General features: G+C 42.9%; 2 protein-coding genes across 10 annotated transcripts; both read left to right on the forward strand.

Moving 5' to 3' along the window:
• Positions 1 to 201: 201 nt before the first annotated feature.
• On the forward strand, positions 202 to 41552 carry LOC117480685 (transcription factor HIVEP3). Of its 8 annotated transcripts, none has more exons than XM_034128096.1 (12): positions 202 to 476; positions 14800 to 14887; positions 21445 to 21490; positions 26106 to 26392; positions 28301 to 30599; positions 30850 to 31133; positions 31691 to 33733; positions 34443 to 34588; positions 38202 to 38377; positions 38535 to 38636; positions 39344 to 39945; positions 40054 to 41552. In XM_034128096.1, exons 5-12 carry the CDS (start codon positions 28628 to 28630, stop codon positions 40669 to 40671), a joined length of 5943 nt encoding a protein of 1980 aa, XP_033983987.1. In that variant the 5' UTR covers positions 202 to 476; positions 14800 to 14887; positions 21445 to 21490; positions 26106 to 26392; positions 28301 to 28627; the 3' UTR covers positions 40672 to 41552. The 8 variants fall into 8 exon arrangements, with proteins under 8 accessions (XP_033983987.1, XP_033983992.1, XP_033983991.1 ...); XM_034128101.1 differs by having other exon boundaries at positions 26106 to 26152; XM_034128100.1 differs by lacking the exon at positions 26106 to 26392.
• Positions 41553 to 46093: 4541 nt separating this feature from the next.
• On the forward strand, positions 46094 to 49854 carry LOC117480620 (endothelin-2). 2 transcript variants are annotated; one of them, XM_034127997.1, is made up of 5 exons: positions 46094 to 46185; positions 46884 to 47040; positions 47328 to 47441; positions 48919 to 48987; positions 49073 to 49854. In XM_034127997.1, the coding sequence occupies exons 1-5, from the start codon at positions 46128 to 46130 to the stop codon at positions 49149 to 49151; spliced, it is 477 nt and encodes a 158-aa protein (XP_033983888.1). In that variant the 5' UTR covers positions 46094 to 46127; the 3' UTR covers positions 49152 to 49854. The 2 variants fall into 2 exon arrangements, with proteins under 2 accessions (XP_033983888.1, XP_033983889.1); XM_034127998.1 differs by having other exon boundaries at positions 48922 to 48987.
• Positions 49855 to 65288: the final 15434 nt, after the last annotated feature.

Raw genomic sequence — 65288 nt, forward strand, 5'->3', positions numbered from 1 at the left:
TAAACCAGCTGACATCAAAGGGTGCTACCTCATTCAGTTCCAAATCCTGGTTCAAAGAATGAGGTGGCTAATTAGAATTAAAAGCATTAACCAGGAACTTCTCCTTTCCAACCAATGGCTGCCTCCGTTTCCTCAATAATAATCAGGAGGCGGGCTCGGCGCGCCTGTTGATTGGTGGAGGCAGAGAGGGGGGGCGGCACCCATCGGACCTGCGGTGCGGGGTGGTGCGGAGCCGCGGAGTGTGTTTCGCGTAGGGCGAGATGTTGTTTTGTTGTGGCGATCAGCTGAATGTGCCATCGCTGTCCGGTCTGACACAGCAGCGGGAATCACCCCGGGCCCCCCCTGCTCTGCCCCCCCACAAACGCAGGCGCGGAGAGCGGCTCTATCCAGCATCGCAATCCAGGAAATGCGGACTCCTTCTGGCCCTTTCGCTACGGGATAAATGGCTGCAGCGCCCGTACTGTAGCAGCAAGCTGGTAAATATTACACCGTAACACCACTGCCTGCCTATCACTTAGTTTCCGTTGTGTTGCAGCGGCTGTCACGTTGAGGAGTTGCACGGTGAGAAGTTGAGCGCAGGATCCCAGCCGTGCTATCACAGTGAGAGCGGGGCATGAAGTTGAGGTGCCTCGTTATGTGTTGTGATGATGATATGTGATGGATAAAGGCTATGGTGAGCTGCAGACAGAGGATCAGTTCAGGGGGGTTTTGGAGAAACTACTGTGCGTGCAGCGCTGCACACACACAGCTGACAGGCAGCATAATGCTTCATCACGTCTGTCCTTTATAACAAACCTGCTGATGAGAGCAACAGTGCGGACTGACACACACACACACACACACACACACACACACACACACACACACACACACACACACACACACACACACACACACACACACACACACACACACACACACACACACACACATTTAAGATCCCCATTAATCCTTCCTGTGAACTTATTTGAAACTGGATAAACCTACACTTGGCAGGCTTGTAGGGGATGACATCATGCTTTTGTACTCTGTTATGTGATAGATGGGTGAAGTTGAGCCAAACAGGTTTATTTTGACGGATGTTCAATCACTCCATTAGTTTTTTTGACTGGTTTAAAGTCAGACACGGGGTTTATCTTTACATATCAGGGTATAATGTATGTTATTGTATTAGGACATTTGCATACTGACACACTGAATGACTGTTGCCTTACAACTGTCAGTTCCTTAAGTTTCTACGCATGGCCTGCTGTGACGATACATTAATATAACATTCATCAGGTGAAATGAAATAAGATGTTTGATGCCAGACAAAGTCATTGCACTTTTTGTGTCTTTAGTGTGGCAGGAAGTGAGGTAAATGATGTGTGATTCTCTGCAGAAGGTAACCACAGTGGTTACGCAACTGTGTGCCCTACAGCTAGGTGCTGCTGAGAAATACTTTATTTTAAATATCAGTGGAGGTTTAATATCTCCTCAATGGAATTATTTCACCCAATCCAAGGGAATGTAGATTTGGATAAAAAACAAAACAAAAGAACAAAAGCAGCAATGCAGTATAGCTCTGGGTGCTTACTGTAACTTACAGCATAGAAATACAGTAAAGTGTCAGAGCGTGGTGGTGAGGGGGGCTGAGTGGAGAAAGGCCAATATGCAATTATTTCTTATTGAATCAGCACAAAGTGGCAGCCTTACAGTACTCCACTCTGGCCTGGATCAAGACCACTTGTGGTGCTGGCTGGAGAAAGGCGCTAGCTCAGCAGGCACCCAAGGAAAGCATTGCTCCATTTCTTTGCAAATTTCCAAGATTGTTTGACATCATGAAGCATTTGATCGTTGAAACAAAAAAAAGAATCTGGGCTTTGGGGATTACTGCCATTTATGGTTTCAACATGGACGGGGATAAAAGCTGTGAATCAGACTTACTTTGATGTTTATATACCATTGTAACTTGGCTGCAATCTTAGAAGGTGCCTCATTAAGGATAATTACTTTTCTTTTGTGGAAAGCTGGAAGTGAATGTGCTATAATCTGTGTAGCTGTACAACCTGTTTTCATACAAGTTCACAGTTTAACAGTGCCAGATCATTACAGAAAGCTCTGGTATTCAGTATCGTGGCTGTAGACCTACGCAATGAGTTTGTTCAGGAACAATTCAAGAGAAACATAACTCTCTGTAGGCACCAAAACGGATTACTTTGACCTCAGTCAGTCAGGCAGGTTGGTGTGTCTATACTCACCGCTGCCACATGGAAAAGGGCAGTTTTTTGCCAATTAACACAGAGCCACTCAACACCTTATAAAGTATCCCCTACTTTCAGTCCTGTGGCATACCTTCTCCACTTCTCTATCTAACACACTATCCTGGCAGGTGGTGACGTGTTGCTATACAGTAAATGCATGAGATGCCTTCAGCAGCGGGTCCTGTGGATTCCCTGCTCAGACATTCAGACACACCTCCCCAGATAAGAAGGACTGATAAACACAGCCTCACTGGCGCAAAGGATCAGGGGATGATCCGTAGTTGTTGTTCTTTTATGAGTAAGAGTGACAGTTAAGTTCAAACCCATGATGTGCAATTCTTAAACGGATGGTGTGACCTTGTAGAAAAAGTGAACAGGCGTGTGAGTTGGCAGGGTGTTCTTCTTCACGCACAACTGTTGGTTTCACAGATTCCGCAAAGTCTGAAAAAGCATGTATGAGCATGGTTAAAGTTTTGTTTTCTCTGCATGAGCATGAAAGAGGGATGTTATCACTCTCCTACAAGAAAAATAGGCACACACAGAGTGGCACACATCCAGTGAAGGCTGTAAAATCCTGGTGGCTGGTGGACACAACCTTTTTATGTCCCTGCTGATGGTCATTAATTCTGTACTCTGAAGCACCCGAGAAGAATAGAGCCAGTGTAGTGCTGGGAGACCACAGTGAACCAGGAACAAGACTTTGGATACACAAACAAACACAATCTATAGTAAAATAGTTCTTATCTATTTGAAAAGCCCATGTAGTCTGCTTTTATTTTGAACATTTCCATTGAAACATTTATTAAATATGGAGATTTCCTGCTTTTCTCAATTTGATGTTTTTTATCAGATTCAATTGAATATCTTTTTAGTTCTGGACTGACAAAACAAGACGTTAAAGTCATCACTCTGAATTTCGAGAAACTGTGAGAAAATGTAAAAAAAAGAAAATCTGTAAAGAACATAATTGTTAGTGCACAACATACAGTATGTGCAATCAGTTCTATTGTATTCTGAATAGATGTCATTTTGTTGCATGGCCTCACTGGAGTCAGTGGTTCTGCTTTTTGTGTCATTTGGGTGTGTGTGTATGTGTGTGTGTGTCAGGGGGTTGCGGTCGTCCCTCAGTGTCTGGCCTCGACTCAACCTCTCGCCCTGGCCAGTGTGTTGGCTGCCCCTTCAAACGCAGATAGAATTTCCTTGTGTTTGCCAGAGAGCGACAGTGTGTATATGTGTGTTAGTGTGCCGGCCTGGCATCGCTCCCATGTGTGCCAGCCCAGGTTATGTAATAATGCATAGAGTATGTGGGTGACGCTGTACAGGCGGCGCACGTTTTGACAGGGAGGGAGGACGCAAAGCAGAGAGGTTACTCATTCTAACACTGCCCTTCATAAGAGTTCATCATTAGCTCCTTCGGCACAGTTGGTAGCCAGGAGGAATGTGGAGGGGATATGCTGTTTGTAATGGAAATCCTGCCTCAGAATAAGCCATACGTTTATAACATTACTCCAACTTTTCACAAGGCCATCATTTGTCCCTTTCACTGGATTTCCATTTTATTTTGTTCTTTTCTGTACATGTTATAATCTGTGTTCTTCTTGTATCAACCTTGAGGGCATTTTTGTGCAGGTGTTCACTTTCCCCAGTAGCCTTGTTGTGCCATATTGATTGTAAGCTGCTTACCACAGGTATGTCTGCAGAGGGCTCAGCCAGGGTCTCATCGGTGAGGCTTGTGTAACGGTCGGGAGAGGCTGCTACGGACCGCAGGGGAAAAAAAGTAATAACACATGCAGTATCTTATCAATTACTGTATATTCAGATTTGATTGAAGGAGTTAGACCTCACCCTCAGTAGGTCGGGTGTGTCCCTCTCTTTCTAGTAAGGCATCTGTGTTGCCTTGAAAGATTAGCTATAGACGCACGCCCAGTGTGTTCATTGATCGGTGAAGCAGACGAGGTATTATATTTCGAGCCTCTTCCAAATCTTTGCTTTGTTTCTCTGGCTCCCATGATACACACTCACACTACACAGATTGCATTCTGTAGGTGTCTCACCACAATAATCGGTGTTTATTAACACCTCTAAAGATAATGTCTGTTCTATATTTTGCTTTACTCTCACCAAAAAGGTCTTGGTGATCTGAGTGCCATGACAATGAGAGTGATGTATATGTGTTGGGGAGGATAAGGAAGAAGGAGAAGAGAGACACTAAAGTATACTTTACTAGTGAATACATTGTTCGATTTTTTATTTTTGCTCTAGAGCATGATTCCTTTCCTTGTTTCTTTTCCTTAAATGTTATCTCCTGTCTACTCATTCCCTCTCCTCTCTTTTTGTTGATTATCTTCTCCTGTCCACTAGTTTTCTTTCCTTATTCCTTTTTTAAATGTTGTGTTTCTTCTCCTCTGTATTTATTTCCCTTTCAACTCATTTTGTGTCTTCTTCACTTTTCTCCTTTCCCCTTGTTTATTCTCTTGTCTTTTCATTTCCTTTCCCTCTGTCTCCACTCTTCTCATTTATTTTCCTCTTCTCTCCTTCTTCTCTGGAGTCCTGTGTTTCAGTAGTAAGGCGTCCCTGCAGTAACTGCGAGTAACGATTGGAGGGGATTTCTGCTCTGCGGGAGGGTAAGAGGGCTTTGGGCGGAAAATCCTTCCAACCCTGCTGCGGATACCGAACAAATCAAGGCAGCAGGCGATGCTCCAGCACAATCCTCCCCGGCCATGTCCATGAAGCAGAGCAGTTAAACTCACCCCTGGACCCCCTCCTTAAGAGGCACTCTTTAAAAGCCCTGTGAAATCTGTGAAACAGCCTTCAGTTTAATCCAGATGTGTTTAGTCTCTCGTGGTGCTGTCAGTCTGCGGTGAAACAGCTCAGCCTTGAGGGGCTCTCTCACCTGGTGAGCCTTCATGCTATGAGATGTGTTGGCTTGTGTGGAGTTCTGAGTCATACTCCTTTTTTATATTCTGGACGAGATTCTGCGGTTTGATTCATAATGTAGTATATAAAAATATCTGAAACAAGTTCTACGTTTGCTGTCTGCAGTGACACACATGCATGTGCATTTGTTATTTACAGCATAATCCCTGAAGGCCTGCTGTGCCCTGACAATGTCAGGTAAGGTCATTTAAAGAACACCTCCTTTTAGATGCTGTTAATTATGCAGGAGTGCGGTCGACTGTCTTCACTTGGGAAGGTCATTTTAGCTTCTAACCCCATTAAAGGGCACACATCTACAGAGTTTGGTATGTGTGCTGCGTTGGGGTAGGATATTGTTCGTTTTTGTTGTGGTTTTGCAATGCTTCTGATGCTGTACGGGCATCCTGTTTGAGGGTGGAAACATACTTTAAAAACCTTCAGGTCTCGCTGTTGTCCTCCATTTTATGTCACACTGCAAACAAAGGTGTATTTACACAAGATGTGTTTGTGTACACTGAATGTTTCTGCATGTTTATATATATTCTGTGAATGTTTATGTGTTTGATGTATTTGCTGATGCGTCCATATTGCAGCCCCTAAGCGAGGGCGTCTGTTACACCTAATTGAAGGTCAATATTTGCATGAGCAACTTTCCTAGCTTGGTCTAGAGACAGAACACAGGCTACCACTGTACTTCAATAAAGTCTGATTGCCTGTCATATTCAAGTACAGCAGTGCCAAACCTCTCCACACTATCGTACAGTTGTACTGTGCCAATGTGTTGGAAAGGTCTTTCATAGCCTGCAATTATTCTGCAAGAGATGGAAAGAAGTGGCGATTTTGTAAAACCAATCACCAGTAAAGGCCTTAACGTTGCAAAGTGCACTGCTGCTCTTGCTAAATATAGGGGAATGAACCTGAAGAACAAGCACATGGCAACTTAAATTCAGCAAACATGTGGGAATTGACTTACTTGATAATACATTTTTTATAGACGGGGAGTTAAAACAGCTACATGGACTGGAGGAGAGACAGGAAACAGAATGCAGCAATGAGTCAAAGAGGATTGCTCCTGCAGGCCCACATCTTTTTAATAGGACTAGAAAAGGCTGTGAGTTTCTCGAGTGTACAGCTGAAATGTTGGGTCAATTAACCTGTTGAGCCCTGAGCCTGTTTTTCAGGTCTCAGGCTCGAAAATGACATTCCCAGAACAAATGACTATATCTTCACTTCTAAAAGGGGTAAATTAATAATCCTTTTTCTCAAAGCAATGATAAACCTGTGAGTTGGATGTAGAAAAGTCAGAATCAATATAGATGTTTTTTATTTTAAAGTAAATTCAGATTGAACATAGTAAAGAAATGTGGAAAAGTGTCAGAAAAGTGTCCGTCCAAAAAGAAAACATTACTTATAGTGAAAACCACCCTTGAATGATGGGATAGTAGACTAAAAGCTTTAGGAATCCAAACTATAACATATAATAAGTACCCTGTATCAGGATTGATGCAAAACAAGTGAAATTTGACATCTTTAGAGAGATTTAGAAAAAAGAACACTTCTGGGGTCATTTGGGTGGATTTGCCATATCTCTGGCCCCCCTCGTTCGATTTTGATGATTGACATCTCTTTTTAACCATTAGCCAATAGATTCGAGGGGAAGTTCCTAAAATCCATCTAAACATTACCCATTGGTGAATGAGTGATGCACAGGCAGAATGCCCCAGAACCAGAAGCTGCAATACTCTCTGGTAGCTATCATTAGCAACTAATATGAAAACTCTGTTATTGACATAAATATGATGATGGATTATCAGTAGTCATTTTAAAGTGACACAGACACATTGGATTAACCTATGGATTAACCTTCAGCAGCGTCTTTATCGTTTTAATGCCATTGAACACAACTTTTGATCAGAACACAGCAACGGTAAGACTTATTTTCCGATTTGGTCCCGTAAAGCAAATTGTTGTTGTTGTTGTTTGTTGTCATTTCGCCGCGAGTTCTGATCGCTCAGTGATGATACTGATACCTGTAGAATCTGTGGAATCTCAGCTTGCTAATCGATATCTTGTTTGTGCAGATACGATAAGTAATAAGGTTATTTTAACGTGAGTTCTGTGCTAAGTGTGTTAGCATTTTTTCGCTCAGGGCTCATTTAGACGCTTCTTGTGAGACTTGTGTTTTGTTTCGGTAAAAATGGTTCGTATCGTCAGTTAGCTGAGTTTCTTCCCGTTAATCGGGTATGACACATTAATAGGTTTTAAAATGTTAAGAAGCCCTGAGACACAGTTTCGTGAAAAAGAAAACCTGCAGCCCCCGGTACCGGGGGCTCTCGGGCTTAACAGATTTTAAACAATCGACAGAAAAATTCGATCATCGATAGAATTGTTTCAAATAATGTAGAGAAATACATGCTACACACTGGTTCCAGCTTCTAGCTATCATTTATAATACTGCATATCTTTTGACTTTTGGTCATCAAAAACATGGCTTTAAAGATGTCACCCTAAACTCTACCAAATAATGTTTTGTTTTGTTTGACATTTCTTATTGACCAAATGTATCATTGTCAGATTAATCAACACTGAAATAATCGTTTGTTGCAGCCATACCCTCTACTTTATCAGGCATTTAGTGAACAGAGGAGACTACTTTGTCTCAACAGAATCGAAGGTCAAATTAATGGATAATACTGATAGCTTTTTCCATGTTTAGCTCGTTAACTATACATCTGGTCTGAGGTGAACAGAAACTGATTGTAGAGGATATATATCCAAAGATCTAAAGTTGCAAAGCATTAAAAAGCGGACCTTTTTAAATGTTTGGAAAACTGTGGTTTATAACACATACGTTGACGACATATTGGCAGTCATGTGACGAGTATGAGGTTATATTACTGTATTTTCTTTTTTAAATGTTTGTCTTTATCTTTTCATTCCTGATGACACAGAGGTAATCTATTAGCCTCTATTAGCAGGTGAATCATCTCAGGCAGGATCAAACACAATGCCCTGAAGTAATCCTGTGTCTTGTCACCCTGTCATGGTGGATTAACAGTTGAAGACAAACGGTCAGCTGATGGTGCTGCTCAGCATAAATCCTTCTGTTTGGGAAGCTATGGATGGATGGAAGAGAACATGTTGTAGATATTCCGCCACACAGAGCTGCTGACACAGACTCGCCTATGTGTAATTGAGAAAATAAATATGATAAGGAAAAAAAAGCATGTGCTGCTCCTCACAGGGCTTCATGTTTATCCGCTAAAGCTGAAGGTTTCAACACCTTTTGGGCGAGCAAGGATGGATGGGTTGTGGTAAAGCTGAGGAAAGAGACAGGAATTACAGCAAATAGTTGAGGCTAACGCATGATAGGCCTACTCCTGCACAAAGGGTCCATCCATCAATCCATGTTCTATCCTGTTCTGTGAAGGATGATGGATCTGCAGCGCATCAACGCGTATACTAAACTAAAGGGGCATAACAGTGAAGTGAAATTATGTGGATTCTATAAATGTTGTGCTACAGCCAGTGATTATTTTAATTGTCATATAAGCTGCCGGTTAGTTCCTATTAATCATTGATCAATAGAGTGCCACAGTGACGCGTCCTAAAACCCGGAAGTAAGTTAGCATTTTACCACTTCCGGTTCTTTCGCCAAAAAGCAATGCAATTTCTCCATAGGATTTAGGAAAATAGCTGGAAATAAGGTCTGTGTTTGACACAAATTGAAGAGACAGATCACGTTTTGTTCTACGACATTATATACATCAGCAGTGACCCCACTGGTGATCTTTGAAGAGTTTACGTGTCTGAAAAACGATGGTTGTTAACAAGTGGCTGAATAGGATTACAGAAGTTGTCGAGGCCGTTGTACGTCATTACACCGGTAAACACTCCCGCTAAGTTTGTTTTTCCCCGTGTTCTGCTTGAAAGCAGGCAAGCAAGCAAGCACCTGCCTCCTGCAAACTGTTCAAACAAACGCTTCAACTTGTACAATTTTGAATCTGTAGTTTTGAATATGGATCTTAAGTTGCGTGACGTTGAAGCAGCGACCCTGCTGTAGTTGGTTTATAGCATAACGTTAGCATTTTGCTTCTGCCGACTAGATTTATGATTCGAAAATTATAAAAGTAGGGTAGACATGTGGATATTATCCGGCTGAACAAAACGTGATCCGTCTCTTAAATGTGTGTCAACCACAAAACTTATTTCGAGCTATCCATTATTCCAAAATCCTATGGAGAAATTGTATTTTTTCTCTGTCAACCGACTTATCAATATGTCGACTAACTGTTGCACGTCTATATACATCTTAACTGATTTAGGACTTACAGCCATAACAAAGACCAAAGCTTTGTGAAATGCACAGTGGCAAATGTTTTAGGGGAAAGGACAGAGAATGCTGTCAGAAGCTCTCCCTCTGTTGGAGGTGTTACAGTGATTTCTATTATGTAATCCTCCTGTCCTCAACAACCTCCAACAGTCAGCAGTCCCAGTGTTTGCACCCAGGTAGTTCCCCACCTCCTCCCCTTTCCCCCCGCTTTGCATCGTCAGCACAGCGCTAGGGAGCAACCCCAGCTTAGTCACTGCAGACTTTGATTTTTCATCAACACTCTAGCAACTCTAATATGCTTAATGGCACTGCGCTCGCCCTCTGAGGACGCCCGTCTTGCCCTCATGTCAGCTGATTGACAGGTTGCTGCTGGGCCAGAGAAGAGGTGGGGGGGTGCGAGGAGAGAGAGGTTGTTTTAGGGTGGGCACACGGTGCTTCTGGTGCTTCTGGTGCACCCCCATGGTGATCGCTATATTTCACTCTGACACCCACATCTGTAGGGAGACCAGGAGCTGCACGGCTGGTAGCAGCTCCCTTAACTTCTCTTTTTCCGTTTTCTCCTCCCTCTCTTTCTTGGTTTTATGGTCTGTATGTATTTATCTCAGAAGCTGATCAGGATTCTCTGAAAGTATCCGAAGCAGCGGGGCTGGTTTCCCACTCACTGTCCCTGAGTAGGGTGTCCATTACGGTGGGAGTGCCTAAATTACACAGAAGAGGGAGAAAAACCCAGCGAGAGTTTTGTGGAGGGAAGAGGGCGGGGGGGCGGGGGGGGGTTGGGGGTGGTGCAGAGTGGAGAAATCAATTTGTCTATAAGCGAAAAAGAGGATTAGACACACATAAAGTACATGTTGCATGCTTAAAAACAAGAGAAAAAAGATGTGTGTGCAAATAAATGATTTGAAAATTGTCTTTATGACAAGCTGTTTAACAACATTGTAAATCTTGAGTCCGGCAGTGGCTCAGTCAGTAGGGGCTTGGACTGGGAGCTGTAGGGTCGCCGGTTCTCGACCTAAAATATCGAGTGTGGACTGCTACTTGGAGAGGTCCCAGTTCACCTCCTGCCCTGCCGTGGTGCCCTTGAGCGCTGTACAATAGCTGCCCACTGCTCCTAGTACTAGACTCCTGGTACTAGGATGGGTTAAAAGCAGAGAACAAATGTCACTGTGTGCTGTGTGCTCTGCATGTGTGACCATTAAAGAGGGTTTCATCCCTCCCAATTCTATTCTATTCTAAATCTTGAGTCCAGCTAAATTCCATTGGAGATATCCTTTGTCAATGTGAAGCATTATATTGTGTTCTCAGATTGTGAGATGGATGGTGTCTCTCGTCCTGTGAGAGCGAGCTGTCCCTGTTGCTAAGCCTGTGACACTCTTTCTTTTATCGGTCATAGTTATGTGTTTTGGACGGGGTTCTCTGTGGCTTTGGGGTGGCAGCGAGGACGGGGAGAGGGCAAAATGTTCTTCTTCTCTCGCTCAAGTGAAGCCGCAAAAGTCAGAAGCTTCATTTCCTTTGCAGAGAGTATCAGTGTTTCATCCCATCAATCTGTGTAATGCACTGTTTATTGCTTTTCTGTGTAACTACAGTGTTATCAGATTATCCCCAGTGCAGTTTTTCATGGCTTACATTGGGTTCAATTGTATTCTGCCAAGCCCTAACTACTTTAGTTAGTGTGTCATCAAACAAGCCTGTATAAAGATTTCCTAAAAAAGTTAGAAAGCAAAACTAGTCTTTTTGTCCTTTTTGTCTCAGGGTGATATTTAATGTTCATTTATTTTTATCCTCTTGTAATATTGTCAGTAATATTTAGGTTCTTTCAGCCAGTTAACGTTTTTGGGCCTGATTAAAACATCTTTATTTACTCGATTGCTTTACAATTCCATACATTTGAATGTGTGCAATATCTGCAAAACTATTGAACTGGATTGTGTTGTTGTCAGCACATCATCAATACCAATGTTGGCATGCTATCAGGCTAAACTAAGGTGGAGATGGTGATGTTAACAACAGTGTTCAGCTCAAACAACTGCCTTGCCTGATTGAAGCTTCACAGAGCAGCTTGACGACTCATTAAATATAACATTTCTAAACTTGATCTAAGCCAATATAAAGTCAGACAGGGAAAATGATGTCCTTGCGCTACACCATTGAACCCTAAAACTGAGAGAAGGTTTATGTTGATGTCTGAGCGAAGGCCAGACTTTCCTTCGAGCAGCCGGCTTGAAACAATGTCTCTTAAACGCCTGTTGAGTCTTGCCAGACCACAATGAGTGAACTGCGGCCTGACAAGACCGGGTCTGCCATGACCTGCCTGATGTGATTCTGTCATGTTTGTGACAGTTGGTGGTTTTGGCAGTGTTAGCGCTTATTTGTGTGTGCCTGACCATAAAATCAAGGGAGAGTTGTCACTGGATCTGAAACAGTCCTGATCTACGCTCTTCATAATCACAAACCTCAGCTGGTGAGCTCGCTCTTCACCCAACCGCCTTCAATAATTGTGATTTTCTACTTTAGGTTTTCTTCGTTTTGTAGTCCAACTGCTTCACCAATGAAAGTTATCCTACTTGCCAGCCCCCAGATTAGATTTTTGTGGTTTTTAGATTAGATTTCAACTCTCACTGGAGGGCTCGTCTTGCCATTTGTTTAAGTTTTGTGGGTTTGGGCTTATGACTGCCTCATCTGCTATATAAATGTATTATAAACACATTGCTAGATTTCCAGAAAGGTATGCTGTTCGTCTTTCATTTCATTTTTAGGTTCAGTACCTGAAATGCTTGATATCTTCACTGGTGTCATGTGTACTATGAGCAGCTAATCAATCAATGTAATGATTTTAAACAGGGAAATGATATTGTATATTATTTTACCCTTTAAATAGTCCTTTTAATAATTCTTTATCATATTTAAGACAATAGAATGATCAAAACCACTGATGAACTATAATTAAGTAAACATTTACTGAAAAAAATATATTAAAAAACTGTTCTCCACATTTTGTGCTTTCAAAACTGTTGTAAAGACCTGGGACATTTTTATAGTGCCTGTTGAAAAACTGACTGAACCTGAGTGACTCGGCTGCCGACCACAAACAGACAGCTGACGAGCTTGTTTACCAAGCACGTCGTTCGGGTTTCGATGTAGGCTCTCGTTGAAATGAATTCAATTACTGACTTGTTGATTATATCACTTACAGTGTAGCATGTATAGTCTGTGTTTCAGAGACAAGACTGATTGAGGCTGCAGGAAATCAAGCAACATGAATCTCTGTTTGTCTTTTATGCATGTCTACATTTTTGTTAATGGCTTGAAAGACAATTGGGCTCTGACCTCAAAATATTTTTCTTTGGCAAACATCATTGAGATTTCAATTACCCTCAGTTAGATGATACATCAGAAAAGTAAGTCATCAGGAACTTTGTGAGAACACTTTGAGTTGCTCCCAACAAACTGGACAATTGTACACCTTGTACTTTATAATAAACATATACACATACACATTCCTGCCAAAATCCGCTCCAATTTGGAGCTTATCTATTGTGTCTTGACAGAGATCAATAAAAAAGGTGCATAGCTGAATCCTCTGGAGCATGGTGAATTGGACCGCGCTGACCACAGAGGCAGTGAATTCACAGCATTCAAACTATGGAAATCCCATCAACACAGTGATATAAAGTGGGAGAATGACCAGCATTTTTTGGGTAAAAAGTAGACATTGAAGTCTAGGTTAGTGTTGTTATTAATAGGCATGTGATTTCAGGTTGTCAGATATATTGGTTGTTTTACAGCAGGTACAAACAGGTATTATCCAATCATACTGATAATTGTAGCCAAAGTGCTTCATCATGTGACCGCTTGAAACCCAATCCTCAGTCTGCTGTACCTGAGGTTACCCTGAGATATCGGCCCAATCCCAAACCACGCCCTACACCCTACCCCTACACACTCCCCCTCCCTGACGGAGTGAACTCCGTGGAGTGACACTCGCAGCTCAACGAGGCTCCCTCCTGTCAGATGGAGGGAGTAAATACAGCGGCAAGCTTTGGGACAAACTCCCCTCTCTCCGGCAGAAACAGGAAATGTAACTGTATGTAACAACGGTTTCAAATCAGTTACTTAGACAAAAAATACAAATGAATAACTCAAATAAAACTCCAAACATCTTTAATTGTGTTACTTTTTTGTAAAGCTCTTTTAGTTTTAAACCTGATGTTTATAAGCTTCTTAATTTGTGCAACAATCTGTAAATATACACAACTTTATAATAAAATGCACACATTTACCTTTTTCTAGACTAAACACATGATCCTAAGTTAAAGAAATATGAGGTTATCATGAGGTTGTTAACATCGCAATTTCATTTCATTTAATCGTTTATTTGACGAGGGACATTGATGAACATTTAAAACAAATAATGCTTTTAAAACGTAAACATGCCGGATTTGAGCTTTGAGCTAGTTTCCATCCGTAGTCCGTCACATACAACATTTAAGAACATGACATTTATATACATAGCAAAATAAATACATGATATGCAGAAAGAGCATGAGCAGCATATACAAGTATTTACCACATGGCAGTACAATGTAGCAGCTACGAAATATAAAGTGCAGGAGAAGATAAGAGCTACATCAAGTGCAAGAGAAGATAAAAGAGCTACATCAAGTGCAAGAGGAGATACCCCTGTATTGAAGTGCATTTAGCGGTGATTGGACGTTTGTTTGTTTCTCAACCATTCTTTTAGTTGACCTGTTCAAAGTGAGACAATCCCGTAACTCAGTTGGGAGGCTATTCCACAATGAGCTGCCCTTAATTGATAGAACATTTTGACAGAAAGTGGTCCGTCTGCGGTGGACCTCACAGTCTCCTCTGGTTTCTGACCTAGTGCAGCGTCCAGTGTGTTTTTTGTGGATGAATTCCCCTAAGGGAGGGGGGGCCAGTCCATTTAAACATTTATAAAAAACACATACTTTTAAAAGACTTAAAATGGTCAAAACTCAAGAAATTGTGTTTCTCTAGGATGGTACAGTGGTGGTATGAATAAGGCTTTCTGTCAAACACCTTGATAGCTCTCTTGTACAGCTGTTCTATTGGTTTCAGGTTTGTGGCACAAGCAAACGACCAGTTTGTCAAACAGTATTCAATGTGGGATAGAATCGTACAGTGGAACGCGCAAACGAAGGGGTAGTGTGTAGGGGTAGGGTGTAGGGGGCGGTTTGGGATTGGGCCATCATGACAGCTCTTAAAGTAAACACTCAATGGGGAACATTTTACAAGGTAACTTAATGATCCAATGTGTGTATTTCCATACAGGGGGGCCAGTAAAGCCTGGCTTAAGGCATGTTCAGGGACACTGCAGCTTCAACCTGTATTGGATGACAAATTAGCCGTACGTAACCGGGTAAGGACTAACAGGAAATCAATGCATCCAGCCACCTATCCTACATCAATACAGTGTCTCACGTTCCCGCCATGAGCCTCCTCCTCTAACTGTCTTTCTCTATCTTTCTTTTCTGGCTCTATATCTGCAGTGTGCTTCTTTGAAAGCCACAGCATCTCTATTTTAAGGACCTCTTTGTTTTTCTGCTTTGTATTCAAATGATCAGGCTCACACGGGCAGGAGGATGAGCAGGTTGGTGGGGAGAGGCAGGAAGAGAGAAGGAGGTTTCAGAGTATTTTTTTTTGTACCGAAATGTTGGATCTCATGTTGTTATAGCAAACACTTATTTTACCGACTTCTTTGTAGTCAGAGTTTTGGTGAAGAAATTGGACGCCAGTGTTTGCTTGTCCCTGGCGCTTTGTTACTAAGCAGCGTGCAAGTATTGACACTCCTCTTGACACCTTAATCCTTTTTGACGTTGTGTTTACAGTACAGTAAGGCTCTGTATCTTTGTTGTTAACAGCTGTTACTGTAAAGATAAGATCAGAAGTAAAGCTATATGATGATTTAACAATTTCGGTGAGTCAGACAAATTACATATATGTTACACTGATAAAACTGTGTAAAAATACGTGATGTAATATTTCCATCCATGCAGTTTTACTGGGATATTTTAGTAAGCCTCAATGTCTCTACAATGGAGATACAAATAGTCGTGGAGCTTGAAAATAATAAATTAAAAGCAACTTAGAAACAGTGCATTCATTATTTGGAAGCATTTAAAGAATACACTGTCAGCAAAAGTCAAAGGAATAATCTCTTGGGAGTGTGGAAAGAGATATTAAATAATATGATCAGATTGAATCTCAAAATCTGGACCAGACACTCCAGAGATAAGTTAGAAAACATGTTCTGGTAAATTAAGCGTTTGTATTTATGTCAATAATAATTTTAGAAAAACCCAAAAACCCATTGTATATCCATGCAGTAAGCAACCTTCACTGCAGGTTATAGTTGACATTATTCTGTAGATTCAGCATTTCACACAAACCCACACAGATTTACCAAGAGACTGTTTTAGCTGCACTTGATTGTCGTGTGTGATTGATGAGCTGTCTCAGCCCGGGAGCTGCAGTCTCACGATATAGAGGCTGCACACCGCGTACACATTTGATAGCCTTTTATAAGATTGTCTCAGTTGGCAGATAGTCACCCACTACTGTAGGTCGGAGCCATGCGCTGAGAAGATGAAATGACCATGTCCAAGAGCTCTCACTCTCCCTGTGTCTCTGCGTCTCTCCCACGCATTTCTCAACACTGTTTTTCTCCTCTATCTTGTTATTCTCTGTCTCGCACTCTCTCTCTCTCCCTAACACATGCTCTCACACACACCTCCACTTTCAGAGAAACCAACACATAAACACACATGGCATTTGTGTATCGCTCTGGGTTTGAAGGGCAGCTGACGAGTCGCTGATGGTCAGGGGAGACTCTGTTGACAGGCCAGTAATGCAGCAGGGCACCGGGCAGAGTGGGCAGCGGGGGCTCACAGCAGAGGAGGGAGAGTAAACCGTAAACCGACACTTAGGCTGAATAGAGTTGTTTGTCACTGTGGGTAGCAATTACTTGGACCAGCCTGGTTTTGAGTAAACTCCCTGATCAGAAGGGTACCCCTCTGCCAGGCCGGGAGAGAGAGAGAGAGAGAGAGAGAGAGGCGAGGGACGGAGGTTGATACATTCTGTGGCCTGGTTCTCGTGTTTGAACACACTCAGGCTGAGCTTCCACCTGTTGACTCTTCCCGTGTCCGTGTTTGTGCAGGCAACGCTGAAAGCTCCAGCAGCTCCAACTTACCAGCTCGATTGAACATAGTCACAGGTTCCAAAGATGTGGCCGATAAGGCTTGGCGCCGGGTCATGCCCGCTGTACCTGCTGCAGCTTCACCCTGAATGCAGTACAGCAGCTGCAGAACGATAGATAGAATAGTGAAACACTCACACACATGCACACAGCACACATAGTGACATTTGATCTCTAAATGTAACCCACCCTAGTACTAGGAGCAGTGGCCTGCTATTGGACAGCGCCCGGGGAGCAATGGAGAGTGGGGGGGGGGGGGTCCGGTGCCTTGCTCAAGGGCGAAGGAGGTGAACTGGGATCTCTCCAAGTAGAAGTCCTCACTCCATATTTAGCTCTATTCGGGGACTTGAACCGGCGACCCTACGGCTCACAGTCCAAGCCCCTACCGACTGAGCCACTGATGGACAAGGAACCAGGCATTCCTATCCCACTGGGGAAACTCACATGGGTGAACTGAAATGTCGTATAATTAATAATGACTGACACACAGTTGTCATTTTCCAGAATGGGGAGGCAGATCAAATCAGGTTTCCATTGTTGGATGGTAACAAAACCTTCCGTCCTCAACCACCATAAAAGGCTGAGGTTGAGCTTTAACTTGTCTCCACTCCAATCACCTTAGCTGAAGATGTTTATCTGCCTTGAGCCCTTTCTTTTCAGTTGCACCATGACTTGAGAGAGCAAACACAAAGCAGCCGACTGTGAACGACGGGCACAATAAGCTGCGTGGGAGATTTAGCGCTGTGATCTTGACATCCACGCATCACTGAATCTTGTGGGCGCACGGAGGACAGCTTTTGAAAATGTCAGTTCTCAGTTATATTTATCCACTCCCAGTCCACCTCCCCCCCATGCTTTGTTACCCTTTTATTTCATTTGCACACCACTCGTGAAGGTTTTGATGTCTGTTGTCGGGCTGTCCAAAGGCAGATGAGGTTCCTTTGACATTATCTGTTTCACTTCTCTTACAGTAACTCCCTACGAGGCCCCGGGTGTGTTAGTTCACTGCCTTCCCTAATCTGTTTGCTTCATCACGTCAGAAGACCATCTTACCTTTGAGGCAGTGAATCAGATCTAATGCTAAAGACTCAGAAAACACTTATACTGTATAAACCATAATAGTTGGGTTTACACTACTGTCGCAAATTGCTAATGATATATCTGCTCTATATATTATATCACTTACCAATTAGGGACTTTACTCAGGGCCAGGCCTCTTTCCATAATCACTACCCACAGCAACCCTGGAGACATGATTTCCTGGTAGCCTTCCTCATAATATACATGAAGTTTACTCTGCCGCATATAAAGACAGTGGCGCTTATTAATGCCCCAGCACCATGGAAAAGGAAAAGATAATGAGAGTGTGTTGTGAGGCTGAAATTGAGAACTAAGTAAAGGGGGGAGAGTGGCTGCAATGAGGGAATTGTGAACTTCGATGTGTTTCGGAGAAACAGAGAAAAACAGAAGGGAGAGAGGCAGAGAAAACCCTAGAGATGAAAAAGAGAGAGATGCTGAGTGAAACAGAGGGTGGTCAGTCTTTCAGTGTTTTACAGGATCAGATATCACATCTGCCGAGGATACTTATCGATTGGCATTAACAAAAGACTTGCATGCTCAACTCCATTAGCAGGCCAGCTGGTTGCAAGTCGCTCTCCACTAGCTGCACCATATCTGCCAGTGTTAGTTTGGGTAAAACTGGATGTACATTTTTCATATTTAAATATGCCTTATCCGTCACAATTAAAGGTGGGGTAGGTAATTTTGGAGAAACCAGCTCGAGTGCGCTAGAATTTGAAAATACACAGCCGGAATAAATCTGCCACTTCCTTATAGAGCCCCTCCTCCAACACACACGAACGCGCACATGACCAATGAGGGCACGAGATAAGTTTGTGCACAGATGGAAGGCTGACAGGCAGGTAGGCCATCCAGTTATTTTAGCCGGGCCGGCTAAAATGATTGGTCGTGCTTTTTACAGTACTATGGCTTCCACAGATGACATTTATTTATGGATTTTTTGTCAAAGCACTTAAGATATTCATTGCTATCGAGATGTTAAGAGCATTCCATGGAATATAACAAAAAGTGTATCTCGAGCCGGTTTCTCAAACTTACCTACCCCACCTTTAAATGTGCTAAGAGTTCGAACCAGGGACATAGGAACATATGTTTGTACTGGCTCATTATTTGATCAGATATTTACTTATTTCAACCATAGTTTTGTAAGTTATAAACAGATCCATCCAGGCAAAGTTCCTATTCAATCAAGCATGACTAAGAGTAAGGTTTTTGGAATCATCGGGATCGTATCTGCACCTGTTTCAAAAATATTTCTTCAGCTTTATCACATTAGTTTCCCAATGCTTACTTGATTACTAAATAACACACACTCAGTCCCTTTCCACTGTGTGCTGGTGTCCTCCAGTCATGGTGTTTGCTCAAACTAAACGCTGTACCTTGAAGAAAGTGCCAAGGTTTATGTCAAACTTTGGGCACTTTATGCCAAATAAGAGAAGTTTTATGTTTTCAAGTGGAGGGTGAGAATGAAGTGATGATACAGCTACATTTACCAGAGTAATGACTTGGATTTAGTGTCTTGCCATGCTTTCCCAGAAGACTCGGCCCACTTTGGGTGATTAGGTCTGCTTCTTTCAAATAAATACAAACAAGAGAAGCAAAGATTTGCCACAGTGACTTCCATACACTAGGTGGGCTCCCGCTTTAAATGTGTTTTGTTTCTATCATAATACCACAGTCTTATGGACAGAGGGGGTCAGTTTACTGGAAGACCACACGTCTGAAATAATCTGCCCTCAGAACAGAGACAACTCTCTCTGAATACTCCCATTTTACTGCACTTTACAGGGTGAAAGTCCAAAAATATGTCATCTGTATGGTTGTCTGTAAATGCCCAAACCACCCAATTGGTCTTAATTATAGTCTGCGGCTTCTCCAAAACAACATGAAGTTTATTATAAAGCATGATGTGTGCATTTGAGGTGTTGCTTGCCTCTGCATTATATCGTATACTGTAGTTGGGTGTGTGTGTCAAGTATGTAAAATTGCCTCATGTGACCATACCACAGGGGAGCCCTTGTTTCCCTTTACCGTAAATAACAACGTCTTTGCATATTTTGAGCCTGACATGCCTGGGGCCATTGGAGCAGCACATGGGTGACATTTATCAGAGCATCACGAAACCTTGATTTGAACTCCTTTGTGATGGTTGCACTTCCCATTTTGATCGCAGCGCAACATTATTATCTTCTCTGTTGTCGCTTGCAGGGCTTTTCAACTCAATACGTCCCAGCTCTCTGTAGCTTCTAACCAGACTGTGTGTCTGCAGCCCGGTCCCCGGCCTCGCTAATCGTTACGTCTGTGTAGAGCAACTTTCCTGTCAATCACCGCCACAGTGGCAGTGTTGTTCCCAGGCCCAACCTTCCCGTCAGAAGCCCTCAGTCTGAGGAACAGAGGACAAAGGGATGACGGATGGGCAAAGGTCCCTCGCAGGGAAGTACAGTATAGAAGGTGCGTGCTGTAAAGGGTGACAATGAGCACATTCAGGCAGACACAATACAGAGCCTCGGAGCCTCTCTGAGAGAGAGAAGCCCAGCATCAGGCCAGCGCAGTCCCCTACAGCTGTCAGCCAGCAGCAGGATGGAGCCAGGGGTAATCACCAAGTCCTGAACAACACTCCTATTGACTGGGAGCAAATAAAATAAGAGAGGGAATGCACATCAGAAGAGAAAGGAAAGGGGCCATGTGAACAAACCAGGAGAAGAAATATAATCGATTAAGTAGAGAGGGAGAAAAACATATTTTCCTTTTCGACTGACCCATCATCTGGCCCCACATGCCACCACGTGTTGCCGGCCTGTGAGGATTCACGTTCCTTCTGATCAGCAGCCCAGCCATCCGCCCGCTCTGTGCGCCGGCTCGTCGCTGTGTGAGTGTGTTTATTTTAGAGCGTGTGACTCACACTTCCTGTGCTCTGCCAGTGAGGCAAAGCTCTATGGAACAGCAGGACCTCCGTTCATTCTCAATTCTCTCTTTCTCTTTCTCCCTCCTCTCTCTGTCGTATTGCACGGCTGATAGGCCTAACCCGAGTTCTGCGTAATGCGGGGGCAGCACGGTGACTGGAACTGGAAGATTTAAGTAAATGAGACATGTTCACATAGGCAGATGGTTGTCACTGAGGAAGAAGCTGGCTGTGTTTTTTCTTAACCTGCCACTACAATAGGATAACTTTGCTGATTTGAAGGTGATAATTGCGAGGAATCGCCCTCAGGGTTGTGTGTGACAGGGGAAAACCCAGAGTAAGACCTGTTTGTAATCCTATCCATCAGCTCTTGTCCTTAATCCGTAGGTGCATGTTTTTGGCAGTCGTGCACTTCAGTTACGTGACAATTGATGCCATACTGTTGTTTCAGATAGGATGGTATGATTTTTGTTGGAGATGTTACTCATGCTACGGGAATATGAGTCACTTTTAGTTTCTTCTTGCTACCGCATCTTCTTCCTCCCCTTGCATTTGTATAGTGGAAACATTCATACACTGTCTTCTCCCTCTCCCTCTCTCTCCATCACTCTTTTTTTGTTGCCTCACCCCCAGCCTGTCTCTCCCTCCCTCTTTCTCTTTCTCTTTCTCTCTCGGCAACACACCCACTCAAACAGTCATATCCGCTCTCACTCTCTGGCTCTCCCTGCTTGTCTCACAGTGCCTGTGAAGCGTCTCTGAGGGGGAAGACCAGACTGCGCTGTCAGGTAATTTAAACTGTCTGTGTCTCTCTCTCTCTCCTTTTCTCTCTTTCTGCACGCCCCTCCCCCTCTCCTCACTCTTTCTCTCCCTGTCTTGCTCTCTGGTTAAAATCCATCTCTGTCTTCCTCTCTCTCCTTGGTCTTTTCCCCTCTCTCTTTCCCTACATATCATTACTTCACTTGTCAGCTATTTCAAGTGAGTTATTTAGTTATTGCAGCTGTTTCACACAGGATCGTTTATTATTTCAAATGTGTTGTTTGAAACCTTAGTATTTTGTACAGCAAGTCAACGGATTTAAGTTTGTGAATGTCAAAAACTCTGCTTAACGAAACCTTGCTCGTTTTAGTATGACAAAGGGAACTGAATTATATGCACATGATGACACAAGGATTTAAATTTGCAGATGTATTTAAAGTTTGAAAGACGAAAACAAGTTTTAATTCGAATCAGGATCATTTACCTGTAGTTGTCCCTTTTTTCATGAATTTGGAAATGTGTTATTTTTTCCTTATCTGAGTTGAGGGTCTTAAGATAGCTCTCTACTCAGAGGTAAAGCCCTCTGAGACCAATTTTGGACCATATAACTAAAATTGACAAACTAAGTGACTAGAAAAAAGATGATATCCATCCATGAAGGTCCTGGCCTTAAATAAATGATGGAAAACCTGGCAACCTGCAATTTAGTTCAAGTTGTGGTCAGTGTGTTTTTACAGTTGATTATGTCACCAAAAAGAGCCAATTTTCCACTACCAGGGATATCATTAAAAAACTCTCAGCGCAATCTTGTCCTGGCGTTGAGGTGTGCATTACCCGGCTCTGCTGTGCCACTCATGTTTGATTCAAAGACCGGTATTGACCTGCAGTTCACTGGCTTGTGTTTAATCAAAGGGAACACTGCAACGCTTGTCAACTGCCAGTCTTATCAAAGCCCTGTGAAATCCTTCCCTGTAACCTCTCGCCTCAGAGGTGCGGTTATCCCCATGCATCCCGCGCGGCGCTGGGGGAGAGTGAGTGAGAGCTCTGGTATGTGCTGTTTTTTCAGACGGCGTTCTCCTTAGCGAGCGGCTTCTCCTGACACCAGTGATATCCCTGGGTGAGTGTGAGCGTTGGCCTCTGAGGTTTTACGCTCTCTCCAGGTTTTCTTTTCCAGTCATTTACCCCTAAACCAAACTGCGGTTCTGTGATTGGTTAGCAGGATTTATTTGATTGACAGCTTGGTTTTTGGTGTTGTCCTATGATTTAACTTTCCGTTTACCTTATACTCAAGGAATGCTGGTGAGCCTCCTGTACAGTCAAATATGTTGTATTGCTTCATTGCGGTTCCTTCCTTCGCAAACCTTACAGTATGTGTTCATCTGTTGTGAGGTCAGCAGCTCGTCACTATAAGAAACTAAGATGTCAAGGGTCATGCCAGCTTGTCAATGCACGCCAAGACCAAGCTTTTCCCCTCTTCACTTCCTGCTGCCAGTGTGCGTCTGTAGTCAGAAAGGATGCTGGGAGATAAATTTAGACCTCCAGCTCCCTCTCCATCTGCCGTTGCTCAGAGTAGGCTGGTTTCCATGGGAACCTGCACCAGGCTACCGCCAGTAGGAGAGAATGGAGAGGTGTGTGTGTGTGTGTGTGTGTGTGTGTGTGTGTGTGTGGTGTGTGTGTGTGTGTGTGTGTGTGTGTGTGTGTGTGTGTGTGTGTGTGTGTGTGTGTGTGTGTGTGTGTGTGTGTGTGTGTGTGTGTGTGTGTGTGTGTGTGTGTGTGTGTGTGTGTGTGTGTGTGTGTGTGTGTGTGTGTGTGTGTGTGTGTGTGTGTGTGTGTGTGTGTGTGTGTGTGTGTGTGTGTGTGTGTGTGTGTGTGTGTGTGTGTGTGTGTGTGTGTGTGTGTGCATTTGGAGCAGTATGACAGCAGATTTTTTTAAAAGCACTTAAGAGGGTTTCTCTGTTCTCAGGGCAAAAGGTAATTTAAGGTTGAGCCCATATTTTTCTCCGCCATTACCAGCTGCATGAATGCGTCTGGGTATTGATGAGGAAATGAACACAAACTCTGCCTGGCTGTACTCTCCTGTGCATGATAATGAAGTTTTAACTGTAAAACTGCTGCAAAGCTGCTGCGCTACTTATCGAGCAGAATCTGATCTAAACTGTTTGTCTAATGGGATTTCTAGTTTGAGGAGTGGAACGGCTGGACTTAATAGACACAGCGGAGATGATGGAAGGAGTGTGTGTGTGTGTGTGTGTGTGTGTGTGTGTGTGTGTGTGTGTGTGTGTGTGTGTGTGTGTGTGTGTGTGTGTGTGTGTGTGTGTGTGTGTGTGTGTGTGTGTGTGTGTGTGTGTGTGTGTGTGTGTGTGTGTGTGTGTGTGTGTGTGTGTGTGTGTGTGTGTGTGTGTGTGTGTGTGTGTGTGTGTGTGGTGTGTGTGGTGTGTGGTGTGTGTGTGTGTGTGTGGTGTGTGGTGTGTGTGTGTGGTGTGGCTCTTCCATGTGTCAGGGCTCCCACAGATACCTGCATCAGTGCCTGTTTCTGCTGACATAGCACCTTTGCATCGACACACATTCCTCACTCATCCTCTTCTCTCCGTGGACCAGGTCTTTAATCACATTTTAGGCACAGACACCAGAAACTAGTTCACACAACAAATCCCGGCATATGAGACTGCTCTGTGAATTACATACAGAATAAGGAAACCAGAAGGGTGTGTTCACAGTTTGTCATTTTCTTACTCCGTCTAATATTAGCTTTGTGGTTTTCATCTGACATCTTCAATCAAAAGAACAGCAGCATTTAGGTTTGATTTAACATCCGCATCAGTGGCTTCCCACTCTCACCTCAGCCTAAAAATAGATCAGAGTGAAGATTGCTCATCGATAAGGTGAGAGAAATGTATATAACCTGTGTGCTTCACCACAAGTGTTAACATCCTCAACTGATTTATATTGAGCCAATAGAGCATTAAAGTGTTGCACGTAATACGTAGTTGCCGTTGATGAAGTAATCTCTGTGGAATGAGGATGATGAGAAAGGAAAGCCCCTCGTCAGACAGCAGGAGGATGAGTGTATGCAGGGTAGGTCACCTCAGGGCACGGCTTCTGATTGGCTGGTCTGACGTCTCGCAGCAGATTCAGGGCTGCTGTGTGTTCGTGGCTATGGGGAGAGGAGTACTGTACACTGTATGTGCGCTGTGGGGTGCATGTGTGGCTTAATGTAGGCTAGACTCAGGCTTTCCTTCTTCCTGGCAAGTCCCTGGCTCTGTGTTTCCCCTGCTCAGAGCTGGCAGTCTAGACTGCCATGAATAATGTAAGCAGTGCTCTCCCCAACCTTAAAAACCCTCTAATCGCCCTGTTTAAGGGCCGCATCAACGTCTATGCCAAAGATCATTAAACTTACACTCTGATAACTGACTACATGAGCAAAGACATTTATTACAGCGGGGTTGAGGAGGACAATTGGTCTTGGTCCTTGTGCTTTCCCTCCTGCTCAATCCTTGTATTTTATATTCGCACGTCATGCTTCCTGCTCTTCTTCTTCTACTACGTCACAACCAGCGATACACGCATTTTTTACCCCCTTTCTTTTATCTATTGTTTTTATTCTCATCCAATTGTATCTCTAAAATGCAAGCGTAAAAGGATCAACTCTTGTCAGTCAGGATCTGATATAAGAACTTAGCGAACTGTAGTGGTGGACATTAACTAAATACATTTACTCAAGTACTACCAATACTTTTATATATTACCGGCTTCAACATTAAAGTAGTGAACACATTTATTCTTCCAATAAATACTAATGCAATCCAACATATCATCTGAAACTTGTAGAGAATGAGTACTTTAAATGTGAGTACTTTAATTATATTTGTGAAGGACTTCTACTTAACAGTGTATTTATACACCATTACTGCCTTTACTTCAGTAAACGTCCTTCACCATTGGCGGGCTCCATTCCCTCTTTATCTAACCTCTCTGCAGACTCCAGAGAGTGATGTGTCTCTTTGGCTCAACAGCTCGAGTCAGAAAAGGGCTGCCATCACATACAAAAGTCTTCCTGTACATTTGAAAAGGTGGAAGATGAGCAAATGAAAACAGAGAAGTGAATTATAATTGCTGTTGATTCAGTTTGTTGTGCTGCCTAATTGCTGTGTCCTGATGGTAAAAGTCTGTTGTAATCAAAGAAACACACACTCGACAGACTATCTGCCCTCAGCAGATGTGGGGGAACGCGGAGACGGAGCCGAGAATCTGTCAAGTTGTTTCCAAGAGGAAGACTGATTCTCTTCCTTTTTTTTTTTACCCTCCACTGTAAACTGGCTCTAATGAAGGCTGACTGTGAAGAGTGTTTTTTTTTTTTTAAATATTGTGAGAGCAAAAGTGTAGCTCATTAAAAAAAAAAAAAAAACTGTCAGTGCTGCCTTGCCATCGCAGGCACCTTGAGCTGCAGTCTGCAGCCACTGGATCACTGATTCAGTCTTTTTCTATCTTCCCCACCTCTTCTCACGTCATCCTGCACTCTTTCTTACCCATACTTTATCTGCATATAATATCATCTATACATTTTCTATCTTTTACCCCTCAGATTCTGCATTAGCTCTGTACCCGTACCGACCCCTTGTTATCCTCTCTCCTCTTTAATGTCAGAGGTGGTGCTCGCTGTCTGCACCATCACAGAGATCTACAGCTGTGAGGTGAACACACGCAGCGTCCTCCTTCAGTGAGCGCTGATCTGCAGAGGGGGGAGAAAATAGTGTCAACGTCTTGGGCGATGATTGATGCTCTGGATGAGCCTGTGCTGGGACTGTCAGCAGTTGGGCATGGCTGCTCAGTGAAAATGTTATGATTAGCCCCATCCATTCCCAGAATGTGTTTTGATTGGCCGCGATACAAGAATCTTGTGTCTGGAGCTGAAACGGAGCACAGGATTTGTAGTAAGTGGGGAATATTACAGAACATACATCTTGATAAAAGGGGAGATTTTGTCGCGCCCGCTAGTCTCTGTGATCAGCTATATTGGCACCTTATAAACACAGCTCTGTAGTAGTGTGTGAGTGGGAAATATTACACTACATCGGTCTTGATAAAAGTTTTTTTTTTTTTTTACAGGCTTCATAACAAGCAGCCCTCATTAACACTGAACCCTGGTGCCTGTATACCAGCAGAGTGTGAGGGGCTGAGGCTGAAATGCAGTTGCTGTCAAATCCCTTTATCCACTAAAAAGCAGCTCCCCCTCCATTTACCCCCTTTGGCCTAAGTGCCAGATCAGATAAGGATAGGCCATATTTCCAACATTTGTTTTGACACCTTGCCTTGACACTGTGGTCTTCTCTGCCGTGAGCTGCTCTGACTCCTGCAGACTGGGCCAGTCATGGGTCGGATATGAATCAGATATGTCTCTTTTAGAGTCAAAGTCTCAATTTGAAGGGAATTTGAAGGAAGTGTTTGTACAGTATGTGGAAATACACATATGCCTGTGAGCTGAGATCACCATGCCAGTAACAGAACATCTTCATCCCACATTTCTAAATAGATTTACAGCAGCTGTGCCTCTGTCTCCTGAATCACTGCACACTATCCGCTTATTAAGAGTTGAAGCCAGGGCAGACGAGAAGCAATAACATGTTGATGATGCAATTACCTTGATAATGTGCACATTACAACACTGACCTCGCTCAACACTACGCCTGAAATGTAACACGATTTGTCATAGTATGATATGTAGGGGCAATTCTTAATAAGGGAGTTTGATAGGACACTAATGATTTTGGCCTCCTGCCCTACCAACATAACTCTTTTTCAGACTGCATGGCAGGCTTTTTAGCAACCTTTAGACGTCAAGGAGCTTGAATAATCATTACCAGATTGTGTGTGTTTTGCTCAGCTGTTTATCAACAGAACAGGAACTTTATTTATTAAAAGGTCCCATGTCATGGCCATTTCTACTGATCATAATTCCATTGTTGAGGTCTACTAGAATAGATTTAAATTGTGCAATTTTCCAAACTCACATTGGTTTCTCATACAGCATCTCTGTATAGTATGTGTATTCACCAGGTATTCACTCTCTGTCCTAAACGGCTTGTTGGAGCTCCTGCCCCCCCCCTCCCTGTGAGCCCAGTGTGCTCTGATTGGTCGGGACGTTGCGAGGCTCGCTGCTGCGAGGAGCGGACAGGTTTCCGGGTCGGCGATACAGCGAGACACAGCGAAACTCATCCTGAGCACACACAAACACTCACAGCCGAAGTAAAAACAATAAGTGTGGCTTGATATTGAGTAATTAAGAAAAAGGTTTATAACGCTGTGAGAATGGGTCTGCGGAGAGCATTTCTCCGCGATCCCAACTCGTCTATTACCAGCGTTCAGGGAGCTCTATGCAAGTCAATGGGGACTCCCTGTTAGTTAGCTAAGGGATCCTGGTGTGTGAGGTGCTCCACGGATTGGTCCAATCCGGTCATTTGTTGTTGATTTGGGTGTTCACACGTCAGAGAACCCAGGAAGAAAACAATGGAAAAAGAGAAATCTCCAACGAGGCGTTCTGGGGCAGCATAGACAGGTCTTTTCTGTGTTAGAGTTTTACTCGCTACAGGGTGTACTTTGAGGGTTTTAGACTCTGCAGACCGTTTACATGCATAAAAACCTTCATAACACACAAGGGGACGGGTAATAACCGGGAAAGCATGACATGGGCCCTTTAAATTTGTTTCGTCTAAGAAAAATGTTTTATTCCTGTTTTTTTATTTGTAAAGTGAAGCATTTCTTACAGTACTTTTGCATGCTGTTAATCTCTGTGACCAAATCTTTTTTTAAGAATCTAAAGATTTTTCTGTGTTTCTTTTCAGAAGCAAACACTCGTGACAACCAACAAAGGAGAAGCAGAGAAGACCTTGGGAGGGCTGTTAGAATGGCTGAGGCTGGACAGAAGCAGAGCTGCTTTGTACAGAGACATGATCCATGTTTACCTGCAGCCGTGCAGCTCCAGGGCATCTTTTAATGATGCCTCATTTGGTCCTCTTGAATAACTCTTGGCCCACTCTCAAAAAGGCCCTCCATTGTGATTTACAGTCGTCAATGTTCCCCTGCCTCTGACCTCTCAGCTGCCATGCGGTTTGCCCCATGAGGCTCTGAGAGCCCCTCCGTGTGTGTCTGTGAGGCCTCCTCCCCACTCTATGGAGGCTGAGCCCAGCCGTCCGGCTGATGGGGAGCGCTCAGGAAGGCAGGAGCAGCATGAGACTGCTGAATCCTCTCTAGGATCTGTCCCACCTCAGCAGCCCCAGCAGCCTCCTACCCCTCGCCCTTCACACAGAGCTTTGGGCCGCCTGCAAAATCGCCAACCCAAGCGCTCCGACCTTCTGCTTCGGTTACAGCAGCAGCAAGCGGTAACATGGCAGAATTCGGACAGCGCAGGTCCCTCAGGAGGCAGCTTCTGCTCTCCAGCTTCCTCATCAAGCTCATCCCTCCTGTCTACTTCCTCCAACCCGGGTGAGCATGTTCATGGGGTCCCATCTCAGTCCAGCCAAGACAACCCAGAAGGAGTCAGCTCACCCAGAAAAGGGGAAAAGAAACCCCAAAAACCAGGGAAATATGTGTGTACTTATTGCGGCCGTCCATGTGCCAAGCCAAGCGTTCTTCAGAAACACATTCGCTCCCATACGGGAGAAAGACCCTACCCTTGTGCCCCCTGTGGCTTTTCATTCAAGACCAAGAGCAACCTGTACAAGCACCGCAAGTCCCATGCCCATCGCATTAAAGCGGGGCTATCGTCCAGTCGTGATGAGCCCAGTTTGAGTGGACCCGAGGGCAGTGGCGTTGGAGAAGACCCTGAGGAACACACAGAAGGAGAAAGCACTGAGTCTGAAGAAGAGACGGGCCAACATAGGAAGTCCTCCTCAAAGGTAATGTTGGGCCAGCAGAGAAAAGGTGGTAAGGAGCCGCTGGGAGGCTCAGAGGAGAGCCAGAGGCCTGAAGACTCTCAGGCTGTCAAGCAAAGGCTGGCACTGAGGCTTAGTGAAAGGAAACGTGGCCCGAAGACTTCTTCAGATGACCGTCTTTCATCCCTCTCCACGTCATCTTCCTCTCTGGGCCCCGGCAGCAAGGGCAGCACAGAGTCTGGCTACTTCTCCGGATCAGGCAGCACTGACCTGTCCCAAGTTAGTCCTCCCAGTGCCAGTGCCAAAACCTACGCAGAAATTATTCTAGGTAAATATGGAAGGCTGGGAGGGCAGCAGCGCAGTCCCCATCAGCAGCAGCCTCATACTTCACTTTCTTCATCCTCAGGAAGGGAGGAGAAGAGCCTTACTTTCACTGTACCCAAAACCCAAGTAATAGAACACATAACTAAACTCATCACTATCAATGAAGCGGTAGTGGACACCCGTGAGATTGACAGTGTGAAGCCCAGACGCTCCTCTCTGTCCAGGAAGAGCAGCATGGAATCGCCCAAATTTACCACCCCTAAAGATCCCTACGCATTTGATCCCAAAGGTGAAGCCCCTGGCCCCAGTGGTTTGAAGCACCTTCGACATCCTGAGGCAGATCCAACGGGAACCCAGGAGCTGTCAGGGGCGCCTCTGCTAAGAAGCCACTCAATGCCATCCTCTACCAGCCAAGGAGAGCCCCCCAGCTGCGGCACCATGTCTCCCGGAGGTTACCGTCTCTGCCAGTCCTTCGATGAGAAGAGGACAGAGATAAGGGTTGGCCATGTCCAGCGTATGCTGAGGCGCCAGCCTGCCATAGAAGTTCCCCTGGGAGCTGAGCTCATGCTGGAAGACTCTGACCCCACTTCTTCCTCCTCCGCCAGGCAGCAACAACAACAGCTAAAGAGTCAGAGCCTGTTGGACTGTGAAGCATGCGGGGCCCACTTCCAACACAGTGAAAGCTACGAGGCCCACAGAGACATGTGCCCAAGACAGCAAACCCTGGAACAAGAGAGCAGGGAGACAAGTAGAACAAGCAGGGAGGATCGTCCCCAGATGATGATGCACTTTAAGTTCCGAGCCCTGGCCATGGCGGTGAGGAAGAGGAGGAAAGAGGAAAGTCTAGAGGAGGACCCTCCCAGCCCTGGATCTGTAGCCACTTCAGGAAACTCTGCAGGCCTCAACCCTGTGCCAAGCAGACCAGAGCACAGCCAAGCCCTCTCAGGTTTGTTTATGTTTCCCTGCAGATCAAATTATAACAACATTATCCTGTGTTAGCAACACTTCTGTTCTATCATTCATTTGTATGCTCTTTAAAATCTTAGAAATGTGAATGACCAAACAATTATTTCAAAAATGCTAATATCGGCATATACATAATTAAAGTCGAAGAAATGTGGGAAATGACACTACACTATAGATAATTGTTTGTATACCAATATAAAGGAATGGTTGTTTCTTTGGTTTGTTTCTAGGTTTTCAGATTGAGCCAAAACAACAGCCGCAGCAGGACAGGAAGGGTGTGTCTGTCATCCAACACACAAGCTCTTTTGAGAAGCAGGAGAGCATGTCCACGGAGAGTCAGAAACCAGAGCTCAGAGAAAGTCAGCAAACACAACAACCAGAGCCAAAACCATCACCCTCGACATCTCGCCTGATCCGCCAGCCCAACATCCAGGTGCCAGAGATCTTTGTTACCGTGGAGCCCGATGCTGATATGCCATCTGTGTCGCCGCCAGCGACAGCATCCACATCCAAGGTATAGGATTACACAAGGCTATATTTGTTTGCACATTTTACACAGTTTGATTACCTTTGTTTTCTCCCTCCCCTCAAATAAAGGTGAAACATTCATTGATTAAAAAGGGAAATTGGTATTTTGTTTCTTTGTCTAAGTTGCAAATGGGGACAACGTTTTGGATAGTCCAGTATTGAGCGACAGAGCTGCAGCTGTCATTTACGAAGATGGGCTTCCTTGTGATTCCGCACCATCAATGCATGTACACTAAAAGTGATTGTTTTTGCCATTGATTTTTGCACAGATTGTCGGCATTAAAATATCACTGTTAATGAAAAGACTCCCAATGTAATCAGTGGACATATGAAACATTTGTAGTGTGTACAGCGTCTGCCGGCTTAAACACTCACTCAATACTGGACCAACCTCAAAAATGTAGTTACTTAGACCAAAAGCATGGGAAAAACAATCGAAAGTAGAGTAAAGTTACCCTCTATGGTTGTATTTAGCAGGTGAGCAGTCAATATCCCTTCATCTTACATGTAATGTTGGATTAGTAAACTATTTATCTGTCATAGGAGATGGAGAGAGTGGAGGAGTTCCAGTGGCCTCAGCGTAGCCAGTCCCTGGCCCAGCTCCCTCCAGAGAAGCTGCCACCAAAGAAGAAGAGACTCCGCCTGGCAGAAGCAGCACAGTCCTCCGGAGAGTCTAGCTTTGAGTCTGTGCCTCGCAGCCCCAGTCAAGAGAGCAACATCTCCCACACTTCAAGCCCTTCTTTTGAGGACACATCACGATCCGAGCCTGCCGCCTGGGCCTCCTGCAGCCAAAGCTCCCAGATGTTGATGGTGCCATCCACTTCCTACCAACACCACCAAAGCCACAAGGAAATGAGGCGCTCGGCCTCAGAGCAGACCCCAACCAGTCCCCAACAAACAGAGCAGATCTCCGAGGGCAGAAGTAAATCCTTTGATTATGGGTCGCTGTCCCATCAGCAGCCTGCCTCCTCCTCCTGGAAAGAAAGGAGAAAGTGTCTCCTTGTAAAGCATGCCACCTTAGGGGAACCTGAGCAGGAGGAGGGGGCCAGCACCAATCAGCTGTCCAGAACGGAGAGTCCAAAGCCTGGGCCTTCCCGCTCCATCCATCCTTCACTTTACTCAACAAAGGCAAGCTCCCGGTTCAGCTTGGACGCCACGGGGAAATCCCTGCAGCTGCTACAGCCACACATCTTTCCACCCTCTCATGATGTGCTCTCTCTGCAGCAGGCATTTCCCCAACAGTCGCTATCCCAGCTACTCCCCGTCAACACAGCCGTCTCTGAAGTACTGTCCACCCAAATCATCCATAGAGCCTTCTTACATTCCCACACAGCCCCTCCATCTATACAGATGCACCCAGCACAGCACATCCACATGGCAGAACAGTTGGGTATACCTTTCCATCAGCTTCCTGCTATTGTTCCTCTTCAGTTCTCTTCCAGGACTAGAGAGAACCAGGCTGTGTACTTGCCTTTTCCTCCAAGACTTGCTGCTCGTGTTGCTTCCCCTCTCACTACAGAGAGCAGGCCCTCCACCTCTTCCATATCTTCTGCCTTTACACATCAATCCCTTGTAAGAATCTCCTACCACCACCCACGGCCGATCATCGCCACATGCCTGGCTCAGCTTACACCAGTAGTGTCACTTGTGGTGCCAGTGCGCCTCCAGACACATATACCTACCTACGCCAGTGCCATGTATACCACTCTGTCCCAGATGTTTGCCTCGTCATACTCACAGGAACCCATTTCTTGCACAGCTATGGTCATCATGGGCCAGGTGGAGCGGGACAAGCTGCAAAGGTCCTACTTGAAGGTCCCTTCACCAGACATCAAGAGTCTTCTTCCTCTGTCTCTGCCCACCGAGCTGGCCTCAGGATCTCTGGAGGGGTATGGGCCACTGGGGGCAGGAGGGAGTAAACGCATGCTCTCTCCTGCAGCCAGTCTGGAGCTCAGCACAGAGGCCCAGCGTCACCAGAAAAGGGTAAAAGAGGGGGAGGAAGGGGATCAACATAAGGCAGGAGAGGAAGAGGATGAGAAGCGGGAGGAGGAGGACGTAGAACAGAAGGTTCTACATCAGGAAGAAGAAAGTAAGACACCTGGGAGAAAACTGGAAGAGGAGGAGAAGAAACAGCCAGAGAGATTAGAGGGAGAATCTGTGAAAGTCGAGGGGGAGTCAGAGCAACTACCAGGGACACATCATTGGGAGGAAAAGAAAGAGGAAGATAAGGACTCTGAAAAGACAACCAAAAAAAAGGAGGGGGTGCCAGTTTTGGATAAAGGGGTTATTACACCGCCTACCCCTTCATATCCCAGCCTCAACACCTCCGCCTCAGTCAACTGGTGCTACCTGAACTATGTCAAACCCAACCCGTCCACCCTGAGGGACCCCCGTAGCTCCGTCTATTCTACCTGGAGTGTCAGTGCGCACAACCCCAACCTGCCGGGCCTCAGCACTAAGGTGGCCATGTCTCTGCTATGCTCCAAACAGAAGCACTGCTCCGAGACGTACACCATGGCCACGGCCCCCACCCCGGCCAAAAGCAGGTTGGCCCCTGCCAGTAGCAGGACCCCACGTGTGTCCGAGGTAAACGTGATCACAATTTACACCACTTTATTTATGAGTTATTGTAGACCACTCTGTTTAAAGGTCCCCTATTGTACTGTTTCTCATCAATATATTATAGGTCTCAGATATATACAAAACATGTCTCTGAAGTGTTTGGCTCCAAATACCAAACAGATCATGCATTGTAGCATCCCATGAACCCCTCTGTTTCAGCCCTGTTTCAAAAGTGCTGATTCTCTGTCTGTTACTTTAGATGAAAAAAAGTACCACGCCCCTCTGAGAGATATTTGGTTAAAAAGAACACAATGGTGCTCTAGGAGGAGATTCAGGTGATAAGGTGGGGGGGGGGGGGGGTTACCTTGGTTGGTGATTGGCTAATGGTTACACAAGCCAAAAAATCGTTATGACATCATTAAGTGGCCAAAATCTGATCAGCTCATTTTCAGACAGGTTTTTATATAAATGGATCAGGACAAAAAGAGAGAATCTTTTTTCCTGAAACTTTCAGAATCTCTTTCCACAGAGGGGACACATGTTTATGTACAAAATACATGAGAAAGTGGATTTTGCATAATAGGTGACCTTTAAGAGACCTTAAACTTCCTTAACTATTCACTCTTTAACTATCTATTAAAAGGTGTACTTCATGGGAACTCTTTTAACAATAAAAAATGTAACATTTGATTTTAAGTTGTTTTGAATTTGTCTATGTGTGTCTTGAGTGTAGGTACATGCCACCCCACCCAGCACCCTCACCAGAGTAAAGGATGAGGAGCCGAACGACAAGGAAGAGCCTAAAGAGATGAGGGAGGAGGAAGAACCCTCCACCTCCAAACAGAGCGAGCCGCCTCGTGTTCGCATCTTTGAAGGCGGGTAAGAACATCTTTTAATTAAATATTTGCAAATAATTGCGGTGTGCCTCATTACACAAGTCATCTGTTTTTCTGTCGCAAACCAACGCCTGATGACGGAAGGAAAACAAGTAGGGAGAGCTGAGAGTATCTTTTTAACAGATGGGACGCACTGAAACCCGCAGGGACTTCATTTGTACCTGCAGCCAAGCTTTTTCCTCTTACTGCTGCCATGAAAGCCTGTGTTTTAGAAATGTTCATTCGGAGAGATAGGTGTGTGTGTGTGTGTGTGTGTGGTTGTGTGTGTGTGTGTGTGTGTGTGTGTGTGTGTGTGTGTGTGTGTGTGTGTGTGTGTGTGTGTGTGTGTGTGTGTGTGTGTGTGTGTGTGTGTGTGTGTGTGTGTGTGTGTGTGTGTGTGTGTGTGTGTGTGTGTGTGTGTGTGTGTGTGTGTGTGTGTGTGTGTGTGTGTGTGTGTGTGTGTGTGTGTGTGTGTGTGTGTGTGTGTGTGTGTGTGTGTGTGTGTGTGTGTGTGTGTGTGTGTGTGTGTGTGTGTGTGTGTGTGTGTGTGTGTGTGTGTGTGTGTGTGTGTGTGTGTGTGTGTGTGTGTGTGTGTGATTGGGTGTGTGTTAAAGGTGGGGTAGGTAAGTTTGAGAAACCGGCTCGAGATACACTTTTTGTTATATTCCATGGAATGCTCTTAACATCCCGATAGCAATGAATATCTTAAGTGCTTTGACAAAAAATCCATAAAGAAATATCATCTGTGGAAGCCGTAGTACTGTAAAAAGGGACCAATCATTTTAGCTGGCCCGGCTAAAGTAACTGGATGGCCTACCTGCCTGTCAGCCTTCCATCTGTGCACAAACTTATCTCGTGCCCTCATTGGTCATGTGCGCGTTCGTGTGTGTTGGAGGAGGGGCTCTGTAAGGAAGTGGCAGATTTTCTCCGGTTGTGTATTTTCAAATTCTAGCGATCTCGAACCGGTTTCTCAAACTTACCTACCCTACCTTTAATAGGGACAATGTGTAGCCATTTCACTTTGTGAGACTCTAATGTATACCTTTTTTCTTATGGTTGCATAAGTTACTAAGAAGACACAACGCAACAGTTTGAAGCAATCTGCAAGCATTTAGTATCAGTCATGATTGGCATGCGCATGTGTTTTTCTACAAACCTGTACACTTTTTTACACTTTTCTACATTCATGTATAGATTAGATTTGGGATTAGATTCAATTTGTTTGTCATTGCACAGAATACAATTACTTATACACACATTGTGCTAAAGTCTGAGTGACTGTCCAGAACATCCTCTGTACCAGTTCTAACGTGTTTAGTGTTGAACGTTTCCCAGCTCTGTTTACATTGAAGCAAATACAAGAAAAGAGATGGAAATGATGGATTGGAAATAAAATGCTCCCAATTAAGAAACTCACAAGAAAACTGTTTGTAGTTTGATAGGAACAGATTTAGTTTAAAAGAGCTATCGCGTAAGGGATTTTTAGGGATGTGTTTTGCTATGTGCTGCATGCACATTTAAGGCCTGTATTTTTAGTTAATGTGCGGAAAGATTGAGTGTGAAGGGGTTGTCTGCCTTACAGTAGATAAGGCGCTAATTACCAGTCTTTATCATTTGCAGCAACGCATTACACACATTCAGGGAGTGCATTTTCATCCATAAACAGCCTACAGCTTCCTCACGTCCTCTGTTTCCATCACACCAACCCTCCTCCTTCTGTTCATGCTGCCTGTGTCACTCTGGCAGCTCTTGCACTTTTACTTACCTATGTCATGTTTTCTCTTCATTCCTTTCCAAGCTCCTCTGTGTCCTCTACTATGTTTTCTCTGTGCATGCAAATAAGCACAGCTCCTCTGAATGTTTTGTACCCTGACTCTGTTAGCACTCATTATCCCTATCTCCCTTTTGACGACCCTTTGAAATCATGACTACGTGCCACTCATTTCATCCTGGAGATCCAGAAACACTTTCTTATCTGTGAATATGCATCGTACAGCTTTGTTTATGTTCCAGTGACTTCCCCAATCTTATCCCGATCCCATTTCAAAGATCCCTTTTAAAAAGAGGGGAGCAGGGGTCTCTAGAGTTTATTATTATCACAAAGCTAAAGAACAAGTTACAGAGCTAACAGATATTGGATCAAGGCAGCTTTCTCCTTATGTCTTAGCAATTAAGCGAGCAAATTGGCTCATTCCTGGTGGCAGCAGAAGTCCGTGGAACATCAGCTTTAATCCCCCTTTAGTGAGCACAAGCTGAACTCTAGATTCTGTTCAAACATGCAGATTGATTTGCATGGTGTAAGTGGTTAACACGGCAGATTTGTCACTTTTAACCACAGTGGTGAAACAGGCACATAGGGCTTACAGTAAGTGTCAAAAGGATTGTTTATATCTACCTGCAGTGTTTCCTTTTACTGTTATTCAGAAATTCAGTGGCCCTATCAATCAATCAATCACACCCTGGTTGAAAGCGCTATTCACTTCACCAATCTGCCAAGAAGCCGTAAAGCTACAGCACCAGCAAGGGCAGATTGTCGGTTGAGACGTGCTGCTGATTTAATGCTCAATGTGTGAAGTGCGACTTCTGTCTTGTTTTTACTGAAGTGTGGGTGGATATTTTTAGCAGTGGCAAGAAACACTTGCCAGTTAACAGTCAGCAGATCCTGAATGAATACAACATAATGCCACTGTTGAGACTATATTACAGTTGTGTAACAATTTGTTATGGTTTGCTGGTTCTGTTATACAACAGGGAGCATTCACAGCCTGGGTTCTTGTAGTTTTAGCGCCTATCCTTTAATTAAACACAGTCAACAAACATTGAATGTTTACAGTCCAGAATATATTGTGCGTCCTTTCATGAGCGAGGGCAGAGTTTTTCATCGAGGACAATTCATTCAAATGTGATGTCAAATGTCTGCGGTCCACTGCGTTCACAAATAGTCTTTTGGTAAACATTAAGATTGAGTATAAACAATGTTTTTGTGGACCAGAGCTAAATGCGGTGCCTATTTTTTATATATAGTGTCTATTTTAGGTTGTTGGCCATAGCCAGGCTTCCCTTCCCTCTCTTTAGCTGCTGCTGTTGTTGGCAGGGCCGCCCGGTCGCAGCAGAATAAGTATTCTCTGTGTGGCCAGGGTGTAGAGGAGGGAACAGCCGAGGGACTCAGTGCTGCTGGGGTTTTGGTGGGGCTTCCCCAACCAACTTCCATAGAGAAAGCCTTGTTTGACCAGTGTGTGTACATGTATTCATGCATTTGTGTCATCCACATTCGTCATTATTATTGAAGCTGCACTAATCAATGTTTTTCCAAAACAATGAGTCTAATGTGAAAGGGGTCAAAAATAATCATCACCTAATCTCCAGGAACTCTGGCCACACCCTACAATGTTGGCTGTTGTCTCCAGAGGCTAACCACTTTAGCTAGCTGCAGCTTTAAAATGTAATTCAATTTCATTCAAATAATATACCTTCCACTACGGATATTCAATGAAAAAGCAGTGCATCTAGCTCCTAGATTTACCACAAAGTGAAATCAGGGATATACAGTACATGTAGATTGTGATTTTGTAGTGATCGAACCCCTTATCTTTCTCCTCTCTCGCTCTCTTTCTTAGATATAAGTCCAATGAAGAGTATGTTTATGTGAGAGGTCGCGGCCGGGGGAAGTACATATGTGGAGAGTGTGGCATCCGCTGTAAGAAGCCTAGCATGCTGAAAAAGCACATCCGAACGCACACAGATGTCCGTCCGTACATTTGCAAACACTGCAACTTTGCCTTCAAAACCAAAGGTAAGCAGTTAATACAACGTTACTAAAAACATTCATACTGCTATTCTTCCCATTATATTTGAGCCACTTGCTTCTTCCTGTTTCTGTTGTTGCAATATCCTCATTTTCCTTTCCCAGAGTGAGTTCATGTCAATGTGCTTTTCTTTTTCCTTCCTAGGGAACCTTACTAAACACATGAAGTCAAAGGCTCACGGGAAGAAATGCCAGGCTATGGGAGTATCTGAGTCATCACTGGACGAGCCAGAGAGCGAGGAAACAGGTACTTAAGAGGGGATGGGAAGGCATCTCACATGTTTCCTATCCGCTGTAGAGAAATATTGGTACACTGCTGGATGAACTTCTGCCTCTGAAGAATTGTAGCTGCTCTGCACTGACAGCTTATGCAACGACATGTTCTATTCTAAAAAAGCAGAAGATGAATGAATGAAGAATACAGAGCACCTCACAGTCCCCAGATGTGTTTTCTGCAGTCTACTTTGTTCTCAGGGATGTGTTGCTGACGTATGGCAAAACGCATTTCAACACTTAAGTCTGCCTCGAAGCCATCCACCTCACGATCTACTCCCTAACCTTCCCCTGCTCCCCCCCCCGCCCACCTCCATCTCTTTCTTGCTGACAGACTACACTCATCACAGCCAAGGACGCGCCATTTAAACCGTCGTTCCATTCACAAGGCTGTTGAGATAGTTTGTGAATAGAGGCATGGTGCTATTCAATTAAATTCCGGTCTTTTCATGCTCAGTCTATTTATAACATGGTTTTGATGGGTGGTGGGAGAGGTTTGTCGTAAAGATACAGTACGCTGTCCTAACCCTTTGTGCTTGTCCCTGAAAATTGTTCCGTTAATGTGTTTTTCGTGTCTCTTTGTGCGAGGATTTTTATTCACGACTTTGAATATTCAGTGCAGGACTTTGATAATGGATGTAAAGGGGATATCATTTCATGCTTCTGTTTTTGCACAAACAGCAGGAAGTGATGAGCGTGTGTGTGGCGCAGAGGAACAGGAGGAACATCAGTTTTCTGACGTGGAGGAGTCTGAGGACGATGACGACAACGATGATGACGATGAGGAGGAGGAAGAGGAGTCCCATGACGATCAACCGTCTTCCTGCTCGTCAGACAACCACCCATCGACAGGGGGGCGGTCCAGCTGCAGTAGGCGCTCTCAGCAGGACACCCCCGACCCCGAGCCCCCGGGACTCAGCCCTCCCCCGGGTCAGGAGCCCTGTCCGAGGGGAGTTTGGCCCAACAGAAGGGCCGCATCTCCAGGCAGCAGGAGGGCTCTGTTCTCCCGGCGGGGCTGGAAGGCGTCACCGAGGGCCTTCTCCCCCCGCAGTGAGAGCTGCTCCCCCCGCCTGGAGCTGTCCTCGCCCCGCAGACACATCTCACCTTCCCCTGAGAGAGGACCATCTCCCATCTGTCCCGTTTCTCCTCTTCGTCCCATTTCGCCCGGCTGCTACCGGTCGTCACATGCCCGGACCCCGCCTCCACCAATCAGGTTACAGCACAGGACCCCTGGATACCTGCCGTGGGAGAGCCCTGGAAATAAGGGTAGTCACGTCAAAACGGTGAGTCTTGTTCCTTATCACTTCACAATGTATTTCCTCTCAGTGCACAGTAACCTGTGTTCTGACAGTCCCTGAAATATAATGGTGAAGTTTTTGCTCCCTCTACAGGGGAGAAGAGGCGCAGCAGAGGGGCCGTCAGAAGCCAGCTTGTTTCCACCTGCCTTCCGTCACTCCAGCTGTGAAGGTTATCCTGGCCTCCAAACAACTGACAACATCTTCAGCCACCTTCCCATGCACTCCCAACAAGCCAAGCTCCCATATCTCATGATACCCATCGGAGGGATCCAAATGGTACAGGCCAGACCTCGATCCCACCCTACCACCCCCTCGTCCCCAACATCTCCCCCCATAGAGGGGCCTTCATTGGCTAGATTTGAATCCTACTGGGGCGGGACCCCCAGAACTCAGGGGCTCAGGACTCCCGGAGACGTGCATTGGTCGGAGCATCAGGCAGGAACAAGCCAGTCGTGGCGGAGCGTCCTAAGCACAGCATTAAACACGGAGTTAGAGACCACGGACTCAAAGCAATATGGCAGCTCGCACAGCTCCGCCCAGAGGCTCAGGCCTGCTTCTGAGGCCACAAAACACTGCGTCAGAGACAGTTCAGGAGCACCCGTTAGTAGGGCAGCCCTCATTGGACGGCAGCTGGAGGGGGAGGAGCCTAGGTCCGGTGATGATCAGGTGGAGGTGGGAGCTAAAGGGGACTCAGCCAAAACAGACACTTAACCTTGATGGGCCACGCATCCCCTTTTGCTTTATTGGTTGCTACACTAGTCTTGTTTTTTTTATTGCTTCTTTTTGATACAGTTTTCAATACTATTGTTAACTTAAATGTTTGTTCTTTGGCAATATTCAGGTTTGTTATACAAATGCACTTTTACTTTGTGAAAATATTGTCTATCTATATATATAAATGATATATATATATATAAATATATCCCTCCTTTATCCTTTATTGATACTGGTAATCTTAATGTGTGTTTAAATATGTGTAAAAAGGAATATGAATACATTTGTAAATGACCAAATCTTTAATCAAAAATAATTCAAATTTTGTCCAGTATTACTCAAATTGTTACTTGTGCCTTTTCTGTCCAGGTTTGTGTTTCGAGATGTACAGTGCCGATAAACAAAGAGAAGGCTGTGAAATTTTATATCCGCTTTTTTGTGTTTATGAGGGTTAATACTTGGGGTTTTTGATTGTTTCTCTTCTGAAGGCCATTGCTTTAATGCCAGGGTAACGGAGAGTGGCTCGGTGGTGGTGTTGAAGGAGCAGCGTGTCAAAGGAATTGCACTGAAGTTCTATTTTTATTACAAAGGATATTAGATTAGAATATATCTCTGTACAGGGAAGAACGCTCCTTATTTATTTTTATTTGATGACAAGGATCATTGTTTAAGTTTTTTTTTTCTTTTTACTTTTTTTCTATCGGAAAGAGGATGTTTTTTGTTACATCTGTGTGTCTTTTCCATGATGTTCATGTGACTTGAATTGATGACAATGATGAGGGATTGCATTTGGCTGGTACCGGAGGATTACGTGCCCTGCAGATTTCACACACAGCAACATTTCTAGTCATTGAAGAAATAAAGAAAAATGCACCAGACTGATTTGAGGTTGTGCCTTTCTTCGATTTACCTTATCTTTAATAGATTTTGTACCGTTATTCTTTATAATTGCAGTGTGGGAGGGTAAGGACAAATTGTGTTCCTCATGTTATTAACCACAGATCAGTGAAAAAAATTCAACATCAAAACTACGTCATAAACTTTCCTGCTTTCGGAAGAACACAAGACGGTGTTGGCGACTGTAGGTTAAACATGTATTTGTTATGCTTGTACTACGAGGCAGTCAGTTTGATTTCTTTCTCCTACTCTGTGGTGCAACTTTTGGTTCCAAATCGTTGTTTGCCATTCGTTTTGCGGTATGTCACGTAATATGATTGGTTGTATTTTTCAGCCCTTGTGTAATAACATTTGGTAAGCCACGACCCTTTTTAAATGTGTGTTTTCCCTTTGGAAAAGTTGTTTTTTCCTTTTGTGTTCATTGTCAAAAACAAGTCGTTTTTGTCCAACTGTAAAATATGTCTTCTAAAATGCTGTTGGCCATGGTGTGCTTGTCCACAGAAGCCCTGAGAAAAACATTCTGGTGATCCCTTTTCTAGCTTGTTTTCTCTCGTGAGTTTATGACTTAAAAACAAGTGAAATAAGCCATGATCATTTCTCTAATATCTCTTGTTGTTGTTGTAATACTCATTTTGGCCATAAGAGGCACCACTGCTTCATGCACTAAATAAGCATTCAAGTTTTCTGTCAGGTGAGTTGTTATTTCTGCATGGAGGGAATACAGCTAACCTGAAAGAAAACGTGAGGTAAATTATACGAGTATTACAACAGAGAATTACAATTGAACCTGAAAGAATCAGTCAACTGTTCACACATGAAACATGTTTCTGGCCAAACTTAAAGACAGTTTGAACTGGATCACAACAAAACAGTTTTCACCTGTCATTAACGCAGGAAAGAAATTAATGTAGATCAGGCTTAGAAAACTGATCACCAGAATGTGTCTTTCTACTTCCCTCCCAGGACTTACAAATCAATAGAGATGACTTGAAGAATATTATGATTAACGAAAACCCAGAGGTGGATGACGAAACACACATTGCCAGAATAACTTTATATTTGCATAAATCACCCAATTGAATTGTGCTTCAGGGATTGTACAACAGCCAAGTTGTTGTTCTGATGGTGGTGATGCACTGCTGTCTAAATTCTGCCAGTAGAGATGACATTTAGTGACAGTTACAGCCATATTATATGATTCACATCCTTTTTTTCAAACTATTCTCTGACCCCTTGTGACTCTTTTGAAAGCATGTGATGCTCATCCACTCATCCATTTTAGGTTTTCTTCGGTCGATGAATCAATATATTGAAAGCTAAATGACATAAATGTATGTTGTCATAAAAAACAACATAGCTTTTCTGTCTTCTGGGAGCAACAAGACCTTCTGTAGCAGTTGCAGCAGATACCATTATCTAATCCCCAACACTCATGTAATCATTAAAATATGTGACAGCTGGCATAAGAGGCAAAGAAGGGGCTCTGAAACATGACGGAAGAAACACTGGTGGCATTCTGGTTGCCATGGTTTTAGTCTTGATTGAGGTCAAGAGGTCACACACTCCACTCCTTAGTATTTCACCTTATCAGCTCAACTTGAACGTAGACAACATGTACATAAATCCCTGAAGATCTGGTTAGTTATATGGGTAAAATACAAAGTCATTCTGATATGATTCCAGATAAACGCCCATTTTTATTATATAGACACACATTTATTACTTTTATTACTTTATTGATTTTTACAAAGGTTAAACCCTCCATCATTATCTGTTATATCATAACATTTCCGTAACTATTTAAAGGAATGTCAAACTTTTTTCACATATCTGTATCACTTACATCCCTGCAGTGTTTTCCATTCAGTCTCACTGTGTTTATGTGTAGCAGCACAGCGAGAGGTGGATTACGTAAAGCTTGACTCGGGCACAGCCAGTGTGTTGACAAGAAGCCAAAAGATGTTTGCTGCTGTGACTTGACATTCCTTAGAAACATGTTACAAAAGAGGCAACGGGGAGGTGCTTTGTATTTTAGACAACTACATAAAAATAGTTTTAGGTGAATGATCTTTGAAAGCACTGTACATGCTGACACCGCAGAACAATTAGGGGTCAGTTATATTTTAAGGAGTTAACTGAGGTAAGGTTGCTTATTAAAAAGGCTGGCAAACACATTGGTGTGTCTGAGTAAACAAATTGACTTCATGACTCTTCCTTTAACTTGCTGTTCGGTTTTCTGAGACAACCAGTGTGATGTGATGTCTGTGGATGGGGGGGGACATCTGTGATCCAGAGGAAACTCAACCTATAACCTCTGGTGGCTGCAAGAATGTGACGAAAACCTTTACCAGTGTGATGCTGTGTGGCAATCTCACCACGATTATGAATTAGATGATAGAATATCCTCAACTACTCATTAGGTCTCTTCTTCTGGCAATCTTGGAGGGAAAATGCACAAACAGACTGAGAGTTGAAGTGTATTAGTATATAAATATTTAGTATGTATAGTAACATTTCTGCTTTCAAATTATCTCAAAACAACTAGGCGTATGTCATAAACTATGTTGAGTTGTGTACTTACATTATCCCAAAAGTGTATTACTATTTTCAAAACTAGAGAAATCCATAATTTTAATCAAGGTAACGCTCTGTTTTATTTGGTCGTACCCCTTTTAGACACGCATCAGCATTGTGATTGTCTGCCAGAATCTGTAATTAATGGACCTTCTATCCAGTTTTAAGACACATTTTTATGATACAGATTTTGGATCTCGGTCGCTTATACTAAATGGATATTATATATATTAAACGGATGTAAGATTTGAAGTCTGGATCTGGATTTATCAGCAGCCAAACAGAGGAAACACAGATTTGTTAACACGGTTTAAATCTCTGGGCTTGTTCGACTTAAGAGAAAATGAGAACTCTGTGTTTATGCTGCCTGGTAAAAAAATCCCTGAACATTTGGAACTTAAGTTATAAAGAATCAAGCTGAGCAAACATTAGTGGCAGCCCGCATCACAGCCCCTGCAGGACGTAATAACGACAATACTGATCCAAAGCACACTGCCACCAATTGTTGTTAGTGTTTTGATTAAGGGACCCCTACTGGCTACTTCTTCAAGAAAAACTGTGCATTCGTCGAAATGTTGAAGGTATAATACATTATTATTGCAATGTTTTAACTTCTAATTTTGCCTCTATTTTTCACTTCTGTTCTGTAACACATTTTCATTGACACATGTTTTCATCCTCTGCTCGCCCTCTGCACAGAGGAAAAGTACAGTCTGCTCTCTGCACTGTTCTATATGTGCAGGTGTCAGGCTTCATGGGAAGAGGACTATGAGCCCCTTTATGTAAACACTGTCCACAGAAAGGTGAATGGGGAAAAAATGTATATTCATCCTCCCTAGTACTGAACAAATACAACTGACAAGGTTAAGTGATTACACATCCAGCTTTCAAAACAAAGGCCTGTCCATCCCAAAAACACAGCATGCTCCATTAGAAAAGAAAAAAGGCAAATGTAATCCAAATGTTCATATTTAGTTGTCCATTTCCCGATCAGAAGAGAGACATCTGTCATCCTTCGGGAAATGATGTAAGTGAAGATAATATTCATGCCACTAATCTGAATGTGAATTGACTGTATTTACATGAATGAAGGCTGCCATGTGGCGATCTGCTTGTCCCTGGCATGGCTGACCTGCACACTGCGCACCATGTGGGGGGGGGGGCAGCTTGGAGCAGCGTGATTATCTGTGCGGGCCTCCACTCGCCATCATGGAGGCATCAATTTCGTCAAATGTAACTTAGTGTGATTTAGTTTGGGACAGTGGCACAATTAAAACAAACGTTACTTTTTTTGGACCACAGAAACACTCACCAGTTCTCAAGTTGATAGCATAACAGTTTTTCTATAAACACTGTTACTTAGGAATATTGTAATTCATTTGGAGTTTCTAGTCACCCTATGGAAGTAAATATAATATTTTGTTTTTAAGCGCTGATTTATGTCTTAAGTTGATAAAAATGATGCTGAAAACAGCTGCCAGCTCAGCGAAAAACAACCTTATGAGAGCAGTGCGTGTGAATAAAACAATACCGTTTCTTGCAGGACAGATAAGCAGTCAGCTGAAACTCTCTATAAATCTATGTTAGGAAGAAGGAGGCTGCAGATTCAAAGGATACTTAGGTTTTACATTTTTTTTTAAAGTTGGTAGTGTTTCAGAATACACTGAATTGTCTCTAACATCAGTCTTTGTTTCAGGAGCTCTACCATTAAAAAACAATATTTGAAAGGCAAACTGCGGTTATTAAAGTCACTCACCAGGTGACTGCGCAAAGCATCAGAAATGACTGCAATGTGTCACAGGTTCGAACACCCTGAGGTTGTTCCCTGAGGCTCCATGGCAGGCAGCCTGGGTGGAGCTCTTGTTGTGACATCATGAGAGGAAGGGGAGAGGTATAAGAGTGACAGAGCTCGGACACCTGCAGACAGACAGCAGCAGCACATCAGAGACACAGCTGCACGGATATCAAACTCTGCGTCGAATATGTCAGCTCACACCAGCGTTCTTCTTCTCATGACTCTTTGGGCTTCCATGGAGGATGGTGAGTCCATTTTTTCCAATTGTATTTACTTGTGTTAGTTGGGTATGCATGATGTAAAACATTTTTCAATTACATTTCGAAAAACATAGCTAAAGCTTTGTGTTTTCGTCAGCACTGGCTTTATTCTCAGTCACAAAGCAGTGACTGTTATCACTGTATGTTGGTGCATCTGCGTGTTTTGACAAGCCTAGAAAACATAAAAGAATCCAGTTGTTACAGAAAACCCACTAAATGTTACTCTTTGAATATTGATATACAGTTTGTACTCGATTCCTGTAATATCACAAGTGAAAGTAGTAGGAGCATGAAGTGTTTTGACTCATTTCATGCAGGCTTTCTCATATAAAATAATAAAACCCATTAGTTAGATTTTGGATCATTTGTTAAACTTTTAAATGTAGTCTTTATTGACATGAAGACAAACGGAATTTATACATTCCTATTCTTTACAGAAGTCTGTTTGCTCACTGTTTAAGGTCAAGATTGATGAGTTTGGAAGAAAGGAAACATTGTTGATGAGCTTCTTCATGCTGTCACTTGTAAATGTACACAATAGACTAGTGATGTAACATATCCATCTGTTCTGTGTTTTGAAAAACAGTAAGAGTGGAAAGACAGTAAAAGCAGAGGCCACTGACAGTTGGTGTGATGCTGTGTTTGGACACTGTCCCTGAGTGGCTCTCTGTCTTGCACTATAGGTTTTGGTCTTCCGGTGATGAAGCAGCCGGGAGTGGAGGTTGATGACGGTGTCCCCACACAGAGAGTGAGGTCCAAGCGCTGCTCCTGCAGCAACCGGCTGGACTCTGAGTGCCACTACTTCTGCCACCTGGATATCATCTGGGTCAACACCCCCAGGTGAGCATGAGGGACACACACATGGGGACACAAACAAGGGCAGACACACTCACTTTGAGCCCAATATCTGTTAAGTGAACTTGCTATGATCATGGTTGTATAATTAAATGTGTAATGGTGCATAAAGTATCAAAGAGCAAAGTCTGCAGGATGTTTATATCATCTCTCTCTCTCTCTCTCTCTCACTCTCTCTATCTCTATCTCTATCTCTATCTCTCTCTCTCTCTCTCTCTCTCTCTCTCTCTCTCTCTCTCTCTCTCTCTCTCTCTCTCTCTCTCTCTCTGCAGTAAGACAACAGTTTATGGTCTTGGCAGCGCTCTGTCTCGACGCAGAAGGTCGACCGGACGCTGCACCTGTGCCGGCCCTGATGATCAAACCTGCAGAAACTTCTGCCGTCACAGGTGAGCAGCCCACATTCTGTCAGGTAGCAGTTAAAGGCCTCCGTGTGGCTTCCATCATGAGTTACTCAGTCTGGTATTGTTGTCCTTTGTGAAGCACAAGGAGTGGAGCAGCTTGATGGAACATCTAATTTCACTGCAATGCTATTATTAGCCTCAATGTGTTGTTGCTGTGTAATCTAAAGTCCTGCCTGATGGAGGGTGTGATCATCAAAACAATACAGCCGAGGGCTAAGGGAGTACAATAATCTCAAACTGGTGCACAAAGTTCACAATGCTTGTTTCTGATTGGTTTAGAGGGCCTAAGGAGTGAAGTGCGTGGGAGTTAGGAAGAAAAAAAAAGATGTTGAGAATTCACGCTTCCTAAGAATGAAACAAATAATGCCACCACCTCGAAACTGCGGGGAGTGTTACATTTACAGTAGAAACTTCTACAGAAATGATATCTGCTGATGTGGTTCATAGTTTTCATGAAACATTAAAGGGCCCATGTCATGCTTTTCCGGTTATTACCCGTCCCCTTGTGTGTTATGAAGGTTTTTATGCATGTAAACGGTGTGCAGAGTCACAAACCCTCAAAGTACACCCTGTAGCGAGTAAAACTCTAACACAGAAAATACCTCCCCAAAACGCCTCGTTGGAGATACGTCATTGTCCATTTGATTCTTCCATTTCGTTCCGGGTACGGCATGATGTCAAGCCGTACCCGGAACGAAATGGACCAATCCGCGGAGCCGTTACGTTAAGCTCCCGCTGATTGGTCCAAATTGACCAATCCACGGACTTCCTCACACACACACACAGTGCAGGCAGCTCAGCTGATTTCTCCTCCCTGGCTGCAGGCTGATAACAGACAGTTGGGATCGCGGCAAAATTCTCTCTGCAGACCCATTCTCACAGCGTTTATCAACCTTCTTCTTACTCAATATCAAGCCACACTTATTGTTTTTACTTCGGCTGTGACTTTGTGTGTGCTCAGGATGAGTTTGGCTGTGTTTGGCTGTGTATCGCTAACAAGGAAACAACACCTCCACGGAGCTCAGCGCGATTCACAACGTCCCGACCAATCAGAGCACACTGTGCTCACAGGGAGGGTGGGGGCTGGAGCTATTGGAGCTACAACGAGCCGTTAAAGGCAGAGAGTGAAATTCAGTGAATACAAGTAGTTTACAGAGATGCTGTATGAGAAACCAATGTGAGTTTGGAAAATTGCACAATATAAATCCATTCTAGTAGACCTCAACAATGGAATTATGATCAGTGGAAATGGCCATGACGTGGGCCCTTTAAACATTTAGTGAGCCCGTAAAGATAAGACTTTTTTGACCTCCTTAGAGTGTTTTTTCTTCTCTCTATGCGGGGTGTTTTTTAACTGTAGCAATATCAATAAAACATTTAAAGTGACAAACTGCAGTGTCAGGGTGAGTCTAGGCTTCACATGTAACGGTCACTTTTGGTAACTCTGCTGTTCCTTTGTTAGCAGTCCTGAAATCACGTCCCCAAAAATATCTGGAAAGAGACTTCAACTCAACATGTTCAACATCCTCAGGTGAGTTTCAAAGACAAGAAGACACAGATTAACTTTTGAATTTTGATCATATCTTTCATTATGTAATTGACTTTTTGTCCCTCAGAGCTGCAGCCAGCAGGTCAAAGAGAGCCCAGGATTCAGCTGATTCAGACGAGTCCTCTCGGAGGATGAACACTCGCTAAACAATGTGCCAGCTGAGGCAGCGAGAGAGAGAGAGAGAAAGAGAGCAGCGAGCACCTGAACAAATGACACTCCTTTGATAGGAGGACAAAGGGCTGCTGAAAGATGGTGTCCGACGCAGGAAGGCCCGGAGCGCCACAAAGATGTCTGTTTGTACCCGGGAAAAGAGGGTGGAAAACGTGACAGAGTTCTGCAAACACATCATGGAAACAGATGAGGAGGATCAGCTACTATCGTAATAATATGAGATAGCACTGTGCCAGTGGTCATGTTGGACTTTGTCTGTGTATCACTGTACTTAGAGGCCAGCACTGACATTGAAAGATGTAATATGCATACTATACATTCATGTTTGGGGAATTCCTCACATACATGTTGTAAGTAATCCTTTTGTAAAATGCATTTATATTTTTTCATTTTACAGTTTATGAAAAATACTACTTTGTTATGTGTGACTTTGGGGATACATGTTGGGGGGGAAATGTAGAATACTGAACTTAATATGTGTAAATCAACTGGAATTTATCAAACCTGTATCGCTCATAAAATCTGCATATATGTATGAGATACATAGAGATATGAAAATAACTAAATGTATCCCCCTTTTGTATGTGTCTTCCTTTCTAATATTTGCCCTTCTCGGTCATTTACGGAGGCACATAGTAAACTGTTCTGTAAAGAAAGTATATGCGATTGAGAATTTGAGGGAAAATAAATCCTTTTAAGTCGGCATGTGTGATTCAATTGTCTGACAAGCAAACACATTTCTGAGTTCAAAAGGAGGCCTGAGGCGGATGAATGGTCCAGGAATTCAAAGCTCACATCAATAATAATGAGTTAACCTGGTATTCAAAGGCACCGCAGCTTGTGTTATCATTAGGATCTTTGGAAAGAATGCAGCTTTTTTGTATCTTTGCTCAGGGGATCAGCAAGAGGAACAAAATGCCCTGTCACCCCGTGTTCCTCTCTGAGTGTCTGCGCCGCACAAACTGTACGCAACAAGTGCAGACGAAGAAAACAGGAGATCCTTCATTTGTCATCTAATAAATGAACTGACCTGCTCTTGCTGCCTTATCCAATAGCACTTGTTAGAGCCAGTATTTTGTTTTTATAAGAAAGGCCACCTAATCGTGACGTCTGCAGTCAACAGAGTATAAAAGACTACAATTCCCACGGCGCCTCCTCTAAAGGTGACAGTGATGGGCAACCTGTTAGAAAGACGCCGTTGATGCACAGTTTTTAACTGTTCAACTACCCTTTATTAAGTTACCATTAAAGTTATACAAGCCTTAACAGAAAGAAAGAAAGAATACCTAAGTTGTTTATTATTTTATTTGAGTTTTGCCTTTTTTGTTTGATTTGTTTTGAGTATTGTAAAGGCCTGTTTTCTTTGATACATGCGTGAAAAGTTTTTTATTTTATTTTGAGCAAACCCATTGCATCATCATCCTACCATCGGAGGCCAAGCAACTCATCAAACTGTCAGTAACACAAATATAAAGGAAAGAAAGCACGTACAAAATGTCTGTTTAAGGCCTCTATTGGCTTCATAGGAAGCCACGACAACACTGATGCATGATACGACTCAAGTGTTAATGGGGTGCTAATTTCCGGAGTAGATTTTTCTCCTCCTTACATTTCATTTCATTCCTTTCATGATTCTCCCTTCACCTGCAGCCATCCTTTTGGGACAGGACGGAGCGAAATCAAAGCTTGATGTCAGAACAGTATCACATAAAACAGACATAATTAGGCAATACTTAAACTTCAATCGACTGCGACATATGACCTTTATATGTTTGTTTAAGCAAGCTGTTTTACCATGATTCTAGTCTTTATGCAGAGCTCTAGAATCTCTTCTCAAAGACGATGGACATTTTTGTTTTTGGCTGTTCCTTACTTGTATTATCTATTATAGTGTTTATTTAATGTTCTATGTACTTCACATGCTCAACATCAATACACTATTCTTCACTCCTGACCTCTCTTGGTTTTAATGACCTTACACAGAAAACAGGAAACATTTCCAACATTCATTTCAGTCCAAGAAAGAGAGTTAACGCAGACGTTTGGGGTGGAGGATGTTGTGATTCATTTTAAATCTGGGCATTTATATTACCCAGTCGGCGAGTGGCACCAACAGCAACAATTTAAAATATATAAACAGATAAGGATTATATGACAAACACACAAATGCTTAGAAATGATTAACTGATGTTAGCAGAAAGATGACTCTTACTGTTTTAGAAACCGCAGGCTGCCTCGGCGGAATAACTCTGTCCATGGTGCTGGATCAAGAGAGCCACTTCATTGAAGCATAGCTTTGGGGTCAACCTTTTGTCATTGATTGAATGAGTGCTTTCGGAAATTGCAGTTATTACAGTAAATCACATATAGGTGAATATTCAGCTTGTTTCTTTGTATCTAAATATGCTTTTATTTCTGTTCACAGTATAGCTGTGGTTAATTAATGACTTAAATGGAACAAGACATGGATAATGTCATCAGGGCCACCTGTTATCTTCCTTATCAATCAAACAATCAATCAATCAATCAATGTTTATTTATAGCCCAATATCACAAATGTTACATTTGTCTCAGTGGACTTCACAGTTTGTACAGAATATCAGTATGACAATACGACACCCTCTGTCCTTAGACCCTCACATCGTACAAGGAAAAACTTCCAAAGAAGGAAAAACCCCTCAGTTTAAAGGGAACAAAGAACAAAACTTCTTCTTCATATCAATGAGGACTCATTTATGATGATCTTTTTACTCAAACTGTGATTTCTGAGGATAAATGACACAGTATTTTTGTGCTTAGGTTCTTTATACTTCAATCTGTCCTGCTGATTATCATGAGTGCCACATTAACAGTAACTATTGTAGCTTTGCAGTGCTGCTAACAGACCTAACCATTGTATCCACCTCAGCACTCCAAAACAGGAAGTTCCTCTTCCCCAAACAAACAAACAAACAAACAAACAAACAAACTCTCACCTTTTCATCTGCACTTTTCTCCTCCTAAAGTTCCTCTCTTTGCTATTGTCTGAAGAACTCTGTTACCCCATTACTGCCTTGCAGCTATGGTTATTGTTTTGTGTCTGGCAGTGTGTTGTTTGGCTCACTTCAGCTTCTTTAAATGTACATTACGTGACTGTAGAGTTGGTCTATGGAGACTAATTGTTAGAAGTCATTGTTCCTAATGTTGTAAAAACAAAAACAAAACAAAATCTGATAAGAAAAACCAAGTTGGAAAAAATAAGTTACATAAGTTTGTTTACCATCACGATGGTCAGAGACTAAAGACAACATGTTGTAGTTGGTGACATTTTGGAGATGTTTCCATCTTGGTCAAATGCCGTACCATTTCTGAACAAGCGCAATACTTAGTTTAATATACAATCCTTACTGATGTGACACACTCATTAAACATTCCTCATTGGCCATGATTGGTAACACCATGTTCCCACAATTAAACCCCCCTTCTATTCAGCTGAGTGAACTGGGTGAGAGGGATTAAGAAAATGATGCCCTTCAGGTTGGAATAATTGCTTCAATTACAAATCATATGGTTTAAGAGGCACTTTGTCCTCCTCTGGTTCATCATGACTAATAGGTTGCCTCAGTATTTACGAGTGTTTGTTATAATAAAGTATCGGGCCTGTTAGGCATCCATAAAGCTTTACAAGAGCCCATACATCTGCAACCTGGCAAAAATGCCAAACTTGTCGAAGCAGAGGCTACCAGTGGTCAAATATGCCACAGCTGTTCTCCAAGAATGTGCAGTGTAACAATAGCCCAGCGTCTCAGCCACACACACACACACACACACACACACACACACACACACACACACACACACACACACACACACACACACACACACACACACACACACACACACACACCCAGCTGTGGCCGGGGATTTACCATGGAGGGGGCGGGGGTATTTTCCAACAAGACTGTACTGTATCATGCGGATGTCAAGCGGATGCTAAAACATAAAATAACCCTTTCAGCAGAACGAGTGTGTGTTTTACCCTCTGCTGTTTACTACCAGGGCACAGGATCCTGTTTTTTTTTACATGGGCTCAGACAGCTGCCTGTCCTTCATAACAATCCATACTGTGCAATGCTGCATAACACAGTATAGGGCAAAGTGCAAAAACAGACATCAAAACATGTGGCGCTAGATAGCTAAAAATGCTAACATGGTTACCTTGCCTCTGTAGTCTGCTCCAAAGTGGTCTTCAATGGCATTAAAACGATAAAAACGCTGCTGAAGTTAATCCATAGGTTAATCTAATGTGTCTGTGTCCCTTTGAAATGATTTCTGATAATCCATAAGCAATAAGACTGCTTTTCCGTTTCTAGATGTCAGAGCGAGAGATAGCTTCACTCTCATGCAAAACTACTTGCGCAAAGCCCCCACCTTTTTGTTTTACAACTTGTGTGTGTGGGGGAATCCCCCTTCGATTATATTGGCTCTAACGGTCAGAAAGAGGTGTCAACCATCAAAATCGACAAAGGGGGGCCAGAGATATGGAAAAAAAAACATTTCCACCCAAATCACCTCAGAGTTGGAGTTTTTTTGGCTAAACCTCTCTAAAAAAGGTCAAATGTCACTTGTTTTGCATCAATCTTGATACAGGGTACTTATTATATGTTGTACTTTGGATTCCTAAAGCTTTTAGTCTACCTTACCATCATCCAAGGGTAGTTTTCACTATAAGTAAAAAAGAATTTTTGGACGGACACTATAATTTACAGTTTTTTACTATGTAAAATCTGAATTTTCTTTAAAATAAAAAACATCTATATTGTTCTGACTTTTCTACATCCAACTCACAGGTTTATCATTACTTTGAGAAACAAGATTATTAATTTAACCCTTTTAGAAGGGAAGATATGGTCATTTGTTCTGGGAATGTCATTTTCGAGCCTGAGACCTGAAAAACAGGCTCAGGGCTTAACAGGTTAATGTGTTTCAGCGGCATTTACCGACCGCTGCAGTGCTGCTCTTCCACAGGAGTTTATTCTCCCGTTAGCTCCGGGTTAGCTCACACGGCAGCCGCTGTAAAGTATTCACTGGCTGACTGTCGCACAAGCAGCTGATACATATCCCCAATTCCCCATAAGTGAATGTGTTTCAGTATGAATTGACGCTGTTTGGCATCACAACGCTGTTATGAAAGTTTCTCTGGTATAAAATGGGTGATGTTAGCATAGCAACCGAAGCTAAACTGACTATCTTGACTACTTGTTGTTGCTATCCTATTGTGGCATAAGCAGTTTTCTACAGGCACATTTTACCGGCGTATTTTTCATTATGATTCTACTTGTGATAGTCGGACATGACAACCTGTGCAGCCCATGTATTGATTCTATCCGATAGCTGCTATAATACAAAACAAAACGTCTGCCTGCTCTCCACAATGATCAATGACAGCGAACGGATGGTCAAAGTAAGGTACAAATAAACAGAATCACACGAAGCCTGGTTAGTGTTGCCTGACTTTATAAAGCGTGTTTTTTTTTTTACAAGTGTGTGGTTGCGTTCTAGTCACTTTGCTCAGCGCTACTGCTTGTTACAACTTTTATTTGCCGTACACGCCTTTAACCGTTAGCTCAGGTTAATCTCGCCCCCCTCCGACGTAAGCGTGACGTATGCGGTTCTTGCTTCTAGACCGACAATTTTTTGGTGCTTGAAACGAACCGGATTCCGGAGCTTAGAGGTGGCTCTGATGCGTTGTGAACAGGAAAAACCAGTGCTTTTCAGGCTCTAGCTCCGAACCGGCCCTGGGACCGCGTTGGTGTGAAAGCCCCATAGAAGGGTCAGGAGCACCCCGTAGCCTTCCAGGTTGGTTCCTTCCACAGGCACATTCCCAGCTTGTTCACTGGCTTCTTCAAATGCAGTGATTAGCTCATATTGGCCATATTTGGACCACAGGTTAGCTTGAATAAGGCCTCTCATCTCTTCCAGTCTGGCTTCAGCCTCATTTGCAGTCCTTTCAATGTCGCCCTCTTCTTGCTTTGCAAGAGCTTCTTCCTTTTCACTCCACCTCTCCCATGTTTTTTTTTGTGTTGCCATAAGTTATTCTCTCTCCGTTGGTGTGAGGGGCTAATGCTAATGCTAATAATGCTAGTGCCAGCAAATACAATGGCGGCTTCACAAAACTTTTCAGAGTTTTACGGGGCGTGGTTTGCAATTCGCCCAGCCAATAGAAATTGGTACTTTTTTCTCCCCAGGATAGTACCACCTCTCTAGCAGGCACTAGAAATGGGGGTAAAAGTTCCCGGCACTAAGTACTCTTTTTGGTGTTGCAGGTCTCCCTTGAAAAAGAGATCATTGATCTCAATGGGATTTCACCTGGATAAATAAAGGTTTTGAATTTAATTGAATTGGTGTGAACGCAAAATAAGGGGTACTAACGGAACTAAACGGGAAAAGTACGGGGAAAAGTACGCGGAAAAGTACTCCGGTGTGAACGCGCCTGTTAAGGCAACAGATCAAGTACGCAAAACACAATAAACAACGGAGAAACATACCAACGGCGTCTCTGAAGCCTCACACACACTATCGCCAACTTCTCCCTCCGTGGCTTTGGGAACAAAGAGCGGCCATCATAATTGTGTTGCCGTGTTCCCGGAAGCGGCATTAATATTTTTTAATAACAGCTCGCTTATCATTCAGAAAAAGTAGCCTACGCTATTCAAATAAAACGAATACCCCTATTGGTATTGAACAATACTATAATAATAATAATAATAATAATAATAATAATAATAATAATAATAATAATAATAATAATAATAATAATAATAATAATAATAATAATAATCTAAACGAAAATACATCAAAATAATTATTTATCCGTCCGTTTTTATCATATTATTATTTTTCTTTTAATATTGACTTTCGTCTCGACAATCCAGGTTCCGGTCCAATAAATCCTTAGCGTATGACTAGAAATAGCCTTAAGATCTTTTAATTGCACCAGTATAGGTCCACACAGAGCCCTATACGGCGCTGGGTCCACAGTGGTTGTTATGATACAGCCTAGGCTAGGTTAGGAAAACTCACATGGTGTATCCTACCATAACTTTTTAGGAGATGCTTCATTGTAGAACCATGCTGTCACTATAACTGGCCAGTAGATGGCCTCTGGTTACCATAAATACTGATAGGAAAACTCTCTCAAGTATCATGTTATGTTATAGGAGCAACATCAACATTACAAAAAAAATCACATTTAGATAAGATGATCATGATGTCTGATCAGACATTTAATATGTGTTGCTTTGTTATGCACCTTTAGGGAACTGCCATTTATGTTTGTAGATATACTAAGTGAATTAACAATAATAAAGCCGATGTGATTACACACAAGTACTATCCAGGGATTTTGCTCAACTGTTAAGGGTTATGTTACGACAAAAACTAAGCTCACCTTTGGCAGGATAGTAGTGTAATGTAATAGGCTGGCAATAAATACATACATTATTATTCAACCACTAGTGGAAGAATGTCAGATCATTGAAAAGTAGTAAAAAAACTGTGTAAAACACCCCATCATGAGTAAAAGTCCTACGTGCAAACATCTACTCATGCAAAAGCATAAGTCTTGGCATCAAAATGTCCTTTCAATGCCAAACAAAAATATATTATGTTTTGTGATTCTGAATCTGAGAAGTAACCTGGTAAAACATGTTTTCATTAATATAAAAACATAAAATATAAATTGGGCTGCCACTTAATACCAGGTAAAATAGGAGGTCCCATACAGTAGCTGGTTCTTGTTAGGCTGCCTAAACATTTGTAAACTGAAATTGCAAGTGAAATATATATATTCCATGGCTATTTGAAACAGCAATGTTTTGTATTAAAATTATATATATTTACCAATGCCACAATGATAACAAAAAACGTCTATTATATTCTGGCATGAAAGGTAAACAAATGGTGGGGTTGTATTAAAGTCTTCATTTGTTATTAAGATAACTGTATTAAAATGTAGCCTAACAGCTGAATTCCCTTATAATAATCCATATTAATACATCTTGAGGTTTGTTTTATGTGTTTATAAAGATGTATCAGACATTCTAGGCTAATCAAAAACAGAATATTTTAATTGTGTAGTAACTATTATTATTCTGTAATAAATTATTGGTACATAGAGTGATAAGGGGACAGTTCATTCTGTCCAACTCCCCACCGTTGTGAACGTCGTAGTGTTTCATTATAACAGGGGGAGTTGGACAATATAACGGAATGCTCCTCCACCCCTTCCCCTCCCCACCCAGATCAATGCAATGCAATGCCTCGTGGGTAGTGAAGTCTTCCCAACACAAAGAGGAGCTGTGTTAGCAACACCCACAGAGGAGCTGCAGCTTCCACCGAGAACTACCGGTACCAGGATGCCCAGCAAGGGATGGTTTCCGGTAAGTGCGCAAAATGTTTGGACCGGGTACTGGATGAGGGGGAAAGTGTGAGGTGTGGAAATGACCGGGCTGCTATTTTTACATTGGCTCTAACTAATTTCAGAGGAGGAGGCGGAGGAGGGTAAGTCAACAGAGAGAGGGTATGTGATTGCTGGTGTCATGTGGGAGCAAGTATGCCACACTGACTGAGTTTGGAGGGAAGATTTCTCGTCAGACAATAACCTAAGTTTCGCTGCAACTTGGCCGACACAAAACAAGCCGGCATCGCGAGTAAATTGCACGTTTACAGTGCAGTGTTGCCTGTAAATATCTTGGTGATCTGCAAAGTCTGTGTGCCTTAGCATCAATGCTTTTGTGCTCCATTTTCGCTGAAATCACTGCTACTGTTTCACCTCCTGAAACTCCATTTTCGACTGATCTGTGCACAGGCGTCCATGCACAACAAAGGATGTGTGTTATCTCCAGGATGTAGATGGTGTGTGTCGTTGTTTGTTGTCGGATCTCTCCGTCAGTGGGATGCATCTTAAAGGTCTGTATGACGGGTTTTCCCCCGTTATAACAGTGCGTCATGTTGTGGAAAATTCATTTGCAGGCCTCTGGGAACGCTTTTCCTCTGCATGTGTAATTTTGCCTGCAGCCATCAGTAAGGAGATGCTGCTAGAATCGGAAAACTGACCAGCTGCCAAATCAAAGCACTTTGAGTTGCAGCTTTATTTAAAGGTGCAGAATTACTCAATGCATTGACGAGAAATCCCTTTGCTTTCAAGTAGCCTAATAGCTCATTTATAACGTTGACAAAACGTTATAACTAGGCTACACTTCATGATGTGTGTATGCAAAAGATAAGTGACAAATCAGCAAAAATGGTCAATCCCTGCATAACGAATCCCACCTCATATGTCCAGTTTTGAAATTGTGGTTCCTATAAAACAAGGCAAAATGAAAAAAAACTATTTTTATTTTGAAAAGCGTGACCGGATGTTGCTGTGCACGCTGCGGCTGTTTTGACCCGCTCTCCTCTCACTCACTCCTCAGCATCTTGAGCCCACTGGCGCGAGATGTAGATGTAGAAAGCCTTCACACATACTCCGTGTTTTCCTTCTGCCAGGACTAACAGCGCTTTAATTTGATGCTTTTCACGCCATAGACCGCGTCCATCTCTCAGGTAATTCAACACCTTGCATCAGGAAATGAAGCAGTTAAGTTATAGTGGGTTTAATCTCGGCGATACAATTAGAAATCAGCGCTCCATTTAAATCTAATTAGGACAGGATCGCTCGGGCAAAGATGGAAGACGTGATGCACTCGTCTTCTTTACAGATAATATGTGCACTTGCATGATCTAATATAATAAATAGTAATTCTGGAGATGGTAGCCTTGCAAAGATTTTAATTTTTAAGTCATGCGTTGTATTATTGATTGGATTTCCTCAAGGACATTGTAAGATAATGGATGCCCTAAGGAACATTCAGTAATTTATTCATATATTGACCACCTAGGCTGACACACTTTTTTGCCTGAACACCTATTGATAGTAGCTTTAGTATGTCTGTTCCTAACATGCATAAAGTGTGCATGTGGTCATAATAATTGTTTGGCTGTCTTATTATTTATTTTTTTTCCCAATGATGTCCAATGATACATTTGTCTCATGTCCCATGTTAAACCCTGGCTAACAGTCTGGTCAGATGCCTCCTCTCCCTCTGCATCTCTTCTCAGTACACTCCGGATTCATCTGGCCACGGCGTTAATAGCTCCTGAAGTTAATTTTCTCTTCTGAGAAAGAATTGCTGCCTCATGGCTTGTGTTGCAGCTCTTTCCACTTCCTATTTGTAGCCCCCCCCTCTTTAATGGGCCATTAAGAGTCAACCACCAATGGTTAAACTGTCAGCTGGGCTTGATTGATTCGGTTAGACCACAGATGAGACTGTTCGGAGATTCCACCGGAGCTCTCAGCTGAATGTCTGTGCTCCACCCCCCCACCCTGCTCCAGGCAGGGAGCAGCAGGCCCGGCTTTAAGGTGGAGAAACTGAGTGTAAAGTGAGCGAACATATACCATGTAAACACTTGTTGTGTGTGTGTGTGATCCATAACCTTCATCACGGTGAAAAGTCATCCCTGTAATGTAAACTTCACACAGGTGTAGGGAAAAGTTTAGCAAAGGCAAGGAGCATGTTGTACTTGTTAAAAAAAGACAGGATAAAAGTGGGCCATCAGTCCCTGTGGTGGTGAATGATACTTTTCTGGGACAGGCTTGGTGGTGACGCTCACCCGGCCCGGATTGGGAACACACTCCCTTGTCCATCCATTTCGGAGAGGGGTGCTGAAACTGTGTTGCTCGGATACACGCTGTAGAAAGGTCCAAGCAGAGAGACTGCAGGTCGGATTTTGCTTTCGTAACAGCATCCACTTTTTTCTAAACTACACATCTATCATTGATACCTCTCAGGATCAGGCCTGTAAGTATGCTTTGGCTCATACCTGACTCGGGACATACTGCTGTTAACTCATATTCACCTTCTTTGTGAGAACGTCACTTTTTGGGAAGTCTGTTTTCGTTTAACTCTGTGTTAATGATTTCCCTCAAAGGACTTGGTGGATTTTTGTGCCCAAAACCGAGCCCTGCAGTGGGAAGCACACTGCTATTTAAAGATGGCATAACCCAGCCAGCCAGCTGCTGCCGTTTCCGATCCCATCGTAATTGAATCAACGCTAGAAGAGTGCTCCAGTGAGGGTGTGTGCGCCCCACAGAAGATTATACGGTCGTGACATCTCGAGGGTTTGAAACGGCTACTTTCACATACCTGATTGGCGGCTTCTATCCCAGTGAGTGTGGGTTTGTGGTAGCTGGGAACAGGACAAATTCCCAGTTGGTATCCTCCATGAAAAGGATGTGGGTTTGTAATAAGGTCTCCTGATTGTATAGAGTTGCAGTCAAGATTAAAGTATGAGTGGTGATTGACGAGGGGGAAATCACTTTTTGACTTACGTTTCAGTTGGGTGTTTTTGTTCGCACTGTCTTCTTCGATTTGTTTGCCCAAGACTTTGATGTGACTTGCGGCGGCTGTCAAAGGCTCCCAAGAAGTGTTCTTTCATGACGGTGCAGACACTGAGGGTCCTGCACAGTTTGGACGAACTCATCACCTTTCATATTGATCTGTGTTTGACAGGGAGAGGGTTAACAACTCAGAAGGGAAGTAGGCCATCAACATCCCTTTTTTATGGGCACATTCTGAGTGTGACAGAAACAGCAAGTGAAACAGAGGAATATTTAATTGTGGAATATATCTGCTTAAGCCAATTCTTTTTTGGGGGATATTCTCTGGGGTATAGTTAACGTGCAGCGATGCATGCGAGTGTTTATGCATACATAACACATGGGGCTGTGGCTGAAATGGTGGAAAATTCTCAGTTTTTGCAGCTCTACCCCCCCAGTGCTTCCGATCCACTCGTACTTTCAGACACCAAAGATATTTTCCCTTTCCCTGGATAGAGCGAAATGCTCACCACTCGGCTCGATTATTTTGAGTCATCCGGCCAATGCTGTGGCACACGGTAAAAAAATGCATCTCCAACCATGGACACATTATTCTCCTCTTGGGGTTTATCCTCCGGTCTGATTGGACGGCTGTACTGCGAACACTACAATACTTTAAAGACCATTTATATGGTTGTAGGCAGGCCTGTTTGGCGTATGTATGTCGTTACGCAGGCTTCTTCTTTTCATAGGGAAGCTTTGACCCTGTCAGTGAATTGACTTGGAAGAGGAACACAAAAGAATACGGAAAAACAGAAATGCAAATGATGGGTAAAGGAAATGGTTTCTGAGTTTCTACACAGCTACACATGTGTGGTGCTCTACTTCATCATCATGAATAACATGATCATTGATTAAATTAATAGTCTTGTGAAAAGGCCTCCTGTGGCCTGGACCTTTGCTCCTATATTTCTATTTGTTGAAAATATTGTTTGCCCACCAGTCAAGATGGCTGCAATTTGGTTATATCAGTAATTCACCAAAGATAAAGCAGATGTGTGGTCCATTGTACCGCCAGAAGAATTGCCTACATGGAAATTCATCAGTTTTGTTGAGAAAAGAACTGAAGGAATGCGTGGTCTCATTTAGGGTTGGACTTTGGGTCATATGCATCTTTTTTTCCTGAGCAATTATAACAATTATTTGTTTTTCGGGATTGTCATGCTAGGCAAATATCTGTGATTTATTTATTCTAGATTGCCTCTAAAAGATGTGGATTGTGTAGTATAGCAGCTATTTTATTGCAAATAATAGTCTGCAGTGTGTTCTGATGCTACGAAGTCTAAGGTTGCAGCTAGTGATTATTTTTTACATCAAACCCTTTAAATAGTGCCAAGTGCAAATGATAATTCCATAGAGCCCAAGGTGATGCCTCAGAATAGCTCGTATCAAAGTCATAATGATGTAAAACACAGAAAGGCAGCAGATCCTCATTTAGGAATCCTGAACCAAAAACAATTTAATTAACAAAATGGTTGCAGTCTAATAGGCCAGTCCTTACAGCTCTAGTTTTAGCACAGCATTATGGAACATTCCCTTCCTTCTGTCTTTGACCTGACAAGAGCTGATATTTCCATTTTCAACAAATGGGCAACAGGTCCAGAATTAGCAGGAAAGTAAAGTCTGCTAATTTTAGCTAAGTTTCTTTTATGAGAATGGAGATTTGTTTTTGTTTCAGTCAAAGAGATGTAGCGTACTGTATGTTCAAAACTTCAGTCGACTGTTTGAAGTTGATTGGCAGGAAAATAATTGCCAAACTTTTTTGAGAATAGATCAATTATTATAATAATTTGTCATGCAGAAAATGGAAGAAATGCAGTAACCAGACTCTTAAATATTGATACACAAAACTAAATATTCCTAGACATCACTTTGGGTTTACTTAACTGTGATGGACATTTTTCAATATTTTCTGGCATTTTATAGACTAAACGAAAGTAATCTCCATCCCTTGGTTGTAGCCCTCTTCTTAACCACCCCTCTCTGGTGTTATCAACTGGTTCTACCCTCTGAGTGAAATCACAGTTGACTCTGTTTCCCCCCCGCTCTGCTGCTCTCTGCCCCGGGGCTCCATCAGTCTGCCCATGCATTTCTTTTATATTTAATAAACCCTATTTGATATTTATTTGCCAGCTCAGTCAGTAACTATAATCATCCACAGCAACGTGTTTTTTGCCATACATAAAATGCCCACTTCAGGTACTTAAAACCGTTATTACTTTGTGGTTGTGAAGTGATGCACTCGGCCAACATAAGTGTTTAATTCCATTGTTGGAGTGTTTCGATGACAGCGTTTTGACTTTTCCACCTGTGAATAATTTGAACAAAGCCCAGATGGAAACCAAAAGTCTGTGTGAATGCCAGGAAGCTGGTCAGAGACCTAACACTGACGACTGTGTGATGTAATGGATGGAGATTAATTTCACACTACTTCAGTCATCCAGTTTGACAACCACAGTAGCATCATTATCTTTTTTTAGACAACCAGAGTCTACTTTTATCCAACTTCAAGATCTACCTAACTTATTTAGGTCACTTTTTAACATGTCAAGGTTAAATATTATGTCTCTTTTTAAGAAAATGTGTTTTCTCTTATCCTAGTTCCGACTCCATACACCATACAAGGTAATGTGGAAGGTTTGCCTTTCCCGTGTAGCGCTTTAAGATCTATTTACACCTTTCTATCCTGCTCTATCCACATGAGATTTAAAATGATTGTCACACTTTGTCACGTGTAAATCGTGTCTTACTTTCAGACTTATAAGCTGGTATTCTTTTTGCGATGATACAGGCATCTTCACTCCCTATGCTTTTTATTAATCACAACTATAATCTTATTGTGTTTGTTTTTCTTTTATCAGAGGGGTTAGGATGGGGGAAGCTGCCATCTTAAGCCTGATGGACACCTGAAAAAAAACTGCTCTACTGCTGCTGAGGACCTCCACCACCCCCACCCATGACTTTCTATAATGTATGTCTATACTTTTTATTTTTTATTCATAAATGCACTATTAATGATGCTAAGGATATTTATAGTCCACATTCTGTAGGATACATTTATGCAGCTATTAAGTTGAATGATTGCTATATTAGCTCTATGATGTTTTCTAAGTTGTGATGAAAACATATAACAATCTTTAGATGCAACATTTTACTATCTACAATTTTATATAATATACTTAAATGATATATGTTAAAAATATTTAATTGTGTCAGACTATCAGCTATGCTAAGACTTTAAAAAAAAAATATCAGCTGATAATCTAGTAAAAACATTTATATATATATATTTAATTATTGATATGTATGATATGATTGTATTTAATATGCGATTTCTTCAGCTAAATTGAAGTAACTAAACATGGTTTGATTTTGTATTTGTCTTGAAAGTGGTCAGGGATTTCTTTTTCCCACATCAGTTTAAATGAGATGCTTCAGATAATTGTATACGAAAAGGATTAATTATGGCTTTTAAGGAATTTTAATGATATGATTGAAGACTCATGGATCCAAGCACGCTGTGTTGATGAAGATAAAACGGTTAATGGTCAAAACTGATTTACCATTACACTGTTTTAACTTGTTTAACTCGAGTGTCTCAGCTTACATCTCGATCTGATCCTGACTCTCCAACTGTTGTTTTTCAGGAACCGTTGATTGGTGTGCCTCAAACTCTGTAATGGAAAATCGTGGTGAGTACCAAGTTTCTCGCTGTGGCTTGTTAAGTGCAGTGTTAATGCTGTGGGGAGATCTGTAGATCCACTCGTCTCTCTGTACATCCTATGTGTTTATGGGGTCTGTCTGCTCTGTGCACTTTTTATGAGCCATTCAGGACTCCAACCGTACATCTTCTCCATCTCAGGGCCTAAGATTTGCGCCCTCCCAAAGTTTGTCTTTTCAGGGGTTTGCTGTGGTTAGCATAGGTCTGTATGTTATGTGTGTTGCATAGGAGAGGGTTCAGTACATTTCTGTGAGGTTTTTATTTGACTTGGAGAATATGCGTTGTCTAACATGCTCTGAAAAGCAAAAAGGAAGTGTTGACCTTGATTTATGAGCACTGATTGTCTTTGGTCCACCATCACCTGTAGCTCTTCAGTTAACCACTTCCTGTTTGTAAAACTAATCTGCCAAATAAGGGTAGTTGACAATTCCCAAATGTGTATAAACTAAGCCAATACTTCCTGTGGCTTCTTCATAATAAAAGAGAAAGACCACTTTAATGAAACTACAGCCAGCTAAGTTTAGCTTAGCTCCGAACAGGCTAACACACAATATCTTATTTATATTCCTTTTTTTCTCCTTTTTAAAAAAAATGTACTGATAATCTGCGAGTGGTATTCATGATTTAATCTAGCTCTTGACAAGAAAGTGTACTTTCCATAATGTGGATGAACAGCATACTAACATTAAGAAATAGCTTCCTGTTCACACGTGTTGTATCCCAGTCTTTTTTTAACTTGCTTATCAAAGGCAATGTCCATGCAGATAAGCTGTTGAAACCACGTCCTCATGGGAAAAATAAGAAGCATATGTTAAGACGTTAAAAATAACCCTCTTCTATCATGAATGAGACCTGCAACAGTAACACAGCTTCAGAGCGCTATCCATAGGTTCCACACCCTCCCCATGGTGGACAGGGCTGTGTGTGTGCATA

Source organism: Trematomus bernacchii, unplaced genomic scaffold (genome assembly GCF_902827165.1).
Source record: "Trematomus bernacchii unplaced genomic scaffold, fTreBer1.1, whole genome shotgun sequence".
Taxonomy (NCBI): domain Eukaryota; kingdom Metazoa; phylum Chordata; class Actinopteri; order Perciformes; family Nototheniidae; genus Trematomus; species Trematomus bernacchii.

What these genes read in the sequence shown, in the direction of transcription:
- LOC117480685 (XM_034128096.1), top strand. Translation starts at nt 28,628, where the DNA reads ATGGAGGCTGAGCCCAGCCGTCCGGCTGATGGGGAGCGCTCAGGAAGG. An exon ending in GTTCGCATCTTTGAAGGCGG is followed by an intron (nt 34,589 to 38,201) that starts GTAAGAACATCT and finishes TCTCTTTCTTAG; the next exon opens with ATATAAGTCCAATGAAGAGT. An exon ending in CTTTGCCTTCAAAACCAAAG is followed by an intron (nt 38,378 to 38,534) that starts GTAAGCAGTTAA and finishes TTTCCTTCCTAG; the next exon opens with GGAACCTTACTAAACACATG.
- LOC117480620 (XM_034127997.1), top strand. Translation starts at nt 46,128, where the DNA reads ATGTCAGCTCACACCAGCGTTCTTCTTCTCATGACTCTTTGGGCTTCC. An exon ending in ATCTGGGTCAACACCCCCAG is followed by an intron (nt 47,041 to 47,327) that starts GTGAGCATGAGG and finishes CTCTCTCTGCAG; the next exon opens with TAAGACAACAGTTTATGGTC. An exon ending in AACATGTTCAACATCCTCAG is followed by an intron (nt 48,988 to 49,072) that starts GTGAGTTTCAAA and finishes TTTGTCCCTCAG; the next exon opens with AGCTGCAGCCAGCAGGTCAA.